The 72089-nt window shown below is 36.5% G+C and overlaps 5 protein-coding genes across 12 annotated transcripts; 1 reads left to right on the forward strand and 4 right to left on the reverse strand.

Annotated features, from left to right (window-relative positions):
• Window positions 1–14207: 14207 nt before the first annotated feature.
• Window positions 14208–18267, forward strand: LOC145161512 (U-box domain-containing protein 35-like). 4 transcript variants are annotated; one of them, XM_079081055.1, is made up of 10 exons: window positions 14208–14421; window positions 14745–14948; window positions 15022–15140; window positions 15206–15327; window positions 15413–15585; window positions 15826–16094; window positions 16175–16279; window positions 16364–16792; window positions 16871–17623; window positions 17815–18267. In XM_079081055.1, the coding sequence occupies exons 2-10, from the start codon at window positions 14753–14755 to the stop codon at window positions 17842–17844; spliced, it is 2196 nt and encodes a 731-aa protein (XP_078937181.1). In that variant the 5' UTR covers window positions 14208–14421; window positions 14745–14752; the 3' UTR covers window positions 17845–18267. The 4 variants fall into 4 exon arrangements, with proteins under 4 accessions (XP_078937181.1, XP_078937178.1, XP_078937180.1 ...); XM_079081052.1 differs by having other exon boundaries at window positions 14210–14421; window positions 17762–18267; XM_079081054.1 differs by having other exon boundaries at window positions 14210–14421; window positions 15046–15140; window positions 17762–18267.
• Window positions 18268–18367: 100 nt separating this feature from the next.
• LOC145161514 (derlin-1-like) lies at window positions 18368–20258 on the reverse strand. The gene is made up of 7 exons (XM_079081056.1): window positions 20113–20258; window positions 19887–20022; window positions 19735–19808; window positions 19557–19650; window positions 19329–19457; window positions 19077–19237; window positions 18368–18841 (listed from the first exon to the last, which is right to left on the reverse strand). The coding sequence occupies exons 1-7, from the start codon at window positions 20127–20129 to the stop codon at window positions 18634–18636; spliced, it is 819 nt and encodes a 272-aa protein (XP_078937182.1). The 5' UTR covers window positions 20130–20258; the 3' UTR covers window positions 18368–18633.
• Window positions 20259–21694: 1436 nt separating this feature from the next.
• ACD5 (Diacylglycerol kinase family protein) lies at window positions 21695–25157 on the reverse strand. 4 transcript variants are annotated; one of them, XM_079081058.1, is made up of 12 exons: window positions 24674–25157; window positions 24347–24517; window positions 24087–24254; window positions 23881–23973; window positions 23627–23719; window positions 23335–23551; window positions 23162–23249; window positions 22905–23051; window positions 22712–22813; window positions 22278–22631; window positions 22090–22156; window positions 21695–22000 (listed from the first exon to the last, which is right to left on the reverse strand). In XM_079081058.1, exons 1-12 carry the CDS (start codon window positions 24851–24853, stop codon window positions 21863–21865), a joined length of 1818 nt encoding a protein of 605 aa, XP_078937184.1. In that variant the 5' UTR covers window positions 24854–25157; the 3' UTR covers window positions 21695–21862. The 4 variants fall into 4 exon arrangements, with proteins under 4 accessions (XP_078937184.1, XP_078937185.1, XP_078937186.1 ...); XM_079081059.1 differs by having other exon boundaries at window positions 23162–23246; window positions 24674–25156; XM_079081060.1 differs by having other exon boundaries at window positions 24356–24517; window positions 24674–25155.
• A 239-nt stretch (window positions 25158–25396) lies between these two features.
• On the reverse strand, window positions 25397–28148 carry LOC145161516 (N-terminal nucleophile aminohydrolases (Ntn hydrolases) superfamily protein). Of its 2 annotated transcripts, XM_079081062.1 has the most exons (7): window positions 28023–28148; window positions 26976–27147; window positions 26826–26890; window positions 26320–26712; window positions 26184–26242; window positions 25995–26099; window positions 25397–25879 (listed from the first exon to the last, which is right to left on the reverse strand). In XM_079081062.1, the coding sequence occupies exons 1-7, from the start codon at window positions 28065–28067 to the stop codon at window positions 25660–25662; spliced, it is 1059 nt and encodes a 352-aa protein (XP_078937188.1). In that variant the 5' UTR covers window positions 28068–28148; the 3' UTR covers window positions 25397–25659. The 2 variants fall into 2 exon arrangements, with proteins under 2 accessions (XP_078937188.1, XP_078937189.1); XM_079081063.1 differs by lacking the exon at window positions 28023–28148 and having other exon boundaries at window positions 26320–26722; window positions 26976–27018.
• Window positions 28149–35342: 7194 nt separating this feature from the next.
• LOC145161517 (uncharacterized) lies at window positions 35343–37043 on the reverse strand. The gene is made up of 4 exons (XM_079081064.1): window positions 36710–37043; window positions 36242–36613; window positions 35889–36146; window positions 35343–35813 (listed from the first exon to the last, which is right to left on the reverse strand). Exons 1-4 carry the CDS (start codon window positions 36749–36751, stop codon window positions 35496–35498), a joined length of 990 nt encoding a protein of 329 aa, XP_078937190.1. The 5' UTR covers window positions 36752–37043; the 3' UTR covers window positions 35343–35495.
• Window positions 37044–72089: the final 35046 nt, after the last annotated feature.

Consider the following 72089-nt stretch of genomic DNA (forward strand, 5'->3'; position numbering starts at 1 on the left):
ATTATACCTCTTATAATTTATATGTACTTTCTGTATTGATACTTAGTATTAATGAATACAACCCCTTGCTCAACTTGTTACAAAGGGTGATTGAAACTAAATGAATAAACTTTTATACTTGTATACATATACAAATATATATAAGTAAAATTTAAATGACACTCGGACAAATAACTGATAGTTGTAATCCCACATCCAAACAAGGAAAAGGAACCAAAGTGGGTTATTAGTCCTAAATCTTTTAAGTCTTATTTATATAAATATATGTATACTAGTATGATTTTTGGGGAAAATATAAGTTTATAAAATATTTAAAAGAGGTTTCATATTTTGAAATCCATTTTGGTGACTTGATGTCTTTTTGAAACAATCACTTAAACCAACTTGATTTGATGATACTGAAATTCATTTTGATAATATGTTTGAAACCATTTATTTTGATAACTGTAATCCATTTGAAATTATTTGTTATAACACAAAATCTTTGTGTTAGACTTGTATTCCTCCCCCCTTAAAACAGTAAAAACTATGAAAATGTGGGGGTATGAACTCACCTGTTGTAAGTTATTCAAATGTATAATCGGTGTAGGATGCTAAGTGTCAAGTGAAGACTTGAGCACAACGGATCCTAATAAGCATATAAAGACACATATATGTATATAATTAGTGTTTATATTACTAATCATGTAAGGAACACACCTTAGGAACTAGGAAACACTTATATGGAAGTGTTATAATCACAAAGGATTGCATCTAAGGAGTTTAAGGCCACACCATGGTGTTTACGGCCATGTGTTCACGGACTCATGAGTATACGACCGTAAACTCATGATGATTTGTGTCCAAAAGGTGTTTTAAGGTCTTATAAACCACAAGGAAGTGTTCTAGCCTTAACTCCAAGCCCTAGGAATAGTTATGACCACATTTGCACCTTTAATAAGGGTTTACGGCCAAGGGAGATGCTCTTGGCCATAAACTCTCTTTGATCATGGATATGGGGTGATTTCAAAGTGCTAAGCATGAGTTCTTACTAGATATCAAGTATAGGGAAGTAATACTTACGATATATAAGCTAAAAAGGTTGATTTTGGACCAAAACACTAACGTGTTCTTGGTGTTCTTGATGATCTTGAAGATCTAACCCAAAAGATGATGTTAATGGATGGAATCAAAGGGGTTATGCTAGATAAGAAGATGTAGTAACTAATTAAGGGATAAATCACTTACATTTTTGGAAGAAAATGAAGATCCTTGATGATAGTTGAGAGCAAAACCCGATTTCTTGGCTTGGAAATGGTAAAAGTGTTGAAAAATGGCCAAGTATCACATATATAGCCAAGAGTTTACGGCCACCATGAGTTTACGGCCGTAAACTCATGTGTCTTGGCCGTAAACTCCTCATGAAAGGGGCTTATGGCTTGCTTGATGGATTTGAACATCAATTGACACTTCCTTTCACTCATTCCTTTGGTGTCTAGGCTCAGAATGCTCAAACAGACTCTAAACAGTGCTAGAAGATAGCAGACACGAGTCTGACTTTGATTGAGTTTAAGTGTTGTACAAGATAGAAATTTCAGGTTGTCACAGGAATGCATGGCATTCAAAAGGAAAATGGACGATGGCCAACTTGGTAACGTTGGGCGTTCCCTAAGGGAACGCAGGGCATTCGCGGGGCTGCTTCAAAAACTCGTTTTTAGGGTTTGGCCCCTTTATAAGCATCATTATGGACCCAAACCTCTTCCATTCTTCAGCCTCCATCCTCTCTAACCCTAAGAACGAAACCCTAGCCCCCATTTGAGTGATTCTTGAGCTCAAAGTGATTTATGTCTGTTTTTGGTGCTTGAGGAGGAAGAAGGAACTTCTTGAAGAGTCATTGCTTGACTTGGAAATTTTGGATCCAGGCTTTTTCACCTAGATCTAACTTCTGGATGTATAAAGTCTTAAGCTTGACAACTCTTTCATGTATATCTAGCTAGGTGGCACTTTGTTATGATTTTGTTCCCTTTGTGGTGGTTCTTGTGAGTAGAAATTACTCCAGAACCTTTGAGCTTCATATTTGTCCCTTGTTGGGGTTATGGAGTCATAAAGTTTGGATCTTGATGAGTATAAACCTTCCATGCATGATTTGGTAGTCATTTGATGAAGTTTGGGACTTAGGGTTTTGATTCGGTTCCCATTTAGTTATGCTAAGTCATAAAGTTGGAAACTTTATGACTTAAGAAGTTCCTTGAAATCAGATCTGGAAGTGGGAAACTTAGACATAATGGATTGAGTTGAGAGATGCACTTTTGGTTCCCTTTTTGACTTAAAAGATTAGATCTTGACTTCTTGGATCATTATAATGTATAAATTTGGAAACTTTATCCATTATTGAGATATTAAGAGCATAAAAATATAATCTTGGGTGTTGTATTCAACCCATGCATATGTTAAATGGTCTTAATGGGTTAAAAGGTTAGAACTTTGACTTTAAGCACTTAATGGACATCCAAGGTCACAAAGTTGGAAACTTTATGAACCTCAATGAAATATTGGACCTAGATCTGTGTTTGGACGAAAGGACTTAAGGTATTAAGCCCTTAATAGAAAGTTTGGGGATTCAGCGGCAACGCCCCGCGTAAGTGGGAGGAGCGTAACGCGTTCCGGTCCGAGTTTGCGATTCTGGTCAAGGGCTTGAACACCCCGCGTTCAAGCATGGAACGCCCCGCGTTCGAAGTGGGTCATCTCGGTTGACTCGTTTAACCTTGACCCTTGACCAAGTTTAACCAAAAGGGTATTTTGGGTATTTTGTGATATTTATTGGGTTTTGGTCTACGTCTGTTATTCAGGAAGACTTGTAGAGCTGGTGTGGGAGCAGTGTTTTGTTCAGCTATTTGTCAGTCTGTGAGATGAGTCTCCTCACTATGTTTAGCGGGTCGAAGGCACCAATGTCGGCCCATGATTATGTTATGTTAGTATGCTAGTTGTCTGCGTGACTCTTACATGTGTTATGTACTTGTATGCTTACCGGGGGGGGGGGGGGGGGGGGGGGGCCCAATGTTGGGCAGGGCCCGATGACCATGTTGTATGCTATGTATCTTTGTGATTATTGCATGTGTATGTGTTTATTTGTTATATGTATTATGTATGTTGGGCGGGGCCCGAACTGTATACCGAGCAGGGCTCGATGTCGGGCGGGGCCCATTATATATATATATATATATATATATATATATATATATATATATATATATATGTTTGTATGGTATGTGGTATCTTGGGGAGCTCACTAAGCTTTATGCATATGGTTTTCAGTTTATGTTTCAAGTACTTCGGTTTTAAAATGGAAGAGCTTGGGATGATTGCAGAGCACACACTATGACAACCCGATACTTTCTAGTCAACAAAGTCAATTTCCGTTAAATAAAATTTCGAATTTTATTTATTCCGTTAAGTTCTTGTGGGTTAGAAAATAATCTAAAATATATAATTAGAGGTTATATAAGTTTTCAGAACCAAAAACACTCAAAAAATTTGCACACTCGTTTCAGCCGGACGTTTACGGCCGTAAACCCCTGGGCTGTAAACGCCTGGGCCGTAAACCCGTTTACAGTTGAGAACCCATTTCCGGCCGTAAACCCAACCGGTATAAAGGTTTTTCCCGGAGAGATTCTTCATTTCTCACCTTTTTCACCCGAAAACTCTCTCAAGTTGCTCCCAAGAACCTCCCAAGAACATTCATATCCTCAAGAACGAACCTTCAAATTTTCATATTTTCACCAAGAACACCAAGAACAGCCTTCATATCTTCAAAGGCCGCAAACCCGTTTACAGCCGCAAACCAGTTCATAGCTGCAAACCAGTTCATAGCCGCAAACCCAGTTCACGGCCGCAAACAGCCTTGAGCCGAGAACCTTGGCTGAAAACCCTCTTTTTCCACTTCAAACAAGTCTCGGTAACAGTCCTAACCCAAAAGCAAGTGTTTTCTAACACTTTAATTAATGGTTTCGCTAATTAAAATACGCTTATATATTTAATTATCATTAGGATACCGTTAATTCCGCGTACTCCAACTCGAGGGTCATCTTTCCGGTTTTGTTGTCGAGCACGTGCACATAATCAACTGTGAGTTCATACCCCTACACTTTTACTGTTTTTAACGTTTTCAGGGGGAATACAAGCAAAACACAAAGAAATTTTGTATTATATATACAGAATTTAAACAGGATTAAAACTTATGCAATTGATACAACCAAGAGATCACTACATTTTATAAAATATTTAGATATTTTATCCCTTTTGTAACATGCTGAGCATAAGGGAAGTTTTCAACATACAACCATAATTGCAAAGTTTTCAGTATAATACACGAATCGAATACATAACATACATGCAAACTATAATAGGTATAGTTTGGGATTCAACACATGGTTTTATCAATTCCAGAGTGTATACATTAACAAACATATAAACTATGATAGATATAGTTTATGGCATACAATACTATTTTCTGAAAACAAGAGTACAATACTAAATAATTATTTTTACTCTACAAGTATACATACAGTTTCAAGTACAAGAGAACACTACAACACCACACGTAAACTAGTTAATACAGGGTTGTGAGGCACTACTTCGATTGTACCCTTCGGGGTGCGGAACTAAATCCTACCACAGTATAACCAGAGTCTCCTGGAGGTAGAGCGTGAGATTTGTGAATAGATATATTCGGGACTGACAATCCCACACCTAAACTGCTAGCTACAGTTAGGCAGGCATGCCTGAGGTGACAAATGTCATAACATCCGACGCTTGAAGAACGTCGTAGAGGTCACTAGGTCATATCAAGCATGGTTATACCAAACTCACAACAGTATAAACTAACCATTTGTTTAAGGATTTCAATTCTTCAAATAGTTTTATTTTCATTAATAGAACTATCATACACTACAACGGGAGGATTCCAGGGAACACAAATACATGGTTTTATTTTAAGTAATAAAACTACTATACATACTGGTGGTAGCCAGGATTTTGATACAGAACATACTATACATACTGGTGGTAGCCAGGGTTTTCATACAGAACATACTATACATACTGGTGGTAGCCAGGGTTTTCATACAGAACTTACTATACATACTGGTGGTAGCCAGGGTTTTCATACAGAACATACTATACATACTGGTGGTAGCCAGGGTTTTCATATAGAACACATTATACATTACTGGTGATAGCCAGATTTTTCATACAAAGGTTTTCGTACAGAACACACTAAACAATACAACTGGTGGTAATTAGATATACATACTAACATTTTCATAAACTACTACAGGATACAGTAACGAACGTACATTTTGGTCTTAGGGTTTAAGAACCTCAATGACATGTTGGACCTAGATCTGTGTTTGGACGAAAGGACTTAAGGTATTAAGCCCTTAATAGAAAGTTTGGGGATTCAGCAGCAACGCCCCGCGTAAGTGGGAGGAGCGTAGCGCGTTTCGGTCCGAGTTTGCGATTCTGGTCAAGGGCTTGAACACCCCGCGTTCGAAGTGGGTCATCTCGGTTGACTCGTTTAACCTTGACCCTTGACCAAGTTTGACCAAAAGGGTATTTTGGGTATTTTGTGATATTGATTGGGTTTTGGTCTACGTCTGTTATTCAGGAAGACTTGTAGAGCTAGTGTGGGAGCAGTGTTTTGTTCAGCTATTTGTCAGTCTGTGAGGTGAGTCTCCTCACTATGTTTAGCGGGTCGAAGGCACCAATGTTGGCCCAAAATTATGCTATGTTAGTATGCTAGTTGTCTGCGTGACTCTTGCATGTGTTATGTACTTGTATGCTTACCGGGCGGGGCCCGATGTTGGGCAGGGCCCGATGACCATGTTGTATGCTATGTATCTTTGTGATTATTGCATGTGTATGTGTTTATTTGTTATATGTATTATGTATGTTGGGCGGGGCCCGAACTGTATACCGAGCAGGGCTCGATGCGGGGCGGGGCCCATTACATATATATATATATATATATATATATATATATATATATATATGTTTGTATGGTATGTGGTATCTTGGGGAGCTCACTAAGCTTTATGCATATGATTTTCAGTTTATGTTTCAGGTACTTCGGTTTTCAAATGGAAGAGCTTGGGATGATTGCAGAGCACACACTGTGACAACCCGATACTTTCTAGTCAACAAAGTCAATTTTCGTTAAATAAAATTTCGAATTTTATTTATTCTGTTAAGTTCTTGTGGGTTAGAAAATAATCTAAAATATATAATTAGAGGTTATATAAGTTTTCAGAACCAAAAACACTCGAAAAATCAGCAAAGTCGTTTCAGCCGGACGTTTACGGCCGTAAACCCTTGGGTTGTAAATGCCTGGGCCGTAAACCCGTTTACAGTTGAGAACCCATTTCCGGCCGTAAACCCAACCGGTATAAAGGTTTTTCCGGGAGAGATTCTTCATTTCTCACCTTTTTCACCAGAAAACTCTCTCAAGTTGCTCCCAAGAACCTCCCAAGAACATTCATATCCTCAAGAAAGAACCTTCAAATTTTCATATTTTAACCAAGAACACCAAGAACAGCCTTCATATCTTCAAAGGCCGCAAACCCGTTTACAACCGCAAACCAGTTCACAGCCGCAAACCCAGTTCACGGCCGCAAACAGCCTTGAGCCGAGAACCTTGGCTGAAAACCCTCTTTTTCCACTTCAAACAAGTCTCGGTAACATTCCTAACCCAAAAGCAAGTGTTTTCTAACACTTTAATTAATGGTTTCGCTAATTAAAATACGCTTATATGTTTAATTATCATTAGGATACCGTTAATTCCGCGTACTCCAACTCGAGGGTCATCTTTCTGGTTTTGTTGTCGAGCACGTGCACATAATCAACTGTGAGTTCATACCCCTACACTTTTACTGTTTTTAACGTTTTCAGGGGGAATACAAGCAAAACACAAAGAAATTTTGTGTTCTTATATATAGAATTTAAACAGGATTAAAACTTATGCACTTGATACAACCAAGAGATCACTACATTTTATTAAATATTTAGATATTTAATCCCTTTTGTAACATGCTGAGCATAAGGGAAATTTTCAACATACAACCATAATTGCAAAGTTTTCAGTACAATACATGAATCGAATACATAACATACATGCAAACTATAATAGGTATAGTTTGGGATTCAACACACGGTTTTATCAATTCCAGAGTGTATACATTAACAAACATATAAACTATGAATCTATGATAGATATAGTTTATGGAATACAATACTATTTTCTGAAAAAAAGACTACAATACTAAATAATTATTTTTACTCTACAAGTATACATACAGTTTCAAGTACAAGAGAACACTACAACACCACACGTAAACTAGTTAATAGAGGGTTGTGAGGCACTACTTCAATTGTACTCTTCGGGGTGCGGAACTAAATCCTACCACAGTATAACCAGAGTCTCCTGGAGGTAGAGCGTGAGATTTGTGAATAGATATATTCGGGACTGACAATCCCACACCTAAACTGCTAGCTACAGTTAGGCAGGCATGCATGGGGTGACAAATGTCATAACATCCGATGCCTGAAGAACGTCGTAGAGGTCACTAGGTCATATCAAGCATGGTTATACCAAACTCACAACAGTATAAACTAACCATTTGTTTACGGGATTTCAATTCTTCAAATAGTTTTATTTTCATTAATAGAACTATCATACACTACAACGGGAGGATTCCAGGGAACACAAATACATGGTTTTATTTTAAGTAATAAAACTACTATACATATTGGTGGTAGCCAGGATTTTGATACAGAACATACTATACATACTGGTGGTAGCCAGGGTTTTCATATAGAACATACTATACATACTGGTGGTAGCCAGGGTTTTCATACAGAACTTACTATACATACTGGTGGTAGCCAGGGTTTTCATACAGAACATACTATACATACTGGTGGTAGCCACGGTTTTCATATAGAACACATTATACATTACTGGTGATAGCCAGATTTTTCATACAAAGGTTTTCGTACAGAACACACTAAACAATACAACTGGTGGTAATCAGACATTCATACTAACATTTTCATAAACTACTACAGGATACAGTAACGAAGGTACATTTTGGTCTTAGGGTTTAAGACTACTTTTCATTACTAAAGAAAATATTGGATTTTCTTGAGAACATGCAAACATTTTACAGATTCACAGACAGGTTTTCATTACAAAAACATACTTATGAACTCACCAGCTTAAATGCGGATACTCTTTCAAAACCACTTGTATTCTCAGGGAACCGGTAGACAGGTACACCCACAGGTTTTTGATAAGACGGAGCTCTTAGAGACGCGTCTTTTATACTTTTAGTTATACATTTTGTTGTTATGAAAATTATGTATCGAACAAATGTAAATATTCTACTTATTCAATGTAATGGTTGTTTTTGCTTTGATTACTATGATGCAATTGTTGTGATAATGTACATGACGTCCTCCACCCCCGAACGTTTCCGCTGTTCCGGTTTGGGGGTGTGACACACACCACATGATTTCCGCTTTTGAGATATTAATCTGATAGATATGATGTTTGATACACTTATTTTCATTTGGGTTGTATGGATAATGTTTTTGGAATACTGTTTCATTTTAAAAATGAAAATTTTGGATCATATTTTTGGGACGTTACATCAAGTGTCAAACACATGGAACGAAATTCAATTAATTAATCTAACTACTTCTAATTAAACTAAGAGACAAACTTAAAGTGGAGGCTTTTATTGATTTTGCAAGATCAGAAGAACTTAATTCAGATTACTATCAACTAAACAATTAAGCAAACAAAGAAAAAGAATTTACCTCAAGATTTAAAGGGTACTTGTGCTTAGATCCAATTTCACCTTCTCCTATGGTTGATTTCTAGTGGATAGAATATATTGATTACCAATTCGTTAGCTAGCTATTATGATCAAATATCTAGACTTATCAATTTATGAATTATCATGCAATGATCAATCACAAGTTAAACACCAAATCGATAATGAACACAAATTGGACTATGAATAATAGTAGTTACATTCCCATGATCAAATTAAGCAACAAAGCACAAAGTAAGATTAATTATGCTCTCTAACACAGTTGGAGTTACTAGCTTTAATTACTTTATCTAAGATGTGATTAATCCTAGCTCCATTTATTTAATGATCATAAACAATTAGGTGACAAATTCATGCAATTTGAATGATCAACTATCACACTGAATTTGATTTATAAGTAATATAAACTAGAACTAAAAGATGTTAGGGTTTTAATTATCAAACACAAGTAAAATCAACATAAAGCATCCAATAATTGAAATCAACACAATAGGATTAGGTTCATCTTCACCAAACAGAAGTATAAGGTTTTTAGCCTCTCATAGTAGCAGAAAAATACACAAAATCCATGCAAATTAGACTAGACATGAGTATATTTAGCAAACCGAATGGATCTAGGTAAAATTCTTCTAAATCTTCTTCAACTCTTGAGCTCCAATTGGTTCTCGATCTTCTTCTGAGTTTCCAGAGGTTTTTAGTCTCAATTTTCTTTAGAAAATTGGCATGATATCCTTCCATTCGACCTAATATTCAGATATTTATAGTTTCCATATAACTGATCACCACGCCGTGGTCTTCGTGTATATCTTGTATTCTCCAAGTCGGCTTATTGGTTGGAATCTTCCGTTTACCACGGCGTGGTCCTCTGTCTTCAAGTCTATTTTTTCTTCTTTTTGTCCTAGCTCCCGTTTCCCTGCTTCCAACTCCTTTTTTTGCTTCCTTTTTGTCCTTAGCATTTATTTGCAAATACAAAACAAATTTCAAACATAATAGGTACATTTTGTTCAAAACTAAGCATAATTGTAGCTAAAAGTATTAGAAATATGCATGAAACATATGATTAAATATGCACATATAAGCTAGACTTGTCGCTCCCTACTTTTTTTGAGATTACTGATTTGTTTGCTTGGATCGATTCTTACTCAGTTGCTAGGCAAGGGCGATTGATTATGGAATTGGTGATTATGACGGTGCTTTGGGTGATTTGGTGTGACAACCCGAAACTTTTTCCGTTTCCGTTAATCAACTCCTGTTAATAAAAATTTGAATTTTATTGAGTCTCGTCAAATTCCTTCGGTTTGGAAAATCATTTAGTTATATAATTGAACTTATATACGAGTAGAGACCAAAAACCGCGCGAAATTCGAGTTTTCCTTCGAACAAAACAGTAGTTCACGGCCTGACTGGAGTTCACGGCCGTAAACTCGTTTGCGGTCAATGTCAGGTGGACCCCACCCACCGACCACGAAACCCTATATATATGAGACCCCCATCCTCATTTGAACACTTTTGACCAGAAACTCCCTCATTCTCTCTCTAGAACCCCTGGCCGTAAACACCAAAAACACCCTCATTTCTTCCGAAGAATCATCAGGAAACACTTCTGGAGGTTGTTTAGGAGCATCTAAAACACGTTTTCGTCGAATCTAGCATCCTTGTTCTTGAGTTTACGGCCGTACACACTTCATATCTTCAAATCTTCAAAGGCCGTAAACCCGTTTACGGCCGTACACTCATCGAATCTTCAAAGGCCGTAAACCCATCAAGGAACTATTTACGGCCGTAAACCCCAGTTCACGGCCGGAAACTCTTCACGGCCGTAAACCCCTATTCACGGCCGTACACGCCTCGTAAGCAGTGAAAAGCTCATTTTCTCGATTCAATCAATTCCCGGTAACATTCCTTAACCGAGAACACAAGTGTTTTTCTAACACTTTACTTAACGGAATCGCTAATTTAAATGCATATATGTATTTATTGATATTAGGACTCCGTTAAGTGTCACGTACAACAACCCGAGGATCTTCGTTTCCAGTCGACATTTTCACACAACAACTGTGAGTTCATACCCCCTACGCTTTTATGATTTTTAATGTTTTCAGGGGGGAATACAAGCCAAACACAAATGATTTTTGTGAATCCAAACAAAGGGATTTCAACAAGTTAAAATGCATGCAATTAATACAGTTAAACTATTTCCACGTTTTACAAAATATTTAGATATTTTATCCCTTTTGTACTATGTTGAGCATAAGGGATGCTTTCAATTTGGAAATATAATTGCATAGTTTTCAGAACATCTTACAAACCAAGTACATAACTTTTCAATCAAACTATAATAGGTATAGTTTGGGGAATTCAATACATAGTTTATTTTACCGATTCAGATTACATTCATGGGTAACCACATAAACTATGACCGATTTAGTTTATGACATACATTACTACAAGAGAACAACATTTAATAATTATTTAAGTATAATTATTATCATATACATTATACATACAGAGTTCAATACAGTAGATCACTTCAGAACCACACGTAAACTAGTTAATACAGGATTGTGAGACCACTCTTCATTTGTACCCTTCTGGGTACTGGTAAAACCCTCAACGTTTAATGTAACCAGAGTCTCCTGGAGGGAGAGCGTGAGATTTGTGAATAGATCTATTCGGGACTGACAATCACACACCTAAACTGCTAGCTATAGTTAGGCAGGCATGCCTGCGGTGACAAATATCATACCATACGACGCCTGAAGAACGTCGCCGAGGTCATCAGTCATATCAAGCATGGTTATACGAACTCACAATAGTATAAACTAAGCATTTGTTTACGGGATTCCATTCTTCATTAGTTTTATTTTAAGTAATAAAACTACTATACATATTGGTGTTAGCCAGGGTTTTCATACTATACATACTGGTGTTAGCCAGGGTTTTCAAGCTATACATTACTTACATTACTGGTGGTATCCAGGGATTTCATACAAAAACTTTCATACAAAACAATACAATACAGCTGGTGGTACCAGGCATACATATAAGTACTTTCAGACACAAGAACAGAATTCAATAACAAACTTACAATTGGTCTTAGGGTTTAAGACTACTTTTTCATTACTTAAGTAAATATTGGATTTTCTTGGAAACATACAAACATTTTCACGGATTCATCAACAGGTATTCATTTCAATAACATGCTTATGAACTCACCAGCTTTATGCTGATACTCTTTCAAAACTACTTGTATTCTCAGGAAATCAGTAGACATGTATCACCTGGAGTTTTGAGAAGACATAACATTTAGAGTCACGTCTTTACATTTTGCTTATACTTTTGATGTATGCAAACAAGACTTAAACAGATGTAAACCTTTTTCATATATGTATTCAATGTAATGGTTGTGTTTACTATGATTGCTATGATACAATTGTTGTGATACTACACATGACGTCATCCACCCCCGAACGTTTCCGCCGTTCCGGTTTGGGGGTGTGACATTTGGTCCTATAGGAATTCAATTATTTTTCCCATTCTAAGTATAAGAAACAATTTATTTTTGACAATATTGCCGAGATGTCTTTTCGTTGGTTTTATTCTAGGAATTCTAAGGCTATTAATAACTGGGTTGGGTGGTTAACCAATCCAATGCTGCCTTAACTTTGTTTTTTGTGTTAGGCTCTGGCTTGCTTTTTCTTGGTTTTATAAAATTTTGTTGTTGTTAAAAAAAACACTTAAGACTACAATACTATATATACTAGTGTTATCATAGACTCCAAAATGTATAGTGTGACTAAGGCCTAAAGTATAACATCAAGGTTCACACTAAAATAGATAAATATATCAAAGGTTCTTCACCTTTGATATAGATAACATAACTTCTCTATCTATTACTTCAACACCTTCTCAATCAGAAATGTCACATCATCAGATTCAATATTTCTTGACTCAACAGTTGGTATTTCCGTAAAGAAAGAAGCGTCTGTGAACTTTTTGACAAACCCGTTGGATGGAAGATCCACTCTCAAGTCGGATGACATTTTGGTATTTGGATGGGTAGGAGGGAAGCACTTGTATGGATCTTACTGAGGTCTCCCCTCTCGTCGGTTTGAGGAGCGGAGGTTTCACATCGGGACATACCGCTTTGAAAGCCGTCACGTGCAAAGTGGCAAAGCATGAGAATGCATGCATTGAAAACCAACATGACAACATGTGTTTATACATTTCACATTTGATACATTTGGTTTTCTCACACCAGAGGTGGTGAAACTCCTCAACAGAGTCTAACGGGTCATGTATTATAATGTTATATCTCCTAAATCCATAGATGTTGTTTTCAAAAGAATTGGTTTTACCATCCAGAAAAAGCTAGCGACGCATCTTGTTGCTCGGTTGCCTTATGTCGATATGTATTGATTTTTTTATCATCAATCTTTAATGACATTGGCAGAAAAAAATTGTAATAATCAACACACAAGACACATATTTTAGCTTTTAGCTTTAATGTTTTATATCTATTTTAGTCAAACAATTTTATAATTTTTTTTTAAACTACCTTATAGTTACTTGCTAGTTTTTGTCAAACAATGTTACTAATCACTTTGATGATGAAAATAGAGCACGGCTGAAATGATATTTTGCATCCAACAAATTCAAAACACAAAAAATTGATGTGGTTAGAGTCGCTCTAAGTATAAAGGGAGACCGTCGGTGGTGGGACTAGAGTTAAAGTGTTTCACCATATATCCTTATCTTATATAAAATTTAAGATTAATATTTAAAGGAGTTTTTCAGTTTTGTGAAAGTATTCCTGGATTTTTTATCACTCTTTTTTATTTAACAATACTTAAAATTTAGAGATAAGTTTGACCTTTTTCATAAAGGTTTAATCGAATTTGGTGCGAGTAATGCCGATTTAAATGTCAGATGATCTGCCGTGACATTTTGTATTATAAGCCTCTTAGTAATATATTTTCTTTTATAGAAGACAACAAGCAACCAACACCATGGTTTTAGAAAATTTGTTATAAAACATGTAAAGTCCATGGAAATTTACCTGCCAAAAGGTACAATTATAGAAAAGTAATGTCAAATGAGAAGTCCTTTGTCACATGTTATCAAGTTGACATAAACTAATAACTTGGACCAAAATTAAATGTTTAAAAAAGATTAATTATGGATATCAAATCATCTTATCATTGTCGTTGAACAACAAAAACACTGTGGCATTGTTAATTCCACAATTCCACAAATAAATAATAAAACAAATCCAGTTTTGGGAGGTGCGATTACGGCAAGGTTTCTCTTTAACTTAACCCCAGGGTCGCTTTCAGGTTTTTGGTTCTCTTTGACACCTAATAATAAGTAACCGATTTCACGATTGATCCAATCTTTCCACGAAATCAAAGCGATTCTAGAGAGAGAAGATCACGTAATCAAAGATATTCTAGAGAGAGAGGGAGAGAACCTTCGATTCTTGTTGTTCTTGAAAATGTCTTCTATCAGTAATGAGTTCTTCAATCTGATTTGAAAGACTTCATATGATTTGGTATGGGCTTAAAAGCTTCGCTTTACTTGATTATAACTTTTTACCAAACCTTAAATTCATAATTTTTATAGGTTATCAAAGATTTATTTTTCTGGGTTTTTCAAGACTCCGAAATTCTCTCACACACACCAACTCCATTCCAGTTTTCAATCTTGATGAAAAATCTTCTTGATTTTTTAACCTTTATTTCAAGAAATTGGTTGGCTATATGTAATAGCTGCAGTTAGGTTCTCAAATCGTTTCTGGGTTTGAAATTATTTTCAAGAAACCTTTCAATTCTTTCATATCCTATGTTTCATACATTCCTATGGTTAATTTTGCAGAAAAAAAAATGGAGGATGAAGGAATGATTCAAGGGGTGGATAAATTAACAACGCCTTCATATTTGGTCGTTGCTTTAGCCGTCAACGGAAATAAAAAAACCAAATATGTGGTGAGATGGGCATTAGATAAATTCGTTCCTGAGGGTATTCTTCTCTTCAAATTGATCCTTGTTCGCCCTAAAATCACTCGAATCCCAACACCCAGTAAGTTTCACTTTCAAAAACCCTTCACTTCTCATATAATTTCAAAAAAAAAAAATCCTTAATTTTTTTACAGTGGGTGTTGTTCCTGCTTCACAAGTTCGAGATGATGTAGTAATTGCTTACAAAAAGGAAGCCGAATGGCAAGCATACGAAAAGCTTCTTCCTTTCAAGAACATGTGTGCCAAGAAAAAGGTTTGATTTTTATATGATTTTCTTGATTCTTGATCATAAGATTAAAGTTTTCTTTTTATTTTCAGGTGCAGGTAGAAATCTTGCAAATCGAATCAGATGATGTGGTGGATGCTATAAAACAGGAAATTGTAAAAGGCAATATTAACAAGCTTGTGATTGGAGCTTCATCGAGTGGCATGTTCTCGAGGTACCCAATTCTTTATGCACCTTTTATTCTCTTTTTCCTTTTTTTATTATTTTATTTAAATATCGATGTGTTCTTGGTGTTCCAGGGGGAAAGGTTTGTCGTCTAGAATATCTGAAAGCATTCCGAGTTTTTGTACAGTGTATGCGATTTCAAAAGGGAAATTATCGTCACTCCGGGCTTCTGATTCTGATACCATTGGATCGAGTAAAGATGATAACAGTAGTGATTCAAGTTCTGTCACCAACTCTTCAAGAACAGGTACCTCGTATAATCATGAAAAAGAACACCTTTGACTTACTACGTCAACGAGATTGATTTTCTAAGTCAATTTCGATACAAATTCTTCTATTTTCTTAAAGACTATAACAATTAGAATGAGTAGAAAGATGTTGGTATCAAATATAAATCAAGATTCATACGAATTTTAATTCTGATAATTATGGATTTGACCTCAAAAGTCCAAAAAAAATTATTTTTTAATTTATAATTTTGCAACAGAGTGGACAGACCAAGGGTCAGCTGCTACTTCCTTTTCCCAGTTCTTTTCAACTTCACTACCAATGCAACGATTCGAAGCGCTTTCATCTATAAACCGGACCCTTCACCAAAGAACCAGTTCGTTCGAAAATCCCGAGAAAAATACCGACTTTTATCGGGCAAATAGTAACGATTTCAGCGCCAGAAGCTTCGGGACTGAAAACCATTCTTGGACATCCGATCAGGCTTCCAGCTCTTACGCCCATTCAGAATTTTCAACAGAAATTCAGGTTTCTTCTCTATCAATTGCGTCCAAACCTTGATTTAGGGTTCTAGCAAGCTCTAATTTTGTCAAACACTCGATGTGCAGGGTAATAATGTCGATTTTGAGCTGGAAAAACTTCGAGTTGAACTCCGACACGTTCGCGGGATGTATGCAATTGCACAAAATGAGTCTTTTGATGCGTCCCGAAAGGTAATTTCCGTTTTCCCTCTTCAAATCTTAATTTTTTTTAAATCTCATCGATTTTGATTTTGATACCCGTTTGACTGTTTTCAGCTGAAAGATCTTAAAGAACGACAGATTGAGGAATCTATTAAGCTCAAGGAGTTAAAAGCTAAAGAAGAGGAAGCAAAAACGTTAGCTGAACAAGAGAAGCAGGAGCACGAAAAAGCTAAAAGACAAGCGGAATATGTAAAAGAATGTCTAAGAAGAGAAGCTGCCGTGAGGAAAGATGCAGAAGAGAATGCGTTACAGGAACATCGAGAGAAAGAAAAGCTTCTGGATGCCATAATCGGGAGTTCTCCACACTACCAAAAATTCACCTGGGAAGAAATCGTGGATGCTTGTTCTTCGTTTTCTGAAGATCTTAAGATAGGAACGGGAGGGAACGGAATTGTGTACAAATCGAGCTTTCATCATACAGTTGCTGCTGTGAAAGTTCTTCATTCTCAGGAAGCTCACAGAACCAAACAATTTCAGCAGGAGGTATGAAATATGATTCCAATTTAACTAATAAAGATTTGTAGAAGCCCACATACTGAAACCTAATCAATGATGTTGCAGCTTGAAGTGTTGAGCAGAATACGGCATCCCCATTTGCTGATTCTTATCGGTGCGTGTGTGGATCATGGTTGCTTAGTTTATGAATACATGGAAAACGGGAGCTTAGACGAGAGATTATTTCGCAAAAACAACACACCTCCGATTCCATGGTTCGATAGATTCCGTATCGCGTGGGAAGTAGCATCAGCCCTAGTTTTCCTTCACAGCGCGAAGCCAAAATCGATTGTTCATCGTGACCTAAAACCAGCAAACATCTTACTCGATAGAAATCTCGTGAGCAAGATCGGTGATGTTGGTCTCTCTACAATGCTTCAATCAGACTCATGTTCCACAAGCACCGTGTACAAGGACACGGGTCCCGCGGGAACGTTTTGTTACATCGATCCAGAGTATCAACGAACGGGACTCGTTTCTCCAAAATCAGACGTTTATGCTTTGGGTATGGTGATTTTGCAGCTGCTGACAGCCAAACCGGCGATAGGGATAACAGATGCTGTGGAAACTGCTATTGAAGATGATGAGTTAGCCATGGTGCTAGATCCTGAAGCTGGTGATTGGCCGATTGATGAGGCAAAAGAGTTGGCCGTTTTAGGGTTGAGTTGCACTGAAATTCGCCGGAAAGATAGGCCGGATTTGAAGAAGACGGTCCTTCCGGTATTGGAAAGACTGAAAGCGGTCACCGGTGACGCTCAAAGGATCGCATCCATGACACGGACCACCCCTCCGAACCATTTCATATGCCCGATACTCAAGGTACGCTTGCTTTTTGAAAATTAAAAAGATGAGTAAATTACAGTTTTGGTCCTTCTACTATATCATTCTTTAAACGGGGTATATAAATTTGATTTTTTTTCTTCTTTTTTGTCCTTAAATAACTTTGTTTTCATGCAGGATGTTATGGTTGATCCTTGTGTTGCTGCTGATGGTTACACGTATGATCGCAGGGCGATGGAGAAATGGTTGGAGGCGAGTGATACTTCCCCCATGACTAATTTACCGTTACCGTGTAGAAGCTTAACGCCAAATTACACACTTCTTTCCGCAATAATGGAATGGAAATCAAGTAAACAATGATTTGAGGAAGTATTTTTGGTGGAATCCCATTTTTTAGGATTGTTTAGTTTAGGTACATATATTTTTGTTTGAGTTAGATGCCATTTTGGGTCTTGAAAAGAACCTTGGAGCTAAAAAAGCATATATAAATGTTATAAATGTATATATTTTGACTTCAAAACATGTACCAAATACCGTGAATAGTACATGATGAGCTTGTGACTATAAAACAAGATTCAAGGATAAGAAGCCAAACGATGTGCTTGATATGTACAAGTATGTATTGGTGTGTACAATCAAGAAAATAATGTGAGTGAGTTTTTTTGGTGCAATACCGTTTTTAATTGTTTTATGTGCATATGTTTGTTTTGATTTAGATGCTATTTGGGTTCTCAAAAAGAACCTTGAGTTTTGAAAATTCTATAAAATTGTTTACATAATACATTGCACATGTTTTTGGCTCCAAAATACTGCAAATACTACACCAATTGAGTCTTGGTTCTTAAACAAATATTATTATTGATATGTTCAGAACCAAGCTTGGCTGGGGTACAACAACATTGTACTTTTTACAAGAAATAATGCATAATATATATACATAATTTGCTTAAACAAGATTGGTAGTTTGTCTATTCGTTTTCATGAATATTATAAGTGTTATTATCGAAATAGTACGTAGGTAAACATCTAAAGTATGGAAGTGTAACGATTTAGCTTTCGTTGAGGCGACGACCCCTACCACGAAAAGTTGCTCCATTTTGTGTAGTCACTGTGTTTGTTTCCCCTTCACGGCTGTCCCTCGTTGTGGTCCCACCAACGCGATAACTTCTCCCTCGGAAAGCAACTCCGGTGGCCGGGTCCCTCTGAACAGGACTATTCATTTGGTATCCCTTACCCCAATACGCAACCAGCTTGTGACTATAAAACAAGATTCAAGGATAACAACCCAAACATTGTGCATGATATGTACAAGTATGTAATGTATCTTACATATTTACCTATCAGGCATAACTTAACTATGTGCCTGATAGGGACTTACTACGTATTAGGCATAACTAACTGTAGTTATGCCTGATACGTACATTGTTTCCATTTTTTTTTTCTGCTACTTGAAGTTGCTAGAATTGAATGAAAAAAATGCGAAGGAGGATACACCCAAAGAGGAGTCTTGCAGAAATCTCTGCCACCAGCAAGAGGGTGAAGAACCGTCAAGAAGTAATATAAATGACCAACACCAATTCCCAGTAAATCCGGCATCAATGGATTGCCAAACACTAAATCTAATGCAAGCATAGCCCAAGGTAAATAGAACCCCTACATTCTCTCATTCAAAAAAATCATTAAACCATCAAAATATATTAAAAGAGCCCAGTAAAACTTCATAAATAAGAGAGAATTATGATACCTTCAACTCCACGAGACCTTGAATGTTAATACGGGTGTTAGGGAGCTCACGGCTCCAGACATAAACAATCATGAACACCAACGAGGCTCCCATGAAGGGAGACCAAAGAAATGGAACAGCAGCCATAGCCTAAAAAAGACACCATTTATCATCATCATCATCATCCATATTCTTAAGTAAAACATCATCATCATCATCATAAAAAAGACATGTTCTTTGCTACCATACCAGTAGCGAGAATGATCCAAAGAAGAACATCCATACGTAATCCGACGTCCTCTTGTCAAAAGGACCCCTCTCTAAAGAAACACCATAACGTAATCTAGAACAAAAAACACCTTAACTTTAAAGAAAATTCAACTTCCATGTAGTGGCAAAAACGGTATAAGATTGGGAAAAAGTTTACATCATCAGCAGGTGAAACGCAAATGGTAAAGAGAAAGGCCCGAGGAAAAGGAAGTTTGTTATAAGCCTCCAAATCTGCACCACAACAATATTACAAGTAGCACTATTTGTGTAGAAGTAAATAAAAAAAATCAGTGAGCTAGTGAAGTTTACCTGAAATCGTGTGAAAACGTCTTTGTAAACGAGAGCTATGGTATCAGGGTAGTAAAGCCCAAGATGATAAGCTCCGGTTGTTGCTAAACATATCGTTGCATATGTCTTGGCCACAGGTGGTAAAGAATTATAATACCTGATTATTTATTTATCAGCAAATTTCTGAAACATCCATCTTCTTACAGAAAATAATGAATTTTAAAAAATGGTATAGAAGAGGGCTTACTCCTTCGGGGTAGTCATTGTTGCTGATGGAGTTTGGTTCTTCTGTAATCGATTATGAATTTAATGAATGGATTTATGTATCTACAAATATTTAAAAGATTATCAGTTCTAAAGATGGGAAATCCCAACAAAGACTTTTGGAGTCATTAGAGGACCCAATATAACTTTTTTTTTTGTTGGTTCTGCACGGCAGACAAATAGACTTGGTCAACCATTAAAAGGAGACTTTCATATTGACTCAGAGTCGACTTATGTAGTGGCGGACCAAAACAAAGAACAAAGTGTCAGGCCATACATGATTTTATGTGTAGCACACCGGAAAAATTATACTATGCCAGAGAATTTATCAAAAAATTTGAGGGATAACATGGGCTACCCCAAGCAGTGCCGAATCTAAAATAGGAAAACACCTGGTTCCCTAATTAAATGAAACCAAAAAAACCAAAGAGTCAACAATACATATGGCGGGTCGAGCCAAACCAATGAAAACCAACCTTAACCCCTAAAATTGGATTTTTGCCAAAAAAAAACATTAATAACTACTTTACATAAATGAGTGGCTTTTCTTTTAAAAGAAGCAATGCACAACGATCATTTCCTACAACCAACAGTATGGGAGGAGTTGTATTGTTTGTCAAAAGTTTTTATAACCCTCTACCGTTCATTTTATAACAACAAACAATTGCATCTCTTTGCATCTCTTTCTCTCTATCTCGGATGTGGGATAGGTTTTGATAAACATTAACAATTTTCTTTGCAAATTTAAGTATAAACCCTCCACAATTTTTTTATTTATTTGTTTCTTATTTTGTCAAATAATATAGCATAGGTCTTAAATGTTTTCCAATGTAGGTGCTAAAATTCATTCCTTATAAATACTAAATGAAATTAAAAAAATTAGGTATGTCTTAGAACCTACCTTGGTTCTAAGTGGCTTCGCCTTTGACCCTGAGCAACCAAGTAGGTCCGACCCTACTTACCAAAAGTATTGTCACTTCAACATCTCATCATCGCCGCTTATCTAGAAAATACTTACCACTCCATGTCATCATTTTATTCTTGTTTTATAATTATTTAAATACAAAGTTACATTCATAAAGTTAAATAAAAATTACATTCATAAAAGCAAATAAAAATTACATTAAACTAGATAAAAACAATATATTGTTACATTTTCCATGAATTTTCCTTTTTACCATTAAAATCGTTTTGAGGTCCCCAACACAACATCATCATCCAACATCTTCAAAATTGCATACCAATTAAGATTTGGGAAAGAGAGCTCAAAATATGGTTTTTCGGGAAGACGATGCCGCTCATTTTCCTTTATCCATTCCAACCAGTCTTCAAAGGAGTTCTTACAGTGGAATCCCTTCGACATCATTGTTGAGGTCAATCCGGTCTACATCAGACGTTGATACAAGAATGACCTCAACTATGATGTTGAAGAGATTCCAATGTAAGAACCAACATGTTAGACCTCAATGGGGCAGTGTGCACGACTCCATGCATATGCCACACATCACCACGCCCTTAGCGTGGGAGGTGTACCCACAAGCCTAATAAAATAAAAATGCACAAAATAACATAAAACAAATTTCATTTAGTTTTGTAAACTCACGCTATTGTTCATAATGTCTACAATTTTGTGAAAAAAAAAGTCTATGTATATACATTTAATAAGAATTTACAAATAAATACATGGGTATAGATAAATCAGGGGCAAAACCATCATTTCCTATCTGATCAACCTATGTTTCAGGGCCCGAAGCAAACAAACTAATAAGACCACGAAAGACTTGCGCAGAGAGTTTTTGTGCGTGAAGTATCTCACCATCCACATTCCACACACTCTCCTCCCCAGAAGAAGTAAATGTGAAAGTCGTAGTCTGTAAAAAATAAACAAAATGTTTTCAATACAATAAGGTTACGTTTTTTATTCCAATTTCTTTATATAAAAAAAAATAAAAAAAATTACTTTATGGTGTTCAACAAAATCAAAATTCAGTGGTGTTCCACCTTTCCTTGCTAGCTGCGTGAGATGCCTACATACGACCAATCAAACATCATTGGTCACATTTAGGAGAAAACCGGACATAACATAACAAGTTGTACTGTGTTTGACTTAGACAGTGACACAGATTGAGAGAAGTTGCATGTTTTTACCATAAATAGAAAGCACGAGGACAATCTTTGATCAAAATAAGATGCAGGAAACCGTCTGCAAGGTGTGCATCAGCCACCAACCCATCGGGTGCTTTTTCATTTCTGCAAGAGATTACAGCAGCCCCAATGCTAAGAAACCTTCCTTTAACTCTCACCCAATTCGATTCTTTTTGTGGGTCCCGTGTTTCCATTTGTGGGGTGACAGGTGTATTACAAATGTCACATTTGGCACGACACGGCACTCTTTCAGACTCCTTAGATAAACCCCAAAAAGCCTTTACCCTTCTTGCATTCGCACCCGCATTTGTTTTTTCTGCTTCTACTTTCATATATGCTACTTTCGCCTCATATGACCTTCCAAGATAAGATATATGAGCACAACTAACATGACTTAATACAGAAAGAACGACTTAACAGATAGAGCCAAGGCGTACCTGTGCCTAAGGAAGACTTTTGTTCCTGCATAATCATATCGCTTTGGACCCATCCAGCGATATTTTTCGCTTTCTGTAATTACATCTCCATAAAATCCATAACTGGTAACATCCGAGAAACAAAGAAAGAAAAAGGTGAGAGGAAAGCTTCCATCTTCCAAAAAGAACAAGTCAAGTGAAATTACAAGTCTACCCTGCAAAAGAAGCTGCATAGCGTACACGAGGATCTTTTCCGGATTGTGATTTTTCCCATCTGACTACTTGAGCTATATCAAGACATAACCGTTTACCCAAGATTATTTGTAGTGCTGATGTCATCGGATCCCGAACTCCAGTTGTGCTGTTAAAATAAAATAAAAAAAGTCAAAGGGAATTCACACATAAACACAACCAAGTAGGATGCTATAAATAAAAGTACATTGCTATTTCTTGAATTTAACAGGAAGTTACCATATTACAATAGCATCGGTAGAACCGGAAGGAATAAGCCCAAATCGAAATCTCTCATTTGGGAAAGACATTTCAGAATCTTCATCTGCTAAAAGAACATAATATAATAAGTGAATGATATTCCAAAATAAATTAAAACAAAAAAATGGAGACTCGTGAAGAAAGATGAGTACTTATACTCTTCACGGGTTGTGATCCACCGAGTGGCGAACTGGAGAGAAGTGGAGACTCATCTTCCCTAGAAACCGAAGGCTCTGTAATCGTGGCCGTTGGATCATGAGGTAATACATCACTTTCTGATTCATCATCTGGAGGGGAAGGTGGATATGGAGCTTTATGTCTTGACAACAGAATACCATTCAGAATCTCATTGAAAAATCCATCACCACCCTAAATTTTCATAAATTTCAAATTTTGCAAAAGATACCCCAATTTATTTAGGAATACAAATATATAATTACTCACAACAGCTACGATTCCATCATATGTATTAAGCTCCTTGTCTGACATAGAAGCCATAGCCTCGAAAGCATGTCCAGCCCTTTCTGTAACTGTAACCTATCGAAAAACAAAAGTTAACATTTTGGATAAGTTATATATATATATATATATATATATATATATATATATATATATATATATATATATATATATAATATCACCAATTTTAAGTTAAAGACACCCAAATCATCTCATATTTTATGTAATGAGACACAAACCTTTGTTTTCACTTTGGCTTGCGAAAAAATTGGAGCTAAACTCAACCAAGTTCGACATCCATTTCCTTTTCCACTTCCTGGATTAACATAAACCTAAAACAACAGAAACAAAACATATAGTAAGATAGATGCCTCTGTAAAAGGGTTATTCTTCCACATACATTGGAATTAGAATTTACAACTCTCACACTGTTATTAGAACATACCAAAAGATTCTTAGGCCGGTGAGTTTCCATGGTTAGAAAACTGTTCAACCGGTTCACCCACATTTGACATGTCGGTTTATCCATGTGACCGAATGTATAAACGATTGGAGCCCAAAGAGAAGGTTGACTCTTTGACCTATCGACACCATGCACTGTGAATCGGTACATCTAAAAGCAATGCACCCAAAAAACTAATCAATTTCCCAAAAAAAATAAAAAACAAACAATAAAATCCAAGAAATCAATACAAAGGTGTGCACTTTTTTAACCTCGGACGCATGACCCAATAGACATCCTGGATTTGTGAGAAGGGTTTCATGTACTAAACCCCAATCTATAAACTCGACAGCATACACGTCTGAGATGTTGATTGATGTATTATTTCGGGAAAGAATTTGTATTCCCAAACAAGTTGACCTGTCTTCGTGGTCCTTGAAGTTGAACAAACAGTTGTATATATTAACAATCGATCAGAACAAATTCAGACGAGTGTGGACTAAATCAGTTTCATAGGAATATCAAATTGACGCTTTGAAAAAATCTCAAAAGATAACAAAAGCAGTTTAATGTAACCTGGAAAAACTAACATTGCAAAGGGAATCCATCAATTTCCAAGATAACCCATCTGGTTTAAGGGTTAGAGAAACCTCTCCAACATGATCCAAGAAGAAACTGGAAGTCAAAATCGAGGGTTCTTCGGCACCAATAAATTGGGTATTTGCTTGAGAATCATCATCTCTCGTGACAAAATCACCGATTCTCTCCATACGAGATAAAACCCACAAAACAAAGAAAAATAATAATAATAATAACGATATCAGAACTTTCTGAAACGGGAAATAGTGATTTCCGAAGATCTCTTGAAAAATTCAATCTTTAAGTCAAAACTAACAAAATAGGGATTGCGCGATTTGGGTGAAAGAGGAGTCAAACCTTGATTTGTTTTTTAATTGAAGGGGATCTTTATCAAGGTTTGATGCCGATTTACAGGGGAGAGGGAAAGAGAAATAGAAATAGAAAGATCAAGATGAAGAAAGAAATGTGTTTTTACTTTTTATATTTGACGTAACAGATAACAAGAATAAAGTTAACGAATAACATGTGCGTTTTTGAGTTTCGTGCCCTTGGTGGCTGGTGCGAGTGCGAGTCTGCGCCTATCCGTTTGATAAAAAGTTAAAACTGTGGATTTTGGTCTAATAAAAGCCTAAAAGGGTTCTCACTTCTCATGGTTTAATTCAAACTTGAAGCCATTTGGATTGCCCATGATTCATAATTTATAAATTTTAATAAACCCTATGACATCTGACCTATTGTCTCAAAGAACATAAAAAATTTATTTGATACATAAAGAGGATATGTTTTGCATTATATTCATAGACTAAAGACTAGTTGTCCAAAAGAGAAAAAAAATGTTCAATTAAAATTACACAACAAACGCTTATACAAATAACACAATGGCTGGATTAAAGTTGAGAGAAATCATATCATGAATCGAGCCTCTAATAAGAATAAATGAGGTAGAAATTTAGAACAAAATGTGGAAAAGGTCATCCTTAGACCTATTGTATATGGTCTAAGGATATACAGTGATGACCTCCACATCATCCATACTCGAGCTTCTGACAGAGTATTGGAAAGTCCATCCATAGCACGCACCAGCATGCGTGCCATTTTTATCCACTGCAAAAATAGCGCCCACAAAATTTGGGTATTTTTTTGCTATTCGAGATATTGCATCTTTGGCAGCAACCCTTGGCTCCATTCCTAATCGCATACTCTCCACTACTTGATAACTACAATCAATTTCATATAAATCAAATAACATGTCAAAATGGTTAATTCAAAAAAAGGTCTTACAATTTTATGGCTTGATTGGAAAATATAAAATATAATACTATATAAGATTACCATGGCAGGAAACGCATCATAATATCACCATCACCAGTTGCACCACAAGCTCCAACCTCATCATCACCATATGCAGAAGATCCAGCAATTGGTCCATCACCAACCCTACACTCAATAAATACTTTATAATCCTTTCAGCATAATTCATAATTCATAATTATGTGTGTGTGTGTGTGTGTGAATTTCCACCTGCCAGGGATCTTAAAACTAGCACCATTTGTTGATGTGCCAACAGCAATGTGTCCAGACTGAAACCAGAACAAGATTTATGAATAGAAAAATAAAACATTAACCAAAAAAAACAAGGAGTGTATAAGTAATGTACTTTATCAAATATCGCCATGGATATGGTGTCATGGTTGTGGAAATCTACATAAGATGATTTCATTCTGATATTTTCTGCTACATCCTCCACCAAACATGTCTTCTCACCAACATTTACATCTTTTTTCCTATAATAAGGACCACAGCTGCTTTCGGGTACAACATTTTTTCTAAAATTAGGTTGACATTGATTTTCTTTCCATTTAATCCATTTTTCCATTGATTCTGTTGAGCTAAGATTTGAAGGTCCAGGAAGACCCATTGAAATGGCAAAGGCTGAAGCTTGATCTCCCACAAGCATAGTGTGTTGTGTGTAAAGCATTACTAATCTTGCAGCTTTGATGCCATTTTTCACATATCTCATGCCTGCAACAGCTCCTACCTCCATTGTTGCCTACATGAGTCTTACCAGTCCCAATATACAGTGCAAAGCTTAATGGTTTTTCACTTTCAGACAAAATCAAGCACAAGATGCAGTGTTAACTGTTAAGTCATAAGTGTTATTACCCCATTCATGATCAAGGCATCAATTGTTGTTTCACTATTCTCATCTGGACTTCCACCAGGTCCAACTGTTTGATATAATTGATTTTCAAGAAAGTGTAAATTTTAGTAATGAGTAACATAAAAATGAATCATTGCTTTGAAGAAACTTACCTGTACCATCACATCTAAGCACTTCACAAGTAGAACAACCTTCAACAACTGCATCAATGGAAGATGATCCACCATTAACAGCCCTCCATCCAGCTCTTACAGCTTCTAAGAAGGGCCAGGTGCTCACTACTAATGGAAAGTTACTTGAACTCTTAACCTCATGTCCTGTTGCCTAATGAAAAACAGAGAAATTGAGAATATAACATCTGGCATTCCAAATCCCTTATAAGTTTTCAATAAAAAGACTCATTTCTCACTGTTATGATTATAATCCACTTTTGATTAGTATGTTTGGTTTCAAAATGGGCTTTATGATTGATTTCAAAACTCCTAAATCTAAACGATCACATTGGAAAGTGAAGATAAATAGTATGTGCTATATGCAGTCCATTTCATATGACCTAAGGCATTCATAATGCATTGATATCTACATAGAGTTTAATGGATTGACACATCATTATTATAACTTTCATACAACTATACCATTTTTTTCCTACAATTCATTGAACTCTAAAAGTTCAAAGGAACATGTATTTTAAACTTAAAAAAGTTTCCTTTTTTCTATTGAACTCTTCAATGGCTATTGAATTCCATATCCATCAAAGCCAACATAGTATCCCACTATGGTTTGAATTTAATCCATTAAATGCCAACTAATCATTCCAACTCATTCAAATTTTACATTAAACTATGCATTGTGGATGCTCTAACAACAGATTAGAATCCATAACCGCTAATTAATTCCATTTTTGAAAAGAAATCCACAAATTTTTTTTCCGTGCCCGGCACTTACCTAATACAGAACTGAGATACTGAAACTAAGAGAAACATCCCAACAGATAAACCGATCATATGATTCAGAAAAGCAGACAACATGCGTATAACTAATATCCCCAATTTGGCTGGGGTATTGCCTCTGATTCAGTCGATACTATTTCATAACTTCATATCCAGAGACACAGATGTAATTCACAGATGAGACGACAGTAGTTCACACCCATAAACAGACACACAGATATATCTACGTATGCAGTTAAAAGATATTACCGTGGAGAGAAGAGCCATGAGAAGGAGAAGCAAGATGGCCGCCATTTTCACCTCCGTTGCTTTGGCGGATGGAGTGTTTACAGTTTACCGATGACGTCCGTTAATTTCCAGGAGGGGGCTTTTTCTCATAACTTTAGTAAATAACAATTTTGGTCCTTCTACTTATAACCAAGTCGCAAATTGTTTATAAAAATATAACCATGTTGGGGGATTCTAAAAACACCTATTTAAAACCACTAATATTTAGTCAAAACCACTAATAAAAAAGTCAAATATAAAAATATAAAAAATGTAATAACCTGATCATCATATTTAATGAATGGAAGAGTTATAGGGTCTGACGCTTTTAGGCTATGCGTCGAATTTCTTATAATTAGTTTTAAGGGTTTTCTATAAGGCTAAGGCCGAAGGGAGTAGTGTCGCGCTCCCTTATGAAACCGCAGTGACACCTAGGCGCCACCTCACCCATTACCACAAAAGTATAATCTCATACCACACCCAAAGAGTGGTGTCACACTCATTTAAATTATTTTTATTTTTTAAATAAATAAAATTTTTAGTTTTAAATAAAAACAAAATATTTCATTAATTAAAATTAAAAACCATTACATTACTTAAAAAAAACCTAGGAAATTAGAAATTAAAAAAACTAGATAGCTTAAACGTACAATTTAAATAAATAAATAAAAAAAACACATCAAATAATTAAAACTTGGAAAACAACTAAAAATTAACCACGATTAGCATAACGTGGTTGTTGGATATTTTGTGGAAAATAGGGAAGCATACCTCCGTAGTGGTAGAAAGGAGACGAATAAATCGGTTGATTGAGTGAAGGTCTTGGGGTTGTGGATTTTCTGGTGGGTGTTTTTTCGTTGGTTGGATATCTGGAGGATGACATTTTTCGTGGGTTTGAAAAGAAAGAAGATGGTAAAATGTTGAAGATGGTAGAATGTAGATGAGTTTTTTTTTGTTAGTGTATAAAGTATTTATAGTAGTGGTTAAAAAAAATTAATTTTTTGAAATTTGACTATTTGCAACGGTCAATTGTGACCAACCAATCAAAATCATTCATAGAGCGCACCCTCCAAAAGCCGCAGTGCACCCTAGGGAGCATCCAGGGGGCGGTGTTCAATGCTTATGTGGCAGAGGGAGTGCGGTCCAGACCGCACCACTCTCTCCGGTCTAAGGGGAATGGTAACACTCCTAGCATCTTGTCACATCAGCTTTTTGGTTGTCGCCTCATTTTTTTTCCATTTAACACCTAAAGTTAGCATTTTGTAAGGAGTGGTAACCCCAACACTTCATTTTTTTATTTTCTTTTTCTAATTTAATTAAATTACTTTATTTTAATAAACAAACATTTTTATGCATGAATATTAAACAAATTTTATTTTTTTAAACTACAAACATTTAATATAATATAAAATCCAAATATTCATTGATTTTGCTTGTTTCAAATTTTAAAAAGTAAAGCTTTCCATTGAGAATACGTCCATATCTCTATGTTTTATTTGTAGGTTGTGTTAGATATCACTTGATTCATTTATGAGACAAATGTTAATTGTGCAGAAGAAATCTGGGAAAACTACTTTGGCTCCAACTATCTTATTCAACAAAGACTGTAAAAACTTAATTAAAAATGTCACACAACCATACCATATTTATACTAAACTAATTAGAATCATAAACTAACTCCAAACATTAAATTAGGAAAGTTTTGCCAAAATACCCCTAGGACCAAAATTGTCCTCGTTTCTGAATTAACCCAACCGGTTGTTCTCTTTCGGTGGAGAAATACACCATCTTATTATACATATTTTGTCGCAATATACCAGATTATTATACACAATTCAAACAACACAAGTCGAACCAAAGCTCTAGGCACACAAATCAACATCTTGACCCATCTGTAAACCCCTTCAATCTTCGCCATTTGGTTTGGCCCGATAATGGAAAAAAAATAAAGAATCAGAACAAGTTAAAGTAAATCGAAATTAGAACCCTAGAATCGAGAAAATGGAGAGACCTTTGAGGTTTTTTGGAGAAGGAGACTTGCTTGAGATGGAGACGCCATGGATGGAAGAAAGGGGGTTCTAGAGAGCGATTATAGAGGGAGATTACGACATCCACAGGCCAACAACCACCAGATCTCTTTCTCTTTCTTCTCGTTATGGTGTTGGCGAGCTATTGCTGACGACCCCCTTGGCGCAAGCCAAAGGGCGTGTTTAGCGCCCTTGACGACCAGTGGCGACCTCCTTAGCGAAGCCCATTCCCCTTAGCCTAAGTACCCCCTTCTTTTCCAATTCTACCCCCTGATTTGATTTTTTTGTCTTTTATTTTTTTTTTCCTATTTTGTTTTTTTTGTTGTTTTTAATTATTTTTTAATTTATATTATTATTATTATTATTATTATTATTATTATTATTATTATTCAATATAATGATTATTATTGTTATAATTTTCGCACAAAATTTTAACATTCGGACGACATTATAAACTCGAACGGCTATATAAAATCAGTTTTTAAAAAAGTTTATATTTTAATATTGATATTATTATTCTTATTTTTATTATAAATTTCGAAAAACATTTTATAAATCGGACATTATAAATTCGAACGGCTATATAAAATCGGAACAAAAGCAAAGTTTGTCTCTATTAGTTACGGATATTAATTGGTATGGTATTACAATTGCGTGATGTGTTATGCGTATTGAAAACATTTAGTCGAGCAGTATACAATGTTTCCGATTTTATATAGCCGTTCGAATTTATAATGTCAAATTTATAAAATGTTGTTCGAAATTATAATAATAATAACAATAATAATATTAATATTAAAATATAAAAAATATTTAAAAACCAATTTTATATAGCCGTTCGAAATTATAATGTCATCTGAATGTTAAAATTTTGTGCGAAATTTATAATAATAATAATAATAATAATAACATATAATAATAATAATAATAATAATAATAATAATATAAATTAAAAAAGAATTAATAATACAAAAAAAAACAAAATAGGAAAAAAAAAACAATGTTAAATCAAATGTCAGAAAGTTGATGTGATTGACTTTAATGGGTACTTATAGCACAACCCTTAGTTTTATTTCTTTTTAAATAATTAGTTTTTATATTAATGTTTATAACTCTCTAATTTCAGTTTTTAATCATTATTTAACACATTTTATTTTTTATTCCTTTAAATTATAATGTCTAAATTAAATTGTCTTGTAATATAAAGGGAAAACTGCAAAAAAAATTCTTATATATTGACCTCATAATCAATTTAGTAATTATATGTATTTTTTATTCAATTAAGTCCTAAAAACCGGTAATCATATTCAATTTAACTCTTTTACCCGGTCAACAGGTCATCTAACTTTCAAAAATTACACTTTTCGCCCAAAATTCAAATCTTATTACAAATTTTGTCCAAAATTTATACTTTTTGCGAAGATTTTAAATTTTATTACAAATTTGGTCAAAAATTTATCATTTGGCCTAGATTTCAGAATTTTGTTATGAATTCATCTTACCTTTAGTTTGTTTACAACTTTATTTCTCAAAAAAATTTCCAAATATGTTTTTTCTTTAAAAAAATCATATTTATACAAAAAAACATATTTTTCACATAAAAATGTATACAACCACATATTATTATAAATATATTTGTATACAAACACATATTTATAAAAAAATGTATACAGACACCTATTTCATAGTAAACGTGTGTGTGTGTGTATATATATATATACACACACACACATATACATACACACACATACACACTAGCGTTTTAACCGTGCCAAACGATGGGTGCGAATAGTTTCTTTTGGTATTATTTCTATTCAGTAACATCTATGATTGGACACCCAACTTTGACACGAAGGTAATGAAAAGGTAAACCCCTAACAGTGAAATCTAATTTGCTTTGGAAGTTGGTAATTTATAACTTGGAAATTAATCCATTTTGATATATTATTTTGGGTTTGAAACGAAAATATAACGTTGTGTGGGTTGAAAAATAAAAGTTGTATGACGATAACTTTTTTTCTTTTTAATTTGAAGACGCACATTTTTTATTAGTGATCAAAATTCCTTTTGAATTTTGAATAAGAGTTATTATTTTATGGTATTAATTCTTATATAACTATTATTTAGAGTATACATTTGAAAGGATAAATTAATTGTCGATGGTTACTTCTCAAACGATGTTTTTTTATCAAAAGCATGTTTGTATATATTTTTTTTTATAAAAACATGTTTGTCTATATTTGTTTATAAAAACGTGTTTGAATATATTTTTATAAAATACGTGTTTGTATACATTTTATATAAACGTGTTTGAAAACAAATGCGTTTATTATAAAATAGGTGTTTATAAAAAATATATAAATATGTTTTTACAAAAGAAATGTATACAAACACTTATTTGGGTGCATATAAATATGTTTTTACAAAATGTATTTATAATAAAATTGATGTCTATATACATTTTTTTTCTTGTAAACTATGTGTTTGTATATATATATTTTTTATAAAAATGGATTTGTATATATTTATGTACTTAATAAATACCTATATTTATAAATAGGTATTTCGTATACAGAAAAAAAAATTTAAAAGTTTTTATATAGAAAATATAAGATTTTTTATGTGATATATATATATATATATATATATATATATATATGACTTTATAAAGAAAAAATATATTCGATTTTTTTTTTTTTGAGAAAAAATGTTGTTAGAAAAACTAAAGTTATGATGAATTCATAACAAAATTCTGAAATTTGGGCCATAAGAGTAAATTTTGGATCAAATTTGTAATAAAATTTAAAATATGGGCCAAAAGTGTAATCTTTGGACCAAATTTGTAAAAAAAAATTGAATATGGGCCAAAAGTATAATTTTTAAAAGTTGGATGACCTGTTGACCGGGTAAAAAGGTCAAATTGAATACGATTACCGGTTTCGGACCTTAATTGAATAAAAAAATATATAATGACTAAATCGATTATGAAGTCAATATGTAAGAATTTTTTTACACTTTTCACTAATATAAAATAGATTTGTTATAACCTATCATAATTGTTGTCTTTTTATTTTTTGATTAGTTTCGTATTAACCATATGTGGTCGTCATGGCCGCACCTAATTAATTAATCTCTACATAGATAATTAGTTTTATGATATTCGTCAGATCGACGGTGCATAGTTTTTTTCTTTTATTATTATAAACAACAAGAAAAAATATATTAAAAAAATACATAATTATAACTTACCACAATAATTAAAAATTACAGTTTTCGTTTACTACTGGTGCATTCGATGGGATATATTCATTAAGTCAAACATTATACAATATTTCTTATCCAATAGAACTTTCTGATTTGTTGTGATGCCAAAGTAGCAAAACTATATGCATTGAATGTGATTCTTGTAAATCAACTTTCACGTAATGGTCATTATGAACGTGGGCGATAACAATAGATATATGATGTGAGATGTCTTGAAGACCATGCCAAAGCGGAAAACAGGCTGACGAACCTTGTTATCTAAAAAATAGACAATCACACCATACTTGTTAGCAATGAGGAAACCAGTATCCGACATAATCATCCAATATTCATTTGGCGCAAAACCCAATCAGTAAAATTAAACGAATGATGTAAGTTGTTTATATAATCCTGAAAAACCATTGCATACTATCCCCAGTTTTCTTTAGTTTTCTAAGCGGAATGAATGGTTAAGTTGAAAAAAACGACAAACGATATTAATTATTAGACAAATTTCAGAAATAGTCATTTTACTTTCTGAAAAGTAACATGTTGAAGATATCTTTTAGAAACATTTCAGATATGCCTATGTGGTTTCCAAAAAATTGCATGGTTGATCCTTCAGACGTTAAATATATAACTTTTGAGCATTTTTTTTAAATGACCAATGTGCCCTTGGATCAAATATGAAAAGATAATAAACCTCAGGGACCATTCTTGTAACTTCAAATTTTAATCCACGGATGGCTTCTTCTACGTAGCGCATTAGACGTGTTCCTTTCCTATAAACGATCCTGCAACATAAATTATGATCAAAAGGAGAGTGATTACAACCATGTTTACTCATATGTATGTGAATACACTAGCGTTTTAGGAGCTTGGTATAAAAAGATGAGGCTAGCCTAGGGTTTCCGATTTTCTTAAGGTTCGCCTCAAAGAGGCGAGTAAAAGTGTGTTTCATGTATAGTGTAGGGGAATATCTTCTTCATTGAATATGTTTGCTTACCAAAGGACTTTTGGCCCAGCAGTATCCGGTGTTGCCCTCCCTTCTTGAGGTTGAGGATTCAAGTTCCGTAGTGGACATAGGTGGATTTAAGGAGTAGTTTAGGAGTAGTATAGATTTGCCGTTTAAAAAAAAAAAGAATATGTTTGCTTCTCCACCAGCTTTGAAGAGAGCATATGGAATAAAAAGAAAGAAAGATAAAGGGTTTGGGAGAAAATGTAGTTGAGGGTTAGCTTTGATACGATATTATGTTTCATTGGAGTTTCATCGACAGATTTTGGTTTCCAACCATAATCCCCAACGAGGCTGGTTGGTTACTGATGATAACAAAGAGAGGGGGAGGGGGAAGGAGAGAGAGCGAGCAAGTGAGCAAGTAGGATAAAACTTTGTTTTCCCTAACACTATTAAGGAATAAAGATTGTGAGCTTTGTTTGTTGTTAGCTTGACTTTCTGGCAGTCCAATGGCGAATGGCGACAAATAACATCAAAGTTGTCTCTCATGGATGTGGTTTTCCGACGGATCTAAGACATGGAGGTTTAGGGATCGGCGAGTAGTAGTTCTTGGATGATTATATGTGTTCTGGGATTCCTATTTCAATTGAAAGCTTCAACATGTGAGTTGTACATGAGTTGTATGAGATCGAAAGTGTCAGGAGGATGAAGATGATGGATGAATGTCGTGGTGAAAGGGTGGGAATTTATTCAAAATTTTAGTAATGGTCACTCAAATCTATATTTTGATCAACTTTTGTCAAAAGCCAAAAAAAAATTCTTTTTACAATAGATATAACATAAAATTTAAATGATGGTAGGCAAAATGACCATTCATGAAATTTCTAGAAACAATATGGACAAATCTAAAGTGTTTTTGAAAATTAACTTCAACATGCATGTTTTGAAAAGTTAGAGACCATTTCTGAAAATTTGTTCTATTTTTATGTTATTGTTATCGCTACTAACATATAATAAAAAAATTATACATAGTTATGATAATTGGGATACTTTTAAAAACAATACATAGAAATAGAATAAAATAAAATAGTGACATTATATTACAAAATTGAATTTGATCCTCCTCCACAAAAAATACAAAGGTCCATTGACCATTGGAATACAAAAGAAACAACAAAAGGTAGATAGATCGAAAACAGTAAACATACAACAAATATGAAACTTACGAAATCACTCCTCGTCTGGGATCAACACAACTGATCCCGATGTTTTCCGACTCTCGAGATCAGTATGAGCTTGGATTGCTTGAGACAGAGGATACTTATGATTAAGACGAATCCTCAACACTCCTTTTGCAATATTAGAAAACAAGTCTTGAGCAGCCACAAGCAGCTCCTTTCGATTTTCAACTGTGTATTCTGTGATTGATGAAAACGTATAATAGAGTGATTTAGGTGCAATCTGATCAACACGCACAGGCTCTGGTACACCTGAGGCAGTCCCGAAAAGCACCATGTATCCACGGTTCTTTAAGCACGCTAATGATCCCTTCATTTCAAAAGAACAGAATTTAATTAGTTGAAACCCAGCTACAAACCATTAATAATTAATATTATATCTTACATTGAAGGTGTCTTTTCCGACTGAATCGTAGACTACTTCCAGCCCTTTGCCTGATGTAATCTCCATCACACGATCCACAAAGTTCTCCTCTTTGTAAAGAATCACATGGTGACATCCATCTTCTTTCGCCTGCGCAGCCTTCTCCTTGGTCGACACCGTTCCGATGACGGTGGCTCCAATCGCATTTGCCCACTGACAAACCAAAGATCCGACTCCACCTGCCGCCGCATGTACCAGGATTGTATGTCCAGGTTCAACCTATATATATGGGAATCGTTGTTTCATTAAATATTGAAGAAACTTTTTATCATCTACAGATAATACATAAATCAAGAATTGAATGGGTCACCTACTTTAAAGCCTTTATGGATCAAGACATGTGCAGTGAGACCCTTAAAAATGGCGGCGGCTGCTTCAACGGGATCAACAGAAGAAGGAACAGGCACCGCTAGATCTGCGGGAAGTATTCTCTCTTGGGCGTAAGAACCCACCTCCGGGCTAGCGTAAGCCACGACATCTCCAACTTTGCAGCTGGTTACTCCGGGACCCACCGCTGTTACAACTCCGGCTCCTTCCATACCTGGGATATATGGCAAGGGTGGAGCTAGATTCTGTTCACCTCGACGCATATACACATCCAAGAAATTTAGACCAACTGCCTTTTGCTTCAACCTGATTTCTCCTTCTTTTGGATCTGGGACTTGAACATCTTCCCATGTCAAGACCTGTAACAGAAAAGAAATTCAACACCATTAATTAGTCTCTGAAATTAAGAAAGAAAGAGACAATGTAAAGAAGCGAGGTAGGTGAACAAGGATGACCTCAGGGCCGCCGTGCTCATGAATTCTAATTGCTTTAACCATGGTGATTGGGTTGTGTTGGTGTTGTTCGTCTCAGGAGATTGGATTTGATGTGATGCTGTGTTCTTCTCTCTGGGTATTTATTATAGGCAACCTGGTCACTATTTTCTTAGAAGATGCAATACAATCTGGTTACCTCTAGAGTTCTCGTATAGTCGGTGAATGGTGAATTGGTGATGTGGGGTTCATCATTTCTTCTAGAGTTCTATTTCGGTAAAAGAGAAAAGGCACACGCAATCTTTCCTTAAGATATCGTGTTTTATTTTGAACAGAATAAATTAAGTAACCATCAAAATTCAAATGTGCTTTTTCGGTCCCCTGTGGTTTCTGACTGAGGAATTTGAGGTTACTATATCACTTCTTTAGTTATGTATGCCCAGTTGCCCACACATTCAACGAAACGATAGTTCACATAGCTTTTTACTCCCATTATTGGACGCGCCTATAAAGTTCGAAAAGAACGTGTATTTTTATGTTTGTGTATAGAGTAAATTACACGATTCGTCCCTGGTGTTAGTGTCAAATTGCACGATTCGTCCTTTATATCGTCAAAAATTACACGCTTCGTCCCTAACAGACATGAAATGACTATAATGCCCTTTTCTATTTCTTTTTCATTTATTTTTCAGATTCCTGATTATTTTTTATTATTACAAAATGTTTTAATTAAACTTCTGGGTCCCACCGCACCCCCTTTGCACCATTTCCCTTTTCTTTTTCATCTACAATCCTGAACATCACCCTGTTTACATCTTCTCCACTCTACTAAGACATCCTCCGCTGGAAAAAACCTCCATCTCTGCCAGAAAACGTCCTTCTGTCATTATCAATAAGACACCAACTTGAACCAACCACACAATCAAACCACCAACTTACCTGCACCACTTACTCATCCTTCCTCTCCACCGCTAATTGCAAAGCAAATTGCTAATTCCATTGAAGAAGACAATCAAATCGCTCAAAACCCTGAGTCAGATTCAAGTAAATTATTATCTTCAAGAAGCTGAAGCTAAAAAAACGAAACCACTCGATACAAAATATGAAATCGAACCTGAAGCTCAATGTCAAAAGTAAAATTAAACCTAAAACCTAAATTCAAACTGATACTTGAATTTAATCATGGAACTCAAATTGTAAGCTGAAATCAAATTGCAAATCGAACTTGAAATCAAACCTTAAAATCAAACCCACAATCGAGATAGGGGGAATGGGACGGGAAGAAGATATGTAGAGAAAAATGAAGGGAGTCACCATAACTGTTATTGGTGTTGTGGCGGTGGTGCCTCTCTTCACCTGATATAGCCCAAACATCTAAAATTTCTTCAAAGGGACAGAAATTCCAGGGAAGAAGACAAGGTTTTAGGGCGTATACGTTTCTGATATTCGAAGTTTGTAAGGTTTCGTAACTTGGACGTTCCCGGCGGCAGCATAGGGTTGCAGGTGGGTGCTGTAAGAAGAGAGGAAGGGGAAGAAGCTCTTTTGCGTTTGACAGGAGAAAGTTGAAGAGGGTAAGGACGTAAGGTATAAAAGGGGTTGGCCCACTTCCATTTATTTTTCAATAAAAAACTCAAAAAACAATAAACAATTGCAAAATAAATAAAAAAGAAATAGGAAAGGACAATATAGTCATTTCGCGTATGGCAGGGACGAAACGTGTAAATTTTCACGATATAAGGGACGGTCCGAGTTAATTTTCGAAAATAAAGACCAAACGTACAATTTGACACTAACACCAGGGACGAATCGTCTAATTTACTCTTGTGTATATTAAAATAGGAAATTAGCATACAACCATTAACACCTATCCGAATGGGATAATGTCACATTGTCACCATTATGCTGTTGTGAAACACCGACGGGATATTTGACTCGATGAGGTTACCGCACGTGTGGACATTGCCGCACATTATTTTGTTTTTATTTTTCTTTTCTATTTCATTTTTAATTTTTATAATATATATATATATATATATATATATATATATATATATATATATATATATATTAAAAAATTATAAAAAATATATAAAAGTTAATGATTTCTAATCCCCTATAAATAGAAAATAACATTGATATATTCTTTATACATATTTAACTATTAAAAAAATAAGGGGGTGAGAGGTAGTGAGATGTGACTATTCCTATTAGTTTTGTGGAATGAGTGGAAAATAATGTGACATTGACTTAGCAAATAAGAAATGTGGTAAGGCTAACGAGAATGGTGTAGAGGTCATTGAGTTCCACCTCAGCCTATAACATTTTTACCAACCAAGAGGAGTGGGAGAAGAGAAGGAGTGGAGAGAGGGAGAAGAGAATGTTGTTAGAAGAGAGGGAGGAGAGAGACTTAGTAATAAGTTGTCGAGTTAGTCCATACTCGACATGACAAGTATATGTAGGATTCGCTGAGGCTTGCCGAGTTTCACTCCGCCTAACCTAAGGTGTGGTATGATACATACATTCTAAGTATTCAAGTTTTTGTTTGAAAGTTCATTTTATTTATAAGAAAAACCATTCATATTTCTTTAATTTTTCAGAAAAAAACACTTATATAAAAAAAAAATTAAAAATTAATGTTAGACTTTTTTAAGAATACAAGCGGAAGTTCAAACCATAAAAAAGTTTGTTAATAACTATGAGTAAGAACTTATTCGGTTTTGATTAAAACAAAAACCGAACCAAAAATTTTGGTTTTTTCACTTAAATTTTTTAGTTTCAAAGTAAAATATAGTTTGTTTTTTTTATCATTAAACCCGACCACAAAAGTCAACAACATTAATTCACCTCCATACAAACTTGACTTATGCTCTCATATGTTTGAAAAATACAATATACCTCTACCAGACTAATAAGTGTGGTATTTGCATTAGATGATCCTTGACTTTTAATGTTAGGTAGTTAGTATTTGTAAGCTTAAATAGAAGCTGAAACGTAGCAGCTTTTATATCTCTTTTCACCTTGTAATTTGTCTTTCATTTTAATCTAAGAAAAAGCCTTTGGCAACCCCTCTACCCTTCTTTCTTTTTCTGTTTTGGACTGCAGCAAAACCCATATTTACTCACCATCTTTGCCCTCTAAAATTACATACAAATTGTCTTTTCTAATTTCCAACAAGTGGTATCAGAGAAATTGTATTTTCTAATTTCCAACAAGTGGTATCAGAGCGAGGTTGTGTATGCCAAAGTATATGCCAAGAATGTCAACACCGACTTCATCATCTTCTCAACCCGAAGTTGAAAGTGCTCAAAGTATCGGGAAGAATGGTAGTGTTACGTTGCACTAGTTGATGCTTACGAAGTTAAATTACTCGGTGTGGGCTATAAAAATGCGAGTAAATTTACAAGCACAGGGAGTGTGGGATGCAACTCAAAAGGAAGATGTGGAAGAATGGAAAGATCGAATGGCTCTTGCGACTATTTATCAAGCGATATGTTAGCCGAGAAGGACATGGCTAAAGAAGCATATGAAACGCTTAAGATGATACACATGGGCGCCAATTGGGTAAAGGAGGCTAAAGTACAAACCTTGAGAAGTGACTTTGAGGTTATCCGAATGAAAGACGGCAAATCGGTGGTGAAGAAGTTTCTTCGAGCTGAAAATTAAGGCAACCACGGTGGTGAAGAAGTTTCTTCGAGCTGTCCCTTTACGATTTATACAAATCGTAACATCTATCAAACAATTTGGTGGTTTAAATAACATGATTGTGGAAGAGGTCGTGGTTCGTTTAAAAACCCATGACGTCACACCCCCAAACCGGAACGGCTGAAACGTTCGGGGGCGGAGGACGTCATGTTAAGTATCACAACACATGCATTATAGTAATCAAAGTACAACAACCATTGCATTAATAATGTATAAGTTTTTACATGAGTGTTTAAACATTAGATATTCAACATCAAAAGTAGATATAGTAAAAGACAAAAGACGCATCACGGTACTAGGCTGTCTTCTCAAAAGCTCCGGGAGTGTACCTGTCTACTGGATTCCTGAGAATACAAGTTATTTTGAAAAAGAGGATCAGGATTTAAGCTGGCGAGTTCATAAGCATTAGATTCATTTATGGTTGCTTTAGTTTTAAGAAAGTAATTGATTAAGTTCCAGAAAATACTATATTTTCCGCTTTACAACTGAAAAATAGTTTTAATCTCATAAAACCGTTCTGTTTAAGTATTATTGTACTTATAATATAGTTTAACATAATTTTAACTCACGATAAGATTATAAGAAGAATGTTTTCTGTATAGTTATGTTTTATTTGTTATAAATCGGTACCTTGTAGATGTACCCTTTTAAATAAAACCCGGTACTTTGTAGATGTACCCCGGGTACTTTGTAGATGTACCCCGGTACTTTGTAGATGTACCCCATATAAACCCGGTACTTTGTATATGTACCCCATATATAACCCGATACTTTGTAGATGTACCCCATATATATACATATATAACCATATACTAAAAGTATTATTATATTTTGTTGTCAGTCCCGTATAGATCTATTTTAAGTAAGATTGAATTATCTTCTTTTCTTAACAAAGTAGTTTAAACCCTGAATACTTATCTAGTAAAGTAGATTTTTCGTTTGTTTCATAAATTATACCTATTATAATTTATATGTTCTATCTGATTAGCATGATCTCTCATGAAAGTACCCCTTTGCTCAGCGTGATACAAAGGTAATGATACCGACTGAAGTAACCTTTTATATTCCTATATGTATAATGTATATAATTAAGAAGAAAACGACCTTCGGACAAATAACTCCACCTTAAGCCCACATCCAAACAAGGAAAATGAAATAAGGCAATTGATTAGTCCTAAGCCCTTTAAGTCTTATTTATATACCTATACATATATAAACATGATTTTGACAAATATAAATTTAAAGAGTTTATAAGATATTTAAAAGAGTTTAACAGTATTTAAAACTGAGTTAAGCATGTACTTTAAAAATGGGGTTTAATATTCATGTATATATTTAGCAAGTATAACTATGATTTAGCCGACTGTCGGACTAGTGATCCTACCCTAAGCCCACAACCAAACAAGGAACAGGAGTCAAGGTATCTAGCATTAGTCCTAAGTCTGTTAAAGCATACTTATTCATAAATATATAAATGAATATGATTTTGATAATAAACAACAACCTAAATTTTTTTTAAAGAGTTTTTGAATTGATTTTTAATACTTATAAAAGCATAAGAATTTCTTTTGTGTGATTGTATTCACAGGTACTTATTACACACAATATAATTGTGTTCAACTTGTATTCCCCCTCTTAAAAAGCATTTAAAACCATTAAAAAGGTAGATTATAGGGGTATGAACTCACCTTATGTTGGGGTTTCGATTGAAGATTCGATATAGGATGATAAGTTTCACGAACGAAGTCCCGTAGCACAAATGAGTCCTAAAGAGCATGTAATGATACATATAGGCATGAAATTAGTGAATCTAACTACAAAGGAGATTAGGAAATAACCTAGGATGCAAGAATAACTCACCAAAGGAGTGTTAGAAGCAAGTTAGGAGGCTAAAAGGGAGTTCACGGCCAAACTAGAAGGGTTCACGGCCTCATGAAGGGTTCACGACCCTATGATGGTTCACGGCCCTTATGAGTGGTTCACGGCCCAAATTCAGGGAAGAAAACTTGAACATCTTGTTGTTTGGCAAGTGTTTGAAGATCCTAAGTTGTATTCTAAGCAGATACAAAGAAAAGGGATGTTTAAGAGTGAAATTGGTGTTCTTGATATATGATACTTGAGAGAGAATGGGATGTTTGTGGCTAAGAGAAGAAGAAGTGAAGAATTAATGAACCAAACTCATATATATACATAGAGTTCACGGCCTAAGGAGGGTTCACGGCCGTGAACATGGTTTGCGGCCGTGAACCTCACTTGTTGAGGTTTATGGCCCGAATGCAGTACTCCGATCTCGTTTCCTTAGTGGTTCATTTCCTAACACACAACCCTTACATACACTAGGCTTAGAAACTTATAAGTTTGACCTTCGGTTGATGAGTTTGACTTTACAAGGTAGAAATTTTCGGGTTGTCACACATGAAGAGAGGCTTCGAGGTTATTTAGAACAAGGAGACAGACCTTATTTGTTGCTTACGCATGCCAAATGGGCATCACGATTCAAGAAGATCAACAAGGGGAGCTCGTCAAACACCTCAAAGGAGAGAGATAGTCATGGTAGTCGAGGCCAAGGAGGAGGATGTGGCCGAGGAGGTGGCCGTGAATCCAATGCAAACCGGAATAACAACAAAAATTATAAAAGCAAAATAAAATGCTTTAGATGTGAAAAGTTTGGTCATTATGCATCGGAGTACCCGGAAAAGAACCGTGGTGAGGTGGCAAATCTCAGATAAGCCAACGAAGACGAACTCATCTTAATGATGTCAATCTCACACGAATTTGTACCCGGAAAGGTGTCTCTAAAAGAGAAGATTTGTGTTAATCTTCTTGCTTCGGGGGAGAGTCGAGTTGATTCCGAAGTGTGGTATCTCCACAATGATCCTAGCAACCATATGACGGGAGACCGCTCAAATTTCCATGAGCTAGATAGAAATGTGACGGGTCATGTGAGATTTGGCGACGGCTCGACTGTTGCTATTTTGGGAAAAGGGTCGATCTTATTTGAATGCAAAAATAGCAACCAAAGACTTCTAAATGAACTATTTTACATTCTAAGCCTCAAAAATAACATCATTAGTCTTGGACAAATAACGGAGGAAGGAAGTCGAGTCATTATGGACGGGTCCGACTTGATGTTATATGATAAAAATAAAGTTCTACTTTTAAGAGTTCCAAGATCCACAAACCGATTATACAAAACTCCATTAAGACCAGGTAGACCAACATGCCTCTTAGCCACGAAGGATGAGCCAACTTGGATATGGCACTCTAGACTTGGTCACGTTAACTTTCCTGCGTTGAAAAAGTTGTCTAAAAGGAATATGGAAACCGGAGTTCCATGGATCGAACATCCAAATCAAGTGTGTGAAGGTTGTGTTATTGCAAAACAAACCCGAATTTCTTTCCCAAATCAAGCATTTTTTAAAGCTAAAAACCACTCGAACTTGTTCATGCGGACATGTGTGGTTCGATCACACTCATCTCTATTGGAGGAAGCAAATATTTCCTTCTTTTGATTGATGATTATAGTCGGTGGATGTGGGTTAATATGTTATCCGGGAAGTTTGAAGCCATGGTGTAATGCCCTGTTCCGAATCGTTACCCATTTGGGTGGGGGTGATGTTATGTAGATGATTCGGGCGTTCGGATGTGGTTTTGGAGCCAAGGGGTATTATGGTAAAATGACAGCGGATTTTTATGGAAATTGGGTTTTTAATCGGGAAATTTTATGTGAAAGACCCACACTTTCATATTTCTGAAAGACCCAAACTTTCATACTTGACAATTGTTACTCCAAAACATGCTACATGCATATTCATAAAAACAATATTTTTCATTAATAAAGTGATTAATTACAAACTACTGGATACAAACCGACTATTACAAAGTGTTATATATTACACAACTACCCAGGATATTATACTTTTATACATATATGATCCCTAAATACAAAAGTAATATTATAACTATTCTAAACCTCCCAACAGTATACGACTATACTGGTTACTTATCTACTGCAATTGTTAAACATTGAGAGGGGTAAGCGGTGACGCTTAGTGAGTTCAATAATAGATACAATATAACGTTATGCTATATATATACTTCAATATGGCAGAAGCAAAGAGGAACAAGGAACAACAAAGGCATATGTGAATCATGTAACAAACTTTCCATATTAATCAATGATTTGATTCAAAGATATACAATCAATGAGACATAATAATTTCCATACTTGATATACATCAATAAAGCTTCAGCCCAAATGGCACAAAATACATACAATTTCTGATTAACATTTTGGTAGATTTCAGGTTGATAGCCCTGTCTAACCATCTGCCAATGCCATAGAATAAAAGTCATTCTCTTACGGAGACATGCTCTACATGGCCAGATGCTACGTAGCAGTACCAATGTGAATCTAAGTCATTTCACTGATCACATGGTCAAAGGTATTACTTTGCTATTAAAATAGCGAATAAAAATAACACGGAAAAATAACCCGGAATAATAACACCGAAAAGCACATAGCAGATATAACACATAACATACAATTGTTTCTATATATTGAACTCACCGTGAAATAACCGGGGGTTAAAATAGTAATTTGGGCAGCACTTCGTTACTATAATTGACTTTCTTCAATGAAAACCGGGAGTTTTCTTGAAAAATGGGCCTTGCGAGGGTTGAGCTTCAAACCGAAAAGATAAATTTCTCGGGCTTCTCGGGCACTTCGGAACGTATTTCGGGTGTTGAAATAATACCGGGGCTTCGGGGGAAGTGGAAATAGCTAAAATATGGATTTAGGGGGTAAAAAGTGGCAATTTTCTAAAATTACCCGGGAGATCTCGCAGGCACTATTTATAGTGCGAGGTCCGGAGGACTTCGGCCAAAGGTGGACACACGGTAACAGCGAAGGGGGCCAGATGGCGCGCATGCGAGGGAGGCAGGTGGCTCGTGCGAGGCTCAGACACCGGCGCGACACGCGTCGGACGGAGGCGAGGCGGCTTCGGAAGCGAGGAGTCACCGGGCACGCGTCGGAGTCTTGGTTGCACAGCGCATCGAATGACTAAGCTGCTTCGGACACGAGGCGCATCGAATGACTAAGCTGACGTGGTCGAACACCAGCCATGCGAAATTCTCGGAAATTGAACCCAAAACTTCTAAAATCCATAACTTTTGTATACGAGCTCCGTTTTTTACGTTCTTTATATGCACACGTAAGCGGGAATATACTCTACAACTTTCGTTTAGACTTCGTCAGCTAATTTTGACTTTATTTTTAATATTATTATTTTTAACAGACCGGGACAGGTAAATTCGTTAAAATTTCATAACTTCTTCATCCGACGTCCGTTTTCGTCAGTCTTTTTACCGTTGTACTACTATTGACGAGACCTTCGATTCTCGTTTAGGTTTCGTCGGCTAAAAATCACTCGATCTAAAATTTGAGTTTTTAGCTGTCTACTGCTAAGCTGAAACTTAGAAAAATCATAACTTCCTCATACGAAGTCAGATTTGGACGTTCTTTTTATGAAAATTCTCGGTTTAACAAATACTACGACTTTCATTTAGATTACTAAGGCTAAAAAGTAGTTTATCAAAAACTCACTTTTTACGTCATTCGGTGCCGTGCCGGTTTTGTCGCGGATCTTCGATTGGTCATAACTTCTTCGTTATAACTCGGATTTCGATGAGGTTTTCGCCTAAATGCTTCTAATGAAATTATCTACAACTTTGAATAATAAAATTTTACTTAATTCAAATTTTATATTTTCGTTAAATTTCGATATTTTAACTTTTAATTGGAATCTCATAAGACTTCCAATATTTTCTGAGTGATTCTAAACATAGTTTTACTTCCTTTCTAGTAAAAACTATCTGTTAGAACTCAATACTCAATATCACATAATATTTCATAATATTATTTACTTAAAAACGATTTCAAAACATGTATGTTACAATTACCTCCTCCTTTTGAGAATTTCGTCCCCGAAATTACATCGATTAAAATAAATGGGGATATTTCGCTCTTATCTCATTCTTATTTTCCCAAGTATAATTTGGGCCTCGATGATGTTTCCACTTGACGAGCACCAACTCCAAGACATATGCACAAAGCATATCTTCTACTGTTTGGATTGTTCTCTCCGTCTGACCATCTCCTTCTTCAGTTCTCTGACTGGAATTTCGTCACTACACGAGACATGGTTCTCAAAACCAATCAATTCACTTCGCAGATCTATATTAGTCGGACGCAATTCTTTACGACCATTTAGGTCTGAACGAAAATCATCTTCTTAGTCATCACCGAAACGAAGGTAATGACATACTCGAACAAAAACAAAATAAATTTCTAACTTCTTGGTAACCTTGTGACTTTCCCTGATCCAAGTGTGAGTCATGTGCTTCCAGTAGTATAGGCATCTACTACTATTCACACCTACTCATACTCGTCCCAAGTATTGTCTCGCAGTTCCCAAGTCACCATTCATAAGTTTTCACAAAGAAACTTTTCACGCCTGAGTGTGTTCTTTAACAACCATTCCATGCCGAGAATAATATCAAAGTTGGGTAAGGAGATAGGAATCAGATTGGCAAGAAAATTATAGCCTTAAATTTCTATGACACAATCTCTATAGATTTTATCAGCAAATAATGATATACTTCCAATGATATCTACGTGAAATGGTTGGGCGAGTGTATAGCAAACAATTTGAACAGAATGTGCAAATTCATGAGACACAAAAGAATCTGAGGCACCAGAATCAAATAAGATGTGAACAGGTCTAGAGTTGACAAGAAATGTACCCGCCACAACATTCGGGTCCTCGCGTGCCTCCTCTGTGGTAATCTGGAATGCATGACCCTTAGATTTTGGCACCTCCTCATTTGGAGTATTCTTTGGTTGTTGAACGGAAGCTTGACTTCTCGCCGGTTGTTGTACAGAAGCTTGACTTCCCGTCATTTGACTAGTAAGAGTAGGGCAAAAACGCTTCTTGTGGCCAGTAATACCACATGCATAACAAGTAACATCCTTCCTTGGGCAAGCTGGCTTTATGTGACCCGTTTCTCCACATCCATAACAGACAACGGATTCCTTGTCTATTTTGCATTGGCCCGGATGATTCTTTCCACAAATGCGACATGATGGAGATTGAATAGAAAAAGATTGTGATCTATCGCGACCACGAACGGTGCTCTGAGATTGCTCTCTTGTATTAGAATCAGATTGAACAGATCGAGCTGGTGGAATAGAGGAAACAGGAACAGTTTGATCGATACGTGGATGCTTTGTAACAGAAAAAGTGGCACCACGTATCTCTAAGCCATGCTCACGCTTTTGAGCATACTCAACAACTTTGTCAAAGGACAGAACATCCCGATTAGCTACTAAATCGCGGATTTCATACCACAGTCCATCCAAGAATAACTGAATTTTATCGTCTTCAGTTGGGATATACTTTGCGACAAACCGTGCTCTTTGATTGAATTGAGTTTCATACTCATTCATGGTCATTCCTTCTTGCTTAAGCTCAAGAAACTCTTTCTCCAATCTTCTTCTCGTGTCTAGAGGATAATACTTCTATAGCAAACGAGTTTTGAACATTTCCCAGGATAAATTCTCCTGGTCATACTCTTTAAGAGCTTCAAATGTTGCTTCCCACTAGACCAGGGCCTCTCCGGTGAACATTGCAGAAGCATAATTTGCCTTGTCCTCATTATCCACATGAGAAATACGAAATACTTTCTCTGTGTTCTGAATCCAAGTTAGAACAACTATAGGATTAAGGACACCAGAAAACTCCGTAGCACCACTACTCTTCAAATCTTTGAACGAGGGACGCTTCACCTCTCCTTTTGAAAATTCTCCAGTGGCTTTCTCTTTGCCTTTATCATTATTCTTCTTGTGTTCTTCAAGAGTCTATCGAATTATACCAGTAAGTTTACCCAAGAGTCGCTCCTCACGAGGGGATACTGGAGTATTTACTTCACCAGGTTGAGGACCTCCGCCCACCTCAGGGGTATGGCTACCTTCCTGTTCAGCCATTCTTATAAAAATTTGGAGCAATATAGTATTTTGAGAATATTAGAATTTATTATTACCTAATACTTTACTTAAGTCTTTCCTATGGTTTGTATCCATATACTCCTAATGAATCCGTTTATATATTGAACTTCTGACGGTTTAAGTCTAAATACCAATCCGTGGAACTTAGTTCACTTAAACCACCGCTCTGATACCATGATTGAAAGACCCACACTTTCATATTTCTGAAAGACCCAAACTTTCATACTTGACAATTGTTACTCCAAAACATGCTACATGCATATTCATAAAAACAATATTTTTCATTGATAAAGTGATTACAAACTACTAGATACAAACCGACTATTACAAAGTGTTATATATTACACAACTACCCAGGATATTATACTTTTATACATATATGATCCCTAAATACAAAAGTAATATTATAACTATTCTAAACCTCCCAACAGTATACGACTATACTGGTTACTTATCTCCTGCAATTGTTAAACATTGAGAGGGGTAAGCGGTGACGCTTAGTGAGTTCAATAATAGATACAATATAACGTTATGCCATATATATACTTCAATATGGCAGAAGCAAAGAGGAACAAGGAACAACAAAGGCATATGTGAATCATGTAACAAGCTTTCCATATTAATCAATGATTTGAGTCAAAGATATACAATCAATGAGACATAACAATTTCCATACTTGATATACATCAATAAAGCTTCAGCCCAAATGGCACAAAAGACATACAATTTCTGATTAATATTTTGGTAGATTTCAGGTTGATAGCCGTGTCTAACCATCTGCCAATGCCATAGAATAGAAGTCATTCTCTTACGGAGGCATGCTCGCCAATGCCATAGAATAGAAGTCATTCACTTACGGAGGCATGCTCTACATGGCCAGATGCTACGTACCAGTACCAATGTGAATCTAAGTCATTTCACTGATCACATGGTCAAAGGTATTACTTTGCTATTAAAATAGCGAATAAAAATAACACGGGAAAATAACCCGGAATAATAACACCAAAAAGCACATAGCACATATAACACATAACATACAATTGTTTCTATATATTGAACTCACCGTGAAATAACCGGGGGTTAAAATAGTAATTTGGGCAGCACTTCGTTACTATAATTGACTTTCTTCAATGAAAACCGGGAGTTTTATTGAAAAATGGACCTTGCGAGGGTTGAGCTTCAAACCGAAAAGATAAATTTCTCGGGCTTCTCGGGCACTTCAGAACGTATTTCGGGTGTTGAAAATAATACCGGGGCTTCGGGGGAATTGGAAATAGCTAAAATATGGATTTAGGGGGTAAAAAGTGGCAATTTCCTAAAATTACCCGGGAGATCTCGCAGGCACTATTTATAGTGCGAGGTCCGGAGGTCTTCGGCCGAAGGTGGACACGCGGCAGCAGCGAAGGGAGCCAGATGGCGCGCATGCGAGGGAGGCAGGTGGCTCGTGCGAGGCTCGGACACCGGCGCTACACGCGTCGGACGGAGGCGAGGCGGCTTCGGAAGCGAGGAGTCACCGGGCACGCGTCGGAGTCTCGGTTGCACAGCGCATCGAATGACTAAGCTGCTTTGGACACGAGGCGGGTTCCGGACGAGGGTGACGTGGCCGAACACCAGCCATGCAAAATTCTCGGAAATTGAACCCAAAACTTCTAAAATCCATAACTTTCGCATACGAGCTCCGTTTTTGACGTTATTTATATGCACACGTAAGCGGGAATATACTCTACAACTTTCGTTTAGACTTCGTCGGCTAATTTTTACTTTATTTTTAATATTATTATTTTTAACAGACCGGGACTGGTAAATCCGTTAAAAATTCATAACTTCTTCATCCGACGTCCGTTTTCGTTAGTCTTTTTACCGTTGTACTACTATTGACAAGACCTTCGATTATCGTTTAGGTTGAATCGGCTAAAAATCACTCGATCTAAATTTCAAGTTTTTAGTTGTTTACTGCTAAGCTGAAACTTAGAAAAATCATAACTTCTTCATACGCAGTCAGATATGGACGTTCTTTTTATGAAAATTCTCGGTTTAACAAATACTACGACTTTCATTTAGATTACTAAGGCTAAAAAATAGTTTATCAAAAACTCACTTTTTACGTCATTCGGTGTTGTGCCGGTTTTGTCGCGGATCTTCGATTGGTCATAACTTCTTCGTTATAACTCGGATTTCGATGAGGTTTTCGACTAAATGCTTCTAATGAAATTATCTACAACTTTGAATAATAAAATTTTACCTATTTCAAATTTTATATTTTTGTTAAATTTCGATATTTTAACTTTTAATTGGAATCTCATAAGACTTCCAATATTTTCTGAGTGATTCTAAACATAGTTTTACTTCATTTTTAGTAAAAACTATATGTTAGAACTCAATACTCAATATCACATAATATTTTATAATATTATTTACTTAAAACACGATTTCAAAACGTGTATGTTACATTATGGCAAGTATGATTTGATAAAAGTGTAGAGTTTCTCGTTACCTTTTCGTGGATATAAGGATTGTTAAGATCGGATTTATAACGAAGAAGTTATGGCCTTCAGAGTACTTTAGGGTTTAAGAGGAAACCCTAGTATGTGGGGCGTACATAGGGAGTACGCAGGGCGTACTAGTGTGAAGAGTACTATGTTGGGCGTACATTGGTGTACGCTTAGCGTATCAGAAGGAATGACCGCGAACCTCGGCCTCGTACGCTGGCCGTACGAGGAGTACGTTGGGCATACGAGGGGTGCTTAAACCATAATTTTTGAACAAGTGTTCCCTATTTAAGCACCTTAAGTCTTTAGGGCTGGCCTCTTTACCAGCCCCAAACCTCCTAAAACCCTAAATCAACCTCTTAGCCTCTTGGTGGTGTTCTTGAGCTATTATGAAGACTTTGGTGCCCATTTTTGCCTTTGTGAAGGAAGTTGAGAAGCTTGAAGTTGCCTTGCTTGGTGAAAAGGATTTGGATCCAGAATCATCATCTTGTGGGAAAGATTTCTGAGGTATCAAGTTTGCATCTTGGCTTGTATATGTTTAGATCTCTTCTTACTTAGTTTGTTATGCTTTTGGTTCCTTTTTGGGTTATTGGAAGAGTTAAGTCATTTAAGGGTTTGTTCTTTTAGATCTGAGGTTTTTTTGGTCTCTTTGAGCTTAAAGTTGCAAGCTTTATGAGATTTTTAGTGTCATGCATGCATTAAGTCACTTATTAAGTCCCTTTTAAGCTTAAGAGCTTCATTTTGCCATGCATGAACGTAAATTTGGCAACTTTACGTGATAATCCAGCTCAAGGAAGTCAGATCAATGTTTTGGAGCTTTATCTTAAGGGATTAAGTGATTGAATCAAGTTTGGGTTGAAGAGGGTGAGTACGTTGGGTGTAAAAGCAGGTAAGCTTAGCGTACAAGCCTTCAAGCGAGTACGTTGCATGTACGTGCTGAGTACGCCCTACATACTCGGTCTGTTGGGCCTTGCATGTTTGGGCTTCGGGTTTGGGCTATCTTTTGGGCTTGGTTGTTTGGGGATTTGTTGGTCCATCTAAACAAGTGTTTTGGATTAGGGAAAAGATAATGGGCTTTAGGGTAAGGCCAATGTAAGGGTTTGGGCCCAATTTGGAAATTTGGGCCATAAGTGGGCTTTGGATGATTATTTGGTTTGTGGACCCTTTGATTGTGAGTTTGGGCCTTAATCTTGGACCAATATAGGTGAGGAGTAAAATGGTCTTTTTACCCCATATATGGATTGTTGGTTTTGGTTTGGAACCCAAATGCTAATTGGGTGTTATTTGATATTGATAGCTCGGGGAATTATCGGACCAGCAACCACAGATTATCAGTGTGATTCAACAGTACGAGATGAGTCTCCTCACTATACTATGGGTCGATTACACCAGTAACGGCCCATTTGGTTTATGTATTATAGGGAGACAAGGGGGTGACCCTTGGCATTTGTATGAAAGACCAAGAGGTGGCTCGTGGCAGATTTATATGCAAGACCAGAGTTTGGATTCTGGAAGTTAAGTAGATACGTAGTTGTAGATTATATGCTAGTTGTCTTTGTGGTGCTTGCATGGAAGACCAGGAGGTGGCTCCTAGAACTTGTCTCTAAGACCTTGGGTTTTGGTCCCCGACTTGGCATGGAAAGACCATGATACGGCTCGTGTCATAATGGCAAGACTATAGTTGGCACATAGCACCTCCTATTGCATGTTTGATATGTATGACTCGTATGTTATGCATGGTATGTGGTATTTGGGGAACTCATTAAGCTTTGTGCTTACAGTTGTTGTTTATGGTTTCAGGTACTTCCAGTTCGAAAGGGAAGGACCCGGCTTGATTGCAGCGCATACACCTATATTTTCCGCAACTTTGAGATTTTAGGATTGTACTCTGATAACTGTTTTTATCATGAAATATCTTTAAGGATTTGTTTAGATGATAAATGGGTGTTTTGATTGTTTTAAAAAAGAAATTTTTACCCTCGTATTTTGGGACGTTACACATGGGTGCTTTAAAACGATTCAAGTTGATGGTCGAAAAAAGTTCGGGTTATGAATTAAAGACACTACGCACAGATCGAGGGGGAGAGTTTATGTCAAAAGAATTCTCATTATATTGTGAAGAAAATGGAGTAAAAATGCATCTTATGACACCATACTCACCTCAACAAAATGGCTTCGTAGAAAGACGAAGTTGTATCGTTTTGGATATGGCAAGAAGTCTACTTAAAGGAAGAAATGTACCAGGTGAATTTTGGGGAGAAACTGTTAGACATGCAGTTTATCTTCTCAATCGCCTCCTACAAAAGAACTTCCTGACATTAGACTGTATGAAGCCTGGTTTGACAAAAAAAAAAACAAACTTTGAACACCTAAAGGTTTTTGGTTGCGTTGTCTTTGCCAAAACTGTGGGTGGTCAATTGAAGAAGCTTGAAGACCGAAGCAAAAAGATTGTGTATTTTGGAGTAGAAGACATAACTAAAGGGAATCGTTTATTTGATATGGAGAGCCGGAAATTGTGGGTTAGTCGCAATGCTTTTTTTGACGAAAATAAAGGATGGAATTGGTAAAAAACAAGGAAGAGGAAGACGCTAATCCTAAAAACTTCAAAATAATCGATCTGGACAGCGATGAAGTCAATTCGGCGCATCCGAACAACCGAGGAGTTGTCACACCCCCAAACCAGACGGCGGAAACATCCGGGGGTGGATGACTTCATTTGTAGTATCACAACACATGCATTATAGTAATCAGATTACAAACAACCACTGTATTTAAAAAGTATAAGTATTTACATGTGTTTCATCATTGTATACTGAAACCAATTAGTTATACAAAAGAAGAAGACAAGACACAAATAGCTCCATCTTCTCAAAAGCTCGGGGTACCTGTCTACTGGTTCCCTGAGAATACAAGTAATTTGAAAACAGAGTATCAACATAAAGTTGAGTGAGTGCATAAGTATTTATGTTTGAATGAATGTTTTCTGTTTCCTAAATATGTAAACTATTCCAGAAAATCCTATATTTCCTGATGTATATAAAAAGTAGTTTTAATTACATAAAACCGTTCTGTTTGTAAACCAATGTTCTGTATTTGTATTCCTTTATGTAAAACTTGTATCTGTGAGTGTGTCTGGTTCCACCAACTGTTATTGTAAAATGTATTGTAATACTCTAAATTGTATCTTGTAAAACTAGTACTTTGGAAATGTACTTAAATTTAGTTAATTATACATTAATTTATTGTTAATATCTTTTATATGAGTTATTATAACCATACTGACTAGATGGCCTGACCCAACGCTATGAATGCGTTGAAAGTTGTTGATAACAACTGTCACTCGTAGGCGTGTATGCCTGACTGTAGCTAGCAGTCTGAGTGCGGGGTTGTCAATCCCAATATAGATCTATACACACATTGTTTCGATCCCCGACTGGAGATTCTGGTTATAATGTCAGGACTTTAACTATATTGTTTAAATGAATTAAACAACCTGTATCAAATGACTCATAAAAAGCATATAAACGTTACATGCATAATAGTTATGAAAAACCCAATCATTATGAAATAAATGATTGACAGTATGTTCTTGAATTAGTATTCTTAACATGTATCTGAAAGATGTATATCCTTGATTAGTTTTGAATCAAACCTTTGTTCTTGTAAAACAATGTACTTTAGTATGCTTGAATATTGAATTAATGTTCTGTGATTCATAAATTATTCCTACTATAATTTATATGTACTTCCTGAATTGATACCGAGTATTCATGAATGCAACCCCTCGCTCAGCATGTTACAAAGGGTAATTGAACTTAATGAACTAACTTTTATACTTGTATACATATACAATTATATATAAGTAAAAATTTAAATGACACTCGGACAAATAACTGATACTTATAATCCCACATGCAAACAAGGAAAAGGAACCAAAGTGGGTTATCAGTCCTAAGCCTTTTAAATCTTATTTATATAAATATATATATAAAAATATGATTTTTGGGAGAAATATAAGTTTATAAAACATTTAAAAGTAGTTTAATATTTTGAAATACTTTTTGGTGACTTGATGTCATTTTAATACAATCATTGAAAACTATTTGATTTGATGATAACTGAAATCCGTTTTGATAAGATATTTGAAACCATTTGTTTAATACACAAAATCCTTGTGGTAAACTTGTATCCCCCCCCTCTAAAACAGTGAAATCTATGAAAATACGAGGGTATGAACACCTGATTGTGAGTGAACTGGAAGGTAAGATAGATATAGGATGCTTGTGTTCACAATTGAAGTTCCCAAGCATAGTTGGATCCTATAAGCCATATATTCACATATATGTGTATTCAATTAGTGGTTGTAACTACTAACAAGTATAGGAACCACCTAAGATTGTAGGAAACACCCTAAATGAAGTGTTAGGGTCACAAATGGAAGCTTGGAAGGGGTTCACGACCACCCAAGGATGGGTTTGCGACCGTATAGAGTTCACGGCCTCATGAGGTGTTCACGGTCCTATGCATCTATGAAGGGTTCACGGCCCTTATGAAGGGTTCACGACCGTGATCCCTTCAAACTCATGAAGATGATGATGAAACTTGACAAATCATGGCTAGGATGTAGTAGTCCTTCAAGTATGACAAGTTTAAGGGTGTAACACTTACATTTTTGAGGCTTTAGAGTGTTCACGGTTGAAGCTTTTTGAGAGAGAAGGGATGTGTTCACGGTTGGGAGGAGTAGAAATGAGAAGAAAATGAAGTGATTCCAATATTTATATATATATATATATATATATATATATATATATATATATACATATAGGAGGTGGTTCACGTCCGTGAACCTAGTTTGCGGCCGTGAACACCTTGTGAGTGATTTTCTGTTTCGAATTTAACCTCCCAATCTCAAGCTAACTCATCCTAGCATCCATTCATACATTACACTAGGATTAGAAACTCTCAAACAGACCCTTAACAATGCTAAAAGATAGCAGAAACTAGTCTGACTTTGATTGAATTGAATGACTGTACAAGATAGAAATTTCGGGTTGTCACATCATCCCCCCGTTAGAGAGAATTTTGTCCCGAAATTAGAGTTTAAGTAATTAAGTAATTACACATAATTAAGTAAAAAGATGAGGATATTTCAGTTTCATTTGATCCTCGCGCTCCCAAGTGAATTCAGGTCCCCGCTTGGCATTCCAGCGAACCTTCACTATAGGAATACGACTTTTCTTCGTTTGCTTGACCTCTCGGTCCATGATCTCTACTGGTTCTTCCACAAAGTTGAGGCTCTCGTTGATCTCGATTTCATCGAGTGGGATAACAAGAGTCTCATCGGACAGACACTTTTTCAAGTTAGAGACGTGGAAGACAGGATGAATGTTACTTAGTTCTTGAGGTAGTCGGAGTTTGTAAGCTACTGGAACGATTCTAGCAAGAATCTCGATTGGTCCTATGTACCTTGGATTCAGTTTGTCACGCTTTCCAAAGCGTATCATGCCCTTCCAGGGTGAGACCTTCAACATGACGCGGTCACCAACCTGGAATTCCAAAGGTTTTCTTCTTTTGTCAGCGTAGCTTTTCTGTCTATCTCTGGAGGCTTTAAGTCGCTCCTGGATTTGTACGATTTTCTCTGTAGTTTCGCGAATGATTTCCGGACCAGTGAGAGCACTGTCAGTAACTTGACTTCTAGCTAGCTGCATGTCACCCACTTCAGCCCAGCACGGAGGTGATCTGCACTTGCGGCCATAGAGGGCTTCGAAAGGAGCAGCCTTTATGCTAGTGTGATAACTGTTGTTATAAGAGAATTCGACAAGGGGTAAATGAGTATCCCATGCCTTTCCAAAGTCTATCACGCAAGCTCTCAACATATCTTCTAGAGTTTGAATCGTCCTCTCACTTTGTCCATCAGTTTGTGGATAGTAGGATGTACTCATGTCCAGCCTAGTTCCCAAAGATTTTTGTAAAGACTGCCAGAAACGAGAAGTGAACCTACTATCTCGGTCAGAAATAATAGATATTGGCACACCATGCAGTCTAACGATTTCCTTGAGGTAAGTTCTTGTTAGCTTCTCCGTCTCGTCGGTCTCTTTGATTGGTAAGAAGTGTGTAGATTTGGTTAATCTATCGACGATTACCCAAATAGTATCATAACCACCCGATGTCTTGGGTAACTTAGTTATGAAATCCATTGTAATCCGCTCCCACTACCATTCAGGGATTTCAGGTTGTTGTAGTAAACCTGAAGGTTTCTGGTATTCTACCTTGACTTTGGCACAAGTAAGGCACTTGCCCACAAAGGTAGCGATTTCGGCCTTCATGTTAGGCCACCGGTATAGTTTCTTGATGTCCAGGTACATCTTGTCTGAACCTGGATGAATGGAGTATCGAGTTTTGTGTGCTTCATTCATAACCACGTCTCTGTAACCACCGAAATTTGGTGTCCAGATCCGGTTCATGAAACAATAGACTCCACCATCCCTGACTTTGAAGTTTTTATCCATTCCTCTCAAGGTTTCACCTGCCATGTTTTCAGGTTTTAAGGCCTCGAGTTGAGCCTCTCTGATCTGCGTGGACATATGTGAATGGATTGTCATGGTCAACGACTTTACTCGGCGTCCCGAGTATTCTTTTTTGCTAAGGGCATTAGCTACTACGTTAGCTTTACCAGGGTGATAAAGAATCTCACAATTGTAGTCATTCAGTAGCTCTACCCACCATCGTTGTCTCATGTTTATCTCTTTCTGATCGAAGATATGCTGAAGACTTTTATGGTCCGTGAATATTGTGCATTTCGTGCCATATAAGTAATGTCTCCAGATCTTCAGAGCAAATATCACTGCTCCTAGTTCAAGGTCATGTGCTGTATAATTGACTTCATGTGTCTTTAGCTGTCTTGAGGCATAGGATATAACCTTTCCTCTTTGCATAAGAATACATTCAAGCCCTTGATTAGAAGCATCACAGTACACTACGAAATCCTCTGTCCCTTCAGGAAGAGACTAGATCGATGCACTACACAGAGCTCGCTTTAGCATTTGGAACGTTGTTTCTTCCTTTTCTCCCCAGCTAAAAGTTACAACCTTTTGCGTTAGGGTGGTAAGAGGCTTAGCTATTCGAGAGAAATTCTGGATGAATCTGCGATAGTAGCCAGCAAGACCTAAGAATTGACGGATTTCTGTAGGTGTTTTGGGTGCTGACCAGTTCTCAATTGCCTTTATTTTGGAAGGGTCAACGTGTATTCCTTCTGAACTGACTACGTGACCAAGGAAATCAACTTTCCTGATCCAAAATTCACACTTTGAGAACTTCGCATAGAGTTTCTCTGATCTAAGAGTTTGCAATACTTGACGAAGATGTTGGCCATGTTCCTCTTCACTTCTTGAGTAGATAAGGATGTCATCAATGAAGACTATGACGAATTTGTCCAAGAATGGAAGGCACACTCTGTTCATTAAATCCATGAACACAGCAGGTGCATTCGTCAATCCGAATGACGTCACTACAAACTCGTAATGACCATAACGAGTTCTGAACGCGGTTTTGGGAATGTCATCCTCTAAAATCCGTAACTGATGATACCCGGATCTTAAGTCTATTTTTGAGAAGTAGCTCGCACCATAAAGTTGGTCTAACAGATCGTCAATACGAGACAGAGGATATCGATTCTTGATGGTAAGTTTATTTAGCTCGCGGTAGTCTATGCACATACGGAATGATCCATCCTTCTTCTTCTCGAACAAAACCGGTGCTCCCCAGGGTGAGAAACTTGGTCTTATGAAACCTTTGTTAAGGAGTTCGTTAAGTTGGCTGGATAATTCCTGCATCTCAAAAGGTGCAAGACAATAAGGGGATTTGGATACAGGGGTAGCCCCAGGGATTAAGTCGATTCTGAATTCGACTTGTCGTTCGGGAGGCACTCCTGGAAGGTCATCAGGAAAAATATCGGGAAAGTTGCAGACCTCAAAAATGCTCGCGATGTCTTTCACTTCTTGCTTTTTGTCTACCACGTGAGCTAAGAAAGCATAGTACTCTTTGCGAAGGTACTTATGTGCCTTGATGCAAGAAATGATCTGGAGGTTCGTTTCGGGTTTGTCGCCGTAAATAACAAGAGTTTCGTTTGTTGGCAAGTTCAGACGAATGGCTCTTTCATAGCATAGGATGTCAGCATGGTTAGGACACAACCAATCCATACCTATTATGACGTCGAAACTTTTGATAGAGACCAACATAAGGTCTATTGGGAAAGAAAAGTTATTCAAGGTAAGAGTACATCCTATGTATATATCGTTGGTGGATTCAGATTTCCCGTTAGCCATTTCGACTGTGAAAGTTTCATTTAGTGGTTGGGAGTTTTGATTTAGTAAGTGTTTGAAATTATGGCTCACAAAGCTCTTCTCAGCACCACAATCAAATAGAATGCATGCATAAGTGTTGTTGAGAAGAAACGTACCCGTGACCACTGCAGGGTCTGCCACCGCTTCTTCGTGACCCAAAGCTAAAATTCTCCCAACTCCACCGGCATTTCCAGCTTTTGGACAATATCTCTTGAAATGCCCCACATCACCACATTGGTAGCATGCTTGACCTACTCCAGCGGCAGGTACTTGGTGAATCGGTTGAGGTGGTGATCTACAGAATCGGGCAATATGCCCTTTTCTGTTGCAGTTTCGACACTGCATTTCCCGACAATTTCGGTTATGGTGAAAATTACACTTGTTGCACTTGGGGAGATTACCAGCATAAGGCTTAGCTGGTGCAGGGTTTGCAGGAACAGCAGCAGGTACAATAGCAGCATTGACTGTAACTAGTTGTTGCTTCTTTGAGGATTCCTGTGAAGACTTGCCCTTCCTCTTGTTCCAACCCTTCTTCTTGCTATTGTTGTTGTTATTGTTGTTGTTGTTGTTGTTGTTGTTGTTGTTTCCCTTCGGTTGTTCTGGTGCAGCAACCACTGAGTTTTGACGGGCTCCGTGGTCAATAAAAGACTGTGCTAGCTCTTTGGCACTGTCAAAGGTAACAGGCCTCGAAGCTAAGACACTTGACTGAATTTGGGGCGACAGTCCCCAAATATATCTCTCAATCTTTTTGCTCTCCAGAGCAACCATATCTGGACAAAGAATTGCTAAGTCACAGAATCTACTGGTATAGGTTGTTATGTCCGAACCAACCATTGTAAGACCCCAGAGCTCTTGCTCGAGTTTCTGAATTTCCCCTCGTGGATAGTATTCCCGCATTAACATGGCTTTTAAGTTCTCCCAACTTATAGAGTTAGCCACTACCAGAGTCAGTGACTTAACATGGCTATTCCACCATGTTAAAGCTCTATCCGAGAAGGTACAAACAGCGAACTTAACCTTGCTACCCTCCGAACAGGAGCAGATTTCAAAAATTGCTTCTGTCTTCTCAATCCACTGTCTTAATGCCATAACTCCTCCAGTCCCATTAAAGGTCTTGGGTTTGGCATTCGAGAAATCTTTATAAGTGCACTCTCGCGAGTGCCCATGGCTCTCGCCATGGTTAGAAGGATGCGCACCAGCTCCCGACCCACCAGCACCAGGAGTATTGATATGAGACATGACACCTGCAACGGCTGCCGTGACCGCCACTTGAAACATAGTGGCGTCGAATTGAGGAGGTGGTGGTGGAGGTGGCGTCGGTGCTTCATTAACAGTGTTACGTCTTGGATTTCTACGAGGAGGTATCTTTTTCTATAAAAGTTAAAAGATAAAAAGATGGTAAGATATCAAGAGTGAACATGGATTTTGATATCTTTGAACTAAAACATTTAGTTCAACATGAATCTTGTAATGAATTGAAAATAAAAGTCTACGACAAGTACAACTTGCAACAGGATGATATGAAATTGAGTGGTTATTTTTCAAAGAGTATGAAAATGCATGTCGATAATATTGGCATATTGAATACATAAAGTCTGGAAAACTTGACCCTAAATAGGTCTATAAAATACCAAATTCTGGGAAAAACATCGACATCATATTGACCTACCGAAAACGAAATTTTCGCGGTCGTACTGAAAAACATGAAAAATAACACTAAAACATATCCGTAGACTTTAACTATAACCAAAAGAGTGAACAGGAAACGAGTAGAGTATTATCCATTTCTTAAACCAAAAGAAAGGATAAGTAGAGCAATTCCTACTGGCGACAGGTATCATTTGGACGAACCCTCAACTCAGCCAGCTGACGCTCCACATCAAGCAGATGTCTTTCATACACTGTCTGCGTGCTCGAAGTTCTATGAATTCAGCTCGAGTTACAGCTAACTCTTGCAGCAGGGCTTCATTGTCTCTCATTGCTCTGTTATGAGCAAGTTCAAGATTGCGAATACTATTCGTATTGGCATTCGTGTCCGCATCAAGCTCCATAGTTTGTTGAATGGTTGCCACTCCTAGCTCAACATTTCGAGCCACTCGGCGAACCAAAATAGGAAGAATTCTGTCTGCAGAGCCTCCCTCACTTATGTTGTAGAAGCTTTGGTCTCCGTTGTAGGGTAAGGGTTGACCTTGCTCTCGGCTCCACCTATCCAACTTCTCAGCCCATGAAGGTGTCGGACCTTGGAAATTTTGTCGTGGATTAGGATTCTGGGCAACTGGTGGTGGATTATAGGCTTCTGATTCGGAATCATTGTCTTCAGAAAAATTTTCTGCAAAATCATCATCTAAGGGAATTTCATGATTTCCTTCTGGCTCTGCATCTTGTCCTTGATTGGGAAAATAAGGGTCTCCAGGTAGATGAACTCCAGCCATTGTTATCTAAGCGAGAATAGGGGTAAGAGATATAGAATATAGTTAGTAATGATAGGTTAAAAATACAAGTTTCTACGAGAGGGACTTACAGTTAACAAGTAATGTATTCTTTATGATTTGTTCTAGGTATTTCTACAACTATAAAGTGTATATTAACTAAATATAACTTCGGTATAACCGACCTTCGATTAAATGACCCGGGTCTAAATCCACAACCAAACAAGGAACAGGAAATGAAGTTAGATCACATATTCTAAGTCTATATAACTTTAATTATATATAACTGTAATATACCCTTAATATTTATAGTTCTACCCTCAATTGTTCTATTGTTTTCACATGTTTGTTATTAGTATATAGTGCCTAAAATACCCCTATAGTATTTTAATCTTTATGTTCTGTTCTAGAGTTCTTCTGAATATGTATGGTTGGTAAGTTTTAGACATGCCGCAACACCACTATCACTCCCAAACACATGTTGGTCATATCTCAAATCAATATAGTTGATCAGGCTATATTAATCCCATATATGATTACATAACTGCCCAGGTTTGACTATAATGTCCAACATCCAAATACTTTTAAGTTCTTATGACTGTGATACTGTACTTGTTGGTATAAGTGTTAGTTTACTTCTTGTAAAAATACTTGAATTTTTAAAAAATTATACTTGTAGTCAGAGCTCTCAGCCCCAAATGTATTTATAGTTTGTATATCTTTTATGGATTGATATACTGAGTTCACTATAAACAATGCTCTGATACCAATATGTCACACCCCCAAACCAGACGGCGGAAACGTCTGGGGGTGAATGACTTCATTTGTAGTATCACAACACATGCATTATAGTAATCAGATTACAAACAACCACTGTATTTAAAAAGTATAAGTATTTACATGTGTTTCATCATTGTATACTGAAACCAAATAGTTATACAAAAGAAGAAGACAAGACACAAATAGCTCCATCTTCTCAAAAGCTCGGGGTACCTGTCTACTAGTTCCCTGAGAATACAAGTAATTTGAAAAGAGAGTATCAACATAAAGTTGAGTGAGTGCATAAGTATTTATGTTTGAATGAATGTTTTCTGTTTCTTGAATATGTAAACCGTTCCAGAAAATCCTATATTTCCTGATGTATATAAAAAGTAGTTTTAATTACATAAAACCGTTCTGTTTGTAAACCAATGTTCTGTATTTGTATTCCTTTATGTAAAACTTGTATCTGTGAGTGTCTGGTTCCACCAACTGTTATTGTAAAATGTATTGTAATACTCTAAATTGTATCTTGTAAAACTAGTACTTTGGAAATGTACTTAAGTTTAGTTAATTATACATTAACGTATTGTTAATATCTTTTATATGAGTTATTATAACCATACTGACTAGATGGCCTGACCCAACGCTATGAATGCGTTGAAAGCTGTTGATAACAACTGTCACTCGTAGGCGTGTATGCCTGACTGTAGCTAGCAGTCTGAGTGCGGGGTTGTCAATCCCAATATAGATCTATACACACATTGTTTCGATCCCCGACTGGAGATTCTGGTTATAATGTCAGGACTTTAACTATATTGTTTAAATGAATTAAACAACCTGTACCAAATGACTTATAAAAAGCATATAAACGTTACATGTATAATAGTTATGAAAAACTTAATCATTTTGAAATAAATGATTGATAGTATGTTCTTGAATTAGTATTCTTAACATGTATCTGAAAGATGTATATCCTTGATTAGTTTTGAATCAAACCTTTGTTCTTGTAAAACAATGTACTTTAGTATGCTTAAATATTGAATTAATGTTCTGTGATTCATAAATTATACCTATTATAATTTATATGTACTTTCTGAATTGATACCGAGTATTCATGAATACAACCCCTCGCTCAACATGTTACAAAGGGTAATTGAACTTAATGAACTAACTTTTGTACTTGTATACATATACAATTATATATAAGTAAAAATTTAAATGACACTCGGACAAATAACTGATACTTATAATCCTACCCTATCTTTAGTATAGCTTATGTTATAATATAGTAATGTTATTAGGACCTTATAATGAGTATTTAGGCTATTATTATTAGTTATATAAGTGTCGTTATAATGTCTTTTTAACCACTCTCGGTACGGGGAATCTGGTTTGGAGGACCGCTTGGGTTTCTGGATTCAGAAGTGTTATATGCCAAAATGATCCTGCCCTCCGGTGTTTCATGTCTGGCCCCTGTCTGTACATAGTGGGTGAAGAGTATTGTTTAACTCTTATATAATAGTAATAATAGTTAGACTATTAATTAGTATCGTCGAACATTAGACTAAACTCTAGTGGTAATGATACTAGGTTCTGTCAAAGGAGTTGTTTTAAAGTAAACGAAGCGCTGTCCGAGTACCGAGTCACCACCTTATCAAGTGAGTGCATAGTTACTTTCATCTTACATATAGATATGAAGTATTTAATATAAATTACATGCTATGTGTGCATATTGTCTGTATACTTGCCGTCTATGCTGGGTGAAAGATTTTTATACATGTTTTAAATGATTTAAACTGTATACGTATTTTATATCTATAAAATGTGTTGGGTAAAACATGGGTAGATGAAATAGTTGCTGTGTGACAAAAAAATAAAATGATGAGAGGTGATATAGACCATGAGATAAGGGTGAGAGGTGAACCATGAGAGAAGCCCTTTATCCAAGTGTTGGCCCCGTCATCTAGCAGAGTATGGATGACAACCACAGACTATTCTAGACAGTCCAGTGGAACACTAGCAGGCTCGCAGCCTGTAGGTGTTATTTGAACTGTGTATTCACCAGCTGTACTCTAAAAACCCATTGACATGTATTACGAGTGGATTCTCGGAAACGATATTGTCGATAAACGAGATAAAAACCCATTGACATGTATTGCGAGTGGATTCTCGGAAACGACACTGTCAATAAACGAGATAACCCTGGAAGATGCGCCTAAAGGACTCTACCGACAGAAGCGCCTAATAGAGAACCTCATAACCCCGACAGATGCGCCTAAAGGACAATACCGGCAGATGCGCCTCATAAGGAACGTCACAATTCTGGCAGCTGCGCCTAAGTGATAATATTAGTAGTTGTGCTAGACAGATGTGTCATGAGCAACGATGGATTTCGTGCCTATTCCTTAGGATAATCCTTAGGAATGAATGAACGAGGAATAGCTGATTCTTAGGGTAGATCCTTAAGAGTAAATAAGATAATGGGGATGGGTAATTGGGTTGATTGATTGTTTGATGATTAAACATAATAATAATATTATTGTGGGTTAAAAACCCTATGTACTCACCAGGATTCCCAACCTGACCCACTCCAGCTTATTTATATCACAGGTGTTGATATCCAGTCACATTACACTGAGAGATTAAGGAGATATAAATCACTAGTGATAATGAATGTAAGTTCTGTTTATGCTTATGTTTCTGTATTGACGATGACATCCCAAATGTTTTAAAATGAATAAAAATACTTTTCTTCGGAAATGCTTTGATAACGTATTTATCAAGTTTTACTGGGAACAAATTCCGCAACATTTTGATTAAAAAGGTACTCTGATTTTTATAAAGCATAAACAAAATTGGTCTTTTCTAGTCGTGAAAATGGGGATGTCACAGTTGGTATCAAAGCATTAGTTTAAGCGAACTAGGAATATGGATTTATTTCTAGACTTAAACTTAGAATGCTAAGCGATGATCGTGAGGAATGTGTCTAATAAAATTTAGGTAATACTCCTGAATAGACACAAACACTAGCTAATTTAGGGAAAATGCCTAACATGCTTTTATGTGCTAAATGATTTATGATGCTTTATGATGCTAAATGTATGATCGGATCTATGGTTTGTTGCCGACCGGATCTGGAAACTTTATGTATTCAGATTTCTAAACGTTTAATTACGGTATTAGAACTGGCATGTAACTTTTCGGAGTAATAAGGAGGATTACACGTCTAAACCCTCCTCTATCTATATTCTCGCCTCGATACACCGAACGCCTACTTTGGTGTGCAGAACATCATGGTGAAGACTTGTAGTGAATGAGTAAATGGAGGAAATGAGAAGGCTTACGATACTGAATGGTACCTATCGGAAGATATCGTAAGAGTGATATCTTGCCTTTAGAATACGTCTAATAAATAATACGTCTAGTACGGGAGAAGTACACTTTCGATTAGAAGAAGAAATATTTTTGGTATAATCCAGGAAGTTATCCCATTGTCTGACATTTCCATCACCAACCGAGTTGAAGCATAATTGATGATTGAAGATACGCACGGAAGAAGTCCTAGTAGAGTCTAGGAAAAAAAATTATATGATTGTTTGGACACATTTGTATGTGTTAAAATTGTTTTTGTGATAATAACTTGGAGAACTGCGAGACAATACTTGGGACGAGTATGAGTAGGTGTGAATGGTAGTAGAGGCCTATACTACCGGAAGCACAAGACTCACGCTTGGATCAGGGAAAGTCGCAAGGTTACCAAGGCACTAGTAATTGATTCTGTTTTGTTCATGTCTGTCGTTACCATCGTTTCGGTAATGACTAAGAAGATGATTGTTATTCCGACCCTAGTGGTCATATCAAATTGAGTCTGACTGCGATAAGTATGTTACGTGGCTCAGAGAACCAAGTTCGATGTGGCATCTGACTTAAGCCGAAAGATTGAAACAAAAGATAATCAAAGCGATCAGTAGAGGTATCGCGATAGTTGCTTGTAGCTAGAAAAGTGTGACATCCCCAAATTTCTCGGCCAGAAAAGACCGATTTAATTTATGCTTTTTAAAATAAAACCAGAGTAATCCTTTTTAAAGTTGTTGCGGAATTTGTTCCCAAAACAAAACATGATAAAAATTTATCAAAACCTTTCTTTAAGAAATATATGTTTTCATTTTATATCAAAACCTCGGGATGTCATGTTCCGATACAGATCAAAAGCATAAACAAGACATTATAAGCCTTACAACAGTTATTTACAACTACTGGCCTAAAATCCAAAAATCTCTCATCATTATCCGACTATGCTCGGGGTCCACTACCTGTAATATAAAAAGTTGAGTGGGTCAGGCTTGGGAGCCTGGTGAGCATATAGGGTTTTCAACCCATAATAAATAATAAACTTATCAATCAACAATAAATTTATTAATTTCATCAACCAAAAATAACCCTAATTACTCATTCCCGTTCCTCACTTTACGTCCCTAAAACAACTATCACAAGGGACCTAGCCTAAGGATTTTCATTAGGGGGACAACATTGCTTCGGGGGTTCCTCATCAATTTATGTCAAATAAGGCAACCATCGGGGTGACAACACTGCTTTCCTCAGCAATTTATGTCAAATAAGACAACCAATGGGGTGACAACATTGCTTTCCTCAGCAATTTATGTCAAACAAGGCAAACAATGGGGTGACAACATTGCTTTCCTAAACAATTTATGTCAAACAAGACAACCTGACATAAAACAACCAATAAGGTGACAACATTGCTTTCCTCAACAATTTATGTCAAACAAGACAACCAATAGGGTGACAACACTGCTTTCCTCAGCAATTTATGTCAAATAAAACAACCCATAGGGTGACAACAATGCTTTCCTCCGCAATTTATGTCAAATAAGGCAAACATCAGGGTGACAACATTGCTTTCCCTCAGCAATTTATGTCAAATAGGCATGAAGTCACATCGTTGCCAAGGCTTATACAACAGGCACTAAGTTCATAGCTACCAACGTACTAAATCCATAGCTACCAACGTACATCTATACTGTACTAAATTCATAGCTATCAACGTACATCTATACTGTACTTTTATCCCTCATTCTTTATCTACCCATGTTTTACCCAACATATTTGAAGATAAAATATATATACATTTTAAATCATTTTAAACATGTATAAAACATTCATTCAACATCCATCTCAAATAAACAAACAACATATATACACATAGCACGTATTTTATATAAAATACTTCATATCTATGTGTAAGATGAAAGTGACCATACACTCACATGATTTAATGATAATCGGGCAGCACTTCGTTTCCTAAAACGATGGGCTCTGCGAGGGTTGGGCTTCAAAACCGAAAAGATAAAATTTTCCGGGTCTTAGGGTACTTCGGGGCATGTTCCGGGTGTTGGAAATAATCCCGGGGATTCGGCGGAAGTCAAAATAATAAAAATATTGGAAAAGGGGTGAAAAATGGCAAAAATCCCATTTTACCCGGGTAATCTCGCAAGCCTTGTATTTATAGGCGAGGTCCGAAGGTCGGCCGAGAAGGGTGAGTCAGCAGCGAGGGACACGTGGCTCGGTCTTCGCGAGGGCAGGTGGCTCGGACTGATGGCGCGCATGCGAAGGGCTACCTGTGCGAGGTTCGGATGTGACACGGAGCGAGGCGCGTCGGACGCTGGTTGGGTGCGAATTTGGTCGAATCCAGAAGCGGCAGGCGTCGACTGGTCGGACACGAGGCTGATCGCAAGAGTGGTGACGTGGTCGGCTAAGGTCCATGCGATTTTCCTCGGATTTCGGGATTTTTCTCGATTTTTGTGTCCCAAACTTCTAAAATCCATAACTTTCGCATACGAGCTTCGTTTTTTACGTTCTTTATATGCACGCGTAGGTAAAACTACGCTCTACAACTTTCGTTTAGACTTCGTCGGCTAATTTTGAATTTAATTTTTATATAATTATTTTTAACAGACCGGAGAGGAAATCCGTTAAAAATTCATAACTTCTTCATCCGACGTCCGTTTTCGTCTGTCTTTTTACCGTTGTGCTACTATTGACGAGACCTTCGATTCTCGTTTAGGTTGTGTCGGCTAAAAATCACTCGATCTAAAATTCAAGTTTTTAGTTGTCTACTACTAAGCTGAAACTTAGAAAAATCATAACTTCCTCATACAAAGTCAGATTTGGACGTTCTTTTTATACATACTCTCGGTTTAACGAACTTTACGACTTTCGTTTAGATCACTAAGGCTAAAAAGTAATTTATCAAAAACTTACTTTTACGTCATTCGGCACCGTGCCGATTTTGTCGCGAAACTTCGACAGGTCATAACTTCTTCGTTATAACTCGGATTTCGGCATTCTTTATATATCTGTAATCCTTGTCACGACCACTACAACTTTCTTAATAGATATCGGCTTTATCTAATATTTATTTTTGACGCTCATTTTTATTCTTAATTAATTAAATCCTTGTAATTAAGCATAAAACACATAATATTCACATAATTCCTTTTCATTTCTTCAAAATGAGTTACAAAGGTTAACCTACACTATCACATCAATATTAATGCCTAGCCTAGAAACATGGGCGTTACAATTCTCTCCCCCTTAGGATGATTCCGTCCCCGGAATCACACATCAGCAAACAAATGCGGGTAGCGACTCATCATGTCACTCTCCGTTTCCCAGGTGAGATTTGGCCCATTCGTATATTTCCAACCCACAAGCACTAAATCGACCATCTTGCGTCGCAACTTCTTAGTCTTACGGTCAACGATTGCCTCAGGTTCTTCAATTAACCTCTTGTTTTCATCCAACCTTAATTCAGAAATGGGAATTATGTCGGGCACATCTCCCGTGAACTTTCTCAAATAACATACATGAAAGGTATTATGAATACCCTCGAGTTCTTCTGGTAATTCTAGCTTGTAAGCTTGATTCCCAATCCTCTGAAGAACTTTAAACGGTCCAATAAACCTTGGACTCAATTTTCCCCTCTTACCAAACCTTATAAGTTCCTTCCACGGCGAGACTTTAAGTAAAACCGAATCTCCAACTTCGAATGATATCGATTGTCTTTTCTTGTCAGCATAGCTCTTTTGTCGATCTTGAGCTGCTAACATCCTTTCCCTAATCACTTTCAACTTTTCAGCAGTCTGATGGACTATTTCAGGTCCCATAAACTGCTTTTCCCCAGCTTCCAGCCAACATGACGGCGTTCGACACTTTTCTCCATACAAGGCGTGATAAGGTGCCATCATGATGCTCGAGTGGAAACTATTATTATAGGAAAATTCTACTTGAGGTAAGTGTTCATCTCAGTTACCTTGGAATTCCAGGGTACATGCTCTCAGCATATCCTCCAACGTTTGAATTGTTCGTTCGCTTTGACCATCGGTTTGCGGATGGTAAGCTGTACTCAAACACAACTTGGTACCTAATTCCTCTTATAGACTCCTCCAAAACCTGGAGGTAAAACGGCTGTCACGATCGGATACAATCGTTAACGGAACACCGTGAAGCCTCACAATTTCCCTCACGTAAGAATTCGCAAGTTTATCCACAAACCATTTCTCGTTGGCTGCTATGAAATGCGCACTCTTAGTGAAGCGATCAACGACCACCCAAATCATGTCGTGACCGTTCCTTGTTCTGGGCAGTTTAGTCACAAAATCCATGGTGATGTCTTCCCATTTACCCATGGGTACAGGTAAAGGTTCTAAACTCTCATACGGTTTCTGATGTTGTGCCTTAACCCTAGCACATGTTACACACTCGGCCACATACTTAGCAACATCGAGCTTCATCGTCGGCCACCAGTAATAGGGTTTTAGATCCCTATACATTTTTGTACTGCCGGGATGAATCGAGTACATGGTCTTGTGAGCTTCTTCCATCAGAAGGTCTCTTATTCCTCCCATCTTAGGTACTCAAATCCTATCTTTGAATACCTTCAGTCCTTGACCGTTTGTATCAAACACTAACGTTTTACCCAAACGTTCCTCCTTTCGGTCATTTTTCTCTAAAGCTTCCTCTTGAGCTTTCTTTATACTTTCCACAATTGTCGAGACAACTTCAATTCTCAACGCTCTTGGCCTTTTCTTTTCAAGATTTACCTTCCGACTGAGAGTATTAGCAACAACATTTGCTTTACCAGGGTGGTAAAGTATCACAGTCGTAGTCCTTGAGTAATTGTAGCCAGCGTCGTTGCCTCATGTTCAATTCCTTCTGATTAAAGAGATATTGAAGATTCTTATAATCAGTGAAAAGTTTGCATTTAATGCCATAAAGATAGTGCCTCCATATCTTCAAGGCGAATACTATCGCTGCCAACTCCAGATCATGAGTGGGGTAGTTCTTTTCATGCTCTTTCAATTGTCTCGATGCATACGCTGTCACTTTATCCCTTTGGGTCAGAACACAACCTAACCCAACTTCTTTAACAACGAATGTGATACTTCTATTGATCGCTTTGATCATCCTTTACTTCAATTTGGATTAAGTCAAATGCTACATCGAACTTGGTTATCTGAACCACGTAATAAACTCATCGTAGTCGGACTCGATTCGATATGACCTCTACGGTCGGAATAACAATCATCTTCTTAGTCATTACCGAAACGATGGTAACGACAGACTAGAATAATACATAATCAATTACTAGTTCCTTGGTAACCTTGTGACTTTCCCTGATCCAAGTGTGAGTCTTGTGCTTCCAGTAGTATAGATTTCTACTAATATTCACACCTACTCATACTCGTCCCAAGTATTGTCTCGCAGTACCCAAGTCCTAAAATCACAAAACAATTTAACACATACGAATGTGTCCAATTAATCATAACATTTTCCTAGACTCTACTAGGACTTCTTCCATGCGTATCTTCAATCATCAATTCTACTTCAACTTGGTTGGTGATGGAAATTCCAGACGATGGGACAACTTCAAGAGTTACACCAATCATTCCACCATCCTGCCAATCGAAGGTGTACTTCAGACGTACCGTACCCCTCTAAACGTTCCGTTATTTTATCAGACATATTCTAAAGGCAAGATACCACTCTTACGATATCTTTTGATTGGTATCATTCACTATCATAAGCTTTTCATTTCCTCCATATACTCAATTCTCTACGAGTCTTCACCATAATGTTTTGTACACCCAAGCTGACGTTCGGTGTACTGGGCGATAATTTAAGATAGGAAAGCTTTATTTACGATAGACGTATAAATCTCCTTGTCACTCTGAAACGTTTACATGCTAGTTCTAATATCGTAGTCATACTCTTAGAAACCTACACACATAAGGTTTCCAGATCCGGTCGGCAACAGACCATAGATCTGAACAAATAATATCATGTATGGCAAACATATAACATTTAGCACATAAAAGCATTTTAGGCATCTTTCCTAAAATAAACTAGTGCTCGTGTCTAAAATATGGTAGACACTCATCTCACAATCATCACTTAGCATTCTAATTTTAAGTCTACAAATCCTACAAATTCCTAGTTAGCTTAAACTAATGATCTGATACCAACTGTGACATCCCCAAATTTCTCGGCCAGAAAAGACCGATTTAATTTATGCTTTTTAAAATAAAATAAGAG

This window comes from Lactuca virosa, chromosome 2 (genome assembly GCF_052849685.1).
Source record: "Lactuca virosa cultivar CGN04683 chromosome 2, Lactuca_virosa_CGN04683_v6, whole genome shotgun sequence".
In the NCBI taxonomy this organism is placed as follows: Eukaryota; Viridiplantae; Streptophyta; class Magnoliopsida; order Asterales; family Asteraceae; genus Lactuca; species Lactuca virosa.

Bases quoted from the DNA above. Each gene is read 5' to 3' on its own strand.
- LOC145161512 (XM_079081052.1), top strand. From the start codon at position 14,753: ATGGAGGATGAAGGAATGATTCAAGGGGTGGATAAATTAACAACGCCT. The intron at 16,095-16,174 runs GTTTCTTCTCTA...CTCGATGTGCAG, and splicing joins AATTTTCAACAGAAATTCAG to GGTAATAATGTCGATTTTGA. The intron at 16,280-16,363 runs GTAATTTCCGTT...GACTGTTTTCAG, and splicing joins CTTTTGATGCGTCCCGAAAG to CTGAAAGATCTTAAAGAACG.
- LOC145161514 (XM_079081056.1), bottom strand. The intron at 19,651-19,734 runs GTAAACTTTTTC...TTTTTGTTCTAG, and splicing joins GCGTTTCACCTGCTGATGAT to ATTACGTTATGGTGTTTCTT. The intron at 19,238-19,328 runs GTATCATAATTC...GAGAGAATGTAG, and splicing joins AAGGTCTCGTGGAGTTGAAG to GGGTTCTATTTACCTTGGGC.
- ACD5 (XM_079081058.1), bottom strand. From the start codon at position 24,853: ATGGAGAGAATCGGTGATTTTGTCACGAGAGATGATGATTCTCAAGCA. The intron at 23,974-24,086 runs GTATGTTCTAAT...CTGTTGTTTTAG, and splicing joins ACCGGCCTAAGAATCTTTTG to GTTTATGTTAATCCAGGAAG. The intron at 22,001-22,089 runs GTAATTTTTTTT...TATTTTTTACAG, and splicing joins ATTTTGTTGAACACCATAAA to ACTACGACTTTCACATTTAC.
- LOC145161516 (XM_079081062.1), bottom strand. From the start codon at position 28,067: ATGGCGGCCATCTTGCTTCTCCTTCTCATGGCTCTTCTCTCCACG. The intron at 26,243-26,319 runs GTACATTACTTA...TTCTGGTTTCAG, and splicing joins CCATGGCGATATTTGATAAA to TCTGGACACATTGCTGTTGG. The intron at 26,100-26,183 runs GTGGAAATTCAC...TATTGAGTGTAG, and splicing joins AGTTTTAAGATCCCTGGCAG to GGTTGGTGATGGACCAATTG.
- LOC145161517 (XM_079081064.1), bottom strand. From the start codon at position 36,751: ATGGTTAAAGCAATTAGAATTCATGAGCACGGCGGCCCTGAG. The intron at 36,614-36,709 runs GTCATCCTTGTT...TTTCTGTTACAG, and splicing joins ATGAGCACGGCGGCCCTGAG to GTCTTGACATGGGAAGATGT. The intron at 35,814-35,888 runs GTAAGATATAAT...TTTGAAATGAAG, and splicing joins TCGGAAAAGACACCTTCAAT to GGATCATTAGCGTGCTTAAA.